General features: G+C 38.9%; 3 protein-coding genes and 1 long non-coding RNA gene across 4 annotated transcripts; 3 read left to right on the forward strand and 1 right to left on the reverse strand.

Annotated features, from left to right (window-relative positions):
- Positions 1-227: 227 nt before the first annotated feature.
- Positions 228-28770, reverse strand: ppp1r14c (protein phosphatase 1, regulatory (inhibitor) subunit 14C). Its single transcript, XM_023297163.3, has 4 exons — positions 28438-28770; positions 6780-6863; positions 5791-5823; positions 228-3421 (listed from the first exon to the last, which is right to left on the reverse strand). Exons 1-4 carry the CDS (start codon positions 28672-28674, stop codon positions 3347-3349), a joined length of 429 nt encoding a protein of 142 aa, XP_023152931.1. The 5' UTR covers positions 28675-28770; the 3' UTR covers positions 228-3346.
- Positions 6801-24126, forward strand: LOC118469454 (uncharacterized). Its single transcript, XR_008603570.1, has 4 exons — positions 6801-6885; positions 6981-7144; positions 19102-19243; positions 21414-24126. It is a non-coding gene; the product is annotated as an uncharacterized LOC118469454 (long non-coding RNA).
- Positions 28771-30836: 2066 nt separating the features above from the next.
- iyd (iodotyrosine deiodinase) lies at positions 30837-34966 on the forward strand. The gene is made up of 5 exons (XM_023297165.3): positions 30837-31069; positions 32721-32918; positions 33005-33164; positions 33824-33980; positions 34753-34966. The coding sequence occupies exons 1-5, from the start codon at positions 30883-30885 to the stop codon at positions 34933-34935; spliced, it is 885 nt and encodes a 294-aa protein (XP_023152933.1). The 5' UTR covers positions 30837-30882; the 3' UTR covers positions 34936-34966.
- Positions 34967-36662: 1696 nt separating this feature from the next.
- sec63 (SEC63 homolog, protein translocation regulator) lies at positions 36663-58364 on the forward strand. Its single transcript, XM_023297164.3, has 20 exons — positions 36663-36895; positions 37811-37910; positions 39735-39849; positions 40663-40775; positions 40860-40921; positions 42523-42581; positions 42707-42757; positions 43354-43462; positions 43655-43749; positions 44260-44392; positions 47380-47472; positions 47617-47762; positions 49587-49734; positions 51389-51471; positions 51603-51671; positions 51753-51908; positions 52715-52891; positions 52961-53161; positions 53983-54087; positions 55688-58364. Exons 1-20 carry the CDS (start codon positions 36772-36774, stop codon positions 55823-55825), a joined length of 2277 nt encoding a protein of 758 aa, XP_023152932.1. The 5' UTR covers positions 36663-36771; the 3' UTR covers positions 55826-58364.
- Positions 58365-59956: the final 1592 nt, after the last annotated feature.

The following is a 59956-nucleotide window of genomic DNA, read 5'->3' on the forward strand; positions in this document are numbered from 1 at the left end:
ATATGACAGACAATTTGTTCATATTAATAATTGAAAAATCTGATTGGTTAGAAATTCTTTCAGCCAATCACAGTCATCCTGGGTTCAGCTAAAGCTGAGCCCAGGATGCAGGAACAGTGTCCCTGCAAAATACTGCCATTAAACTGGATGATTCCTGGAAAAACTGAAGCATTTAATGACTAATGAATAAAGCATGCATGTAAAAGACAGACTACACCGGTGGGTCATCTCTTTAAACAGTACAGAGTCGTATTTCTGCATTTTTATTATGAGCAAAAACAAACCACACACCACATTACAGTTTAAAAACAAGAGCTTATTGGTGATGTACAGATCAACAAAACCGCAGCTGAAAAACCCAATATTTCAGTCCTAATAATAATGAGAATAATAATAATAAAGGTATAAAAAAGGAAAGTGTTTCATTTGGTGAAATAAAAACCTTTAGGCCAAGAAAAAGTTCCCCTCAACATGCTACTTTAAAAACACATGCAAATACAACGCTTTCTAGTCGGACGCTTCAGAATACTCCACGTGAAATCCCAGAAATGATCAAATATCGGCCTCCTGCCCCTGAACTGCTTCCTCAGAGAGAATCCGGTCAATCCTGCTTGGCGGCTTCCTCGTCTCCTTCCAGCCCAGTTCAGGAGCAGAAACAAACGTTGGACTCCGTTGTAAAGAAACACACATTTCTCTGGCGTCGCTCAACACTGAAAACGCCTTTAAACACGACCAGACTCTGGGAAGAACATCAAAAACAGCACCATTTTTAAAGTTTCCTGGATTCCCTCCAACGTGTCGGCCACGTTGTCTCAACACAAAAAGTTCTACAAAGTCCTACACGGTAGCTAAGTCAAAAAAGTCTTTTTTTTTGCTTGGTTATAAGTTTATAATATATTCTTCATCCATGTTTTGTCTCTGTTGGTAGCATGCAAGACGGGTGCTCTGCTAATGAATCATTGCCCTGGTTTGTCTTTGGCAGCTGAAGGTTTACTGTCCAACAAACCGAGTGAAATATCACTGAAATGTCAAATTATCCTCAACGGCATCATCTCACAGCAGCTGTTGTAGCTCTACGTTAAACACCAGAGTATTTTATCCAATGAACATTTTATAAAAACACTTTAGAATGATGATATTTAGAGTTCAGGCCTCAAAGTAGAAACTTAATGCAACTAAACTGAGTCCAGCTGTGAGTTCCAGTCAGTCTAACTGATGAACATGGTTCTGGACCCATGGACTGGGTCTATCTATGTCTGCATCATGGCTCCACATGCAAAAGAACTGAACAGAGGAAGTGGAAAACAAGAACAAAGTGAACACCAGAATGTCCAAAACGACTCAAAATGTGTCCACAATGACTTCAAATTTATCAAAGCTGACTCCAAACCTGTCTAACACGAGTTAAAAATATCACGAATGACTCAAAATTGATCCAAAACAACCTAAAATTTGTCAGAAGGTACTAAAAATCTGTCCCAAATTACTAACATTTGTTAAAAGTTACTAAAAAACATCCAGAATGGCAAAGAAAAATTTGCCTCGCTACATGAACATGGTTCTAAAACAAAGTGGAAACCAGAATGTCCAAAAATTACTCAAAATCTGTCCAAAATAAATGTAAAAAAATGTCCAATTCTACTCAAAAGTTGTTGAAAATTCCTCAAAAAAATGTCCAAAACAAGCTGAGTTGGGCTCAGATGGAGTCCAGATGTTTGGTGAGAACCTGACCAGGACCACCACAGTGGATGCAGTCCTGACAGTGAAGCACGGAGGTGGCGGTATGATGATATGGAGCTGCATGAGGTCGAAAGGGGTTGAAGAAGACATTTCTAAATCCAGCATGGATGTCTGAGGATAAACCAGAATGTGTCCAAACATTACTCTAAACTTGCCCAAAATAAGTTTAAAAATTGTCCAAATCTACTCAAAATCTGTTGAAAATTCCTCAAAGTGAGTCCAAAACAAGCTAAGGAATGTTCAAAATGACTTGAAATCACAATTTATGATCAGGTGAGACCAAGATTCATCGTTGGGCTCAGATGGAGTCCAGATGTTTGGTGAGAACCTGACCAGGACCACCACAGTGGATGCAGAGTCCTGACAGTGAATGCTGCATTGAGTTCCTACTGCGGGTATTGAATCTAAAGTCTAAAAGCGTTTGACATTTCGGTGATATTCCCCTGAGTTGCGCTCCTTTCTGCTGTAACTTCGTCACTTTGCAGGTTCAGATTGACTGAAATGAATCTCTAACAGAGTGTTGATTGTTCCGGAGCTCACCGGGTTTCTGAGAGTGTCGGAGCAGCAACAGTAAATCCAACCGATTAAAACCTGGGATTACGTAACTGCAACATATATTCTGCAACCTGGACAAACTTCTTAAATCCCGCTCTAAGGTGTTTCAGAAACCCAACGATCGATCTGCGTGTCGATGCTAACGCCTCCAGGATGGATTGACTTCCCTCACGGGACTCGACAGGTTGGAGTTTTCTTCAGGTTCTGACTCATATTTTGAGGTTTTTGAGTAGAAGGTGGACTGATCCTGAAAGTCCTGAAAGGCGACACCTGTCTGGTTAGCGGTGAGCCAGGCGAGCAGCAACGTTTGTGCTTAATGACCGGCTGATATGTGCCGAGCCGAGCGTGAAAAACACCGAACAACATGATCAGTAGAAGGCTGCCAATCATACAGGTCCGCAGGCTCGTACCGAGGACTGCAACACCCATCATGCCTTGCTGCGGTGAACTGGAACAGCGGGAGATTAGCGGAAGCATTAGCCCGGTTTGCTAACGGCGTCCCCGCTGTTCCCAGAGTTTACACATCATCACAAAAAGGACAGAACCGGAGCTCTGGGTTTCTAAACGAAGCCACGGAGCTGCTTCACGTCTGCAAGCACTGATGGATAAAAAGGACGAAAACGAAAAGCACGACTCGATCACATGGACGATAAATGGCAACAAACGGTACAGATTTCAAACAGCAAAAACACCTCAGTAGAAAACGACAGATTCATGAAGCACTGCGCTCACGTCGTGCTACGGCTAATTTACTGCAACTTTCATTCACTTCCTCCCTCCTCTCATCTATGGCTGTTGGACTTACAGTTTGAAAAGCACAGTTGCAGTTCTGGCACATTCCAGGGCCTTTATTGTGGCGGGGTTTAAACAGTCAGATATTCTAATAACAGCTGTGTGGTGCTGAAACCAATGACTAGTGCTCTATCTATGGGTTCATGGTTGCAGAATGGTTCCTAATGCGTTGGCGGTCCGTGATGAATGGGTTGGAACTGGAGGTGGAGTGGAGATGATGACGGAGTTTATGGTTGATTGATGGTTCCCATTAAAACCATTATAGGCCCTTCTTGGTGGGAGCGCTGAGTTTCCTCATCCCCCTTATCCTGCCCAGCAGCTCGCGGACAAAGTCCTGCAGGAAGACCAGAAAGAACGAGTCAGATCAACCACAAACCAGTCACTTCCTGTTTGGTTCTACAGAATAAAGCAGGTTTAGCTTGTTTTCACTGGTTGTTTTTACCAGCAGACGGGTTCATAGACGAAACCACTAAACTGAAAAAAGTGTATCTGAGCTTGAACCTCACTTATCTTTCTTTACTGATGATGACGATTTATTTTTGTGGATTTTATCAACTTGAAATACAACTAGTTCCTTTAAAACTGTATTTTAATTTAAGCAAAAGTGCAAAAATTATGTTTAGTACTCCTAACATGACATCGAAGCCATTTTCTTCAAGTACGATTATGAAATAAAGAAAATGGAATAAATCTAATGACAAAATTGTGTCTTTTTTGTTTGGGTAAAGCACAAAAGTAAGGTTGAAAATGTAAGTTGACTTTCCTTAAAATTGAAACTAAGTTCCAGCAACTGTTTATTAAAGAGAAATCAAATGTTTTCAGAACAAACTACTGCCATTATTCCTGATTAACCTAATTTAGACAAACCAAATTTAACTGAGTGTTGCCACAAATAAAAATTTAAAATTAAAGACATGACAGATCTTGTGGACATCCGAGGATACTACGCTGGTCCTAAAACATATTCCAATTTATGTGTAAATGGACAATAATTTACTAAATAAACATCATGTTGAATTGAAGGAGACTAAAAACTAACTATTGTGACCATAAACTCATAAAGAAAATGTTCACTGAGGCAGCAGTTTAAGTGAGAAATGAACTAATTTTCCCATTAACTTCTTTACAGTCAGACTTCAGAGGAGTCGCCCCCTGCTGGCTGTTAGAGATAAAGCAGGTTTACAGCAGTTGGAAGCTACGTTCATCTATTAAATACTGTGAGCCAAAAGTTATTTATAAAGGAACTGTTCATTTCTATTAGCTTAGCATAACAACTGGAGATAGGAAACAGGAAGTCCATCTAGAATTTCTTAAACCTGCAAATGTCCATTGTGTTTCTGTTCATTTAAATGTCCATTTAAGCTCTTAAACTGATGTATTCTGCTGACAAGAGTTCAGAGATTTTATTTGACTAACTTCCAGTCTTTAAGCTAAGCTAAGCCAGAGACAGCTAATTTTCTGCAACAAAACAAAACAAATACATTTTCTAAAATGTTCCTAATTAATTAGCCTTCCATAAAACTAATACTAGCATCGAATAGAAATAGGATTAATTTACTGTTCTTGCACCATGTACAGTTAAATAAAGCAGCAATCCTGTCCATGGACTCACAAAATCAGACATTTTTTTAAAAGTTACAGTATAAAAAAGTGCAAATATAATTTAGAAACATCTGGTACTTTTTTGTCAATTTTTTTGTTTTGTTTTGTGTTGTCTCATGTTTTTGTCATTTTGTTTCTCATTTTTGTCATTTTGTGTTTCCTTTTTGTCTCACTTGTGTTTTTTTGTCTATTTTTTGTTTTTTTCTTCCTTTTTTGTCATTTTTGTCCATTTTTTATCACTTTGTAACTTTTTGTCTAATTTTTTGTCTCTTTTCTGTTTTGTTTTATTTGTGTTGTTTTATTTGTGTTGTTTGTCTATGTGTTCCTTTATCTTTCTCTTTTTTGTTTTGTTTTGTTTCTCACTTTTGTTGTTTTGTGTCTCATTTTTGTAATATTTTGGCTTGTTTTTGTAGTTTTTTTCGTCTTTTTTGTCTGACTTTTGTCGTTTGTCTCAAGTTTTTGTCATTTTGTTTCTTGTTTTTGTCATTTGTGTTACCTTTTTGTCTCACTTGAGTTTTTGTCTCATTTTTATCATTTTGTGTTTTGCTTTTTTCATTGTTCTGTGCATCGTTTTTGTCTTTTTGTGTTTTAGAGAATAAATACTCCATTTATTGTGGTTTTGGTCTTTAAATCAGGCGACATAGATTCAGGATCTAGAGGACAAAGAGGTTGAAGGTAGTTTGGAGGTTGTTTGGAGGTGTTTGGAGGTCTGTGATGGTGGAGCTGAGAATCTTCTGGAACATAAATCCTCATTGTAACAGCAGACTCTGACCTAATTACCGCCTCCTCTCTGCTCATATCCCCCCTTCAGCTACGTCTTTATAATCCTTCATTCCCTCCAGTTTCCACCTCCACCCTTTATCTCTCTACGTTTGTGTTTTAAAGACTCTGTTCGGAGTCTGGAGCTGTTTGTCCTCCCAGCTGGACGTCCTTGTAGCTTTTGACCTGACTCAGGTGACAGATGGAGGTCCACAGAGCACCGTCACCTGATTGGTTCAAAGCACCTTTAATCACCAAAATAGCTTAACTCCACCTCAGCCAAGCCCACGTTTAACACCTCGACACACACTGCTGCTGCATCAGAGTGTTTGTTGAACTCACCTCTGTTGGTTTGTAGCAGTCTATTAGTGATTCCTGTGGAAAGACAGCAGAAGAACAGTTATCAGGACTAGACGAGCTGCTGCTGCAGGACGGATTTACTGCTAGTTCATGGAAAGATGGGATTTTTGGGAGTGTTTATTCAAAGGGTTGGCGTTTAGCTTCTTGTTTATGTGGATTCACAACCTGTTCTTACTCCCAGAGCATCAAATTCTGTAGTTTTTGTCGAAGCCAATCGAGACTCTCAGATAAATAAATCAGTAGTTAAAGCACCAAAACTGAAGACATTAACTAAAGCAGATAACAGGAAATAAAAACAGCTGAAAGAGAGGCCCAAAATGACAGAAATAGTTTAAAACGTCTAAAAACAACAGGAAATAGTGTCGGAAAATGATAGAAAATAGTGTCTGAAAATAATAGAAAACAGCGACTTAAAACATCTGAAAACCACTGAAAACAGCAACTAAAAATACTTGACAATGATTTAAAACAATGACTGAAAACAACAGAAAAAAGAGATTGAAAACTGGAAACAGTGACAGAAAAAGACTGAGAAAAAACAGCCACCAAAAACCACTGAAAACAGCTATAAACAACTGAAAACAACAACTAAAAACAACTAAAAACAACTGAAAATAACTAAAAACAACTGAAAACAACAACTGAAAACAGTGACTTGAAGCGACAGGAAAAACCACCAGCAGAAAACATTTGGATTCTCGGTGTCTTTTTCTAAAATTCGTTCGTTTTTAGTGTTTTTCTGTTGAAGAATGAAGCTTAAGATACCAAACATGTTCTAATGTGAGTTTTAAATCAGTTTTCGTTTGATTCATGTTGCTGCTGTTAAGAATTATTTTACGAGTACAGATCGACTTCCTGTTTCTACCTGGTGTTAATTTAACTACTTCCTGTGTTAATTAAACTACTTCCTGTATTAATTAAACTACTTCCTGTTTGTACCTGGTGTTGATTAAACTACTTCCTGTCTGTACCTGCAGTTTGCTGGCTCTCTCGTCGTCACTGGTGACCTCCAGCAGGTCGTCGATGTCGATCTCCACCTCAGGCATTTCCTCCTCCTGCAACACAAACACAGTCCTGGTTAGTCAGAAATGAAAACCAGAATGTTGAACATTAATGTTTTTTATTCCTCCTCTCAGCATGAATCCACTCTAAACACTGTTTCTTCTCATTAGAACAGATGGAAACGTCGTTGTTGCGGGCTGGGCCAGCTGAAGGTTCTGTGGTTGGAGGCTGTTTTCAGATCAGCACCACTTCAAAGATCGTCTGGTTCCTTTACTTCACCATAAAGACTTCAGCAGAGGAAGAATCAAACCATCACTCTCAGCTACCCAATCAGGTTTTGTCTAAACTCAGAGTTCAGCTTCTTTAACCAACCAGTGGTTTTTAACTAAGATCCAAAGTAACTGCAGTAAAGTTTAATCTGCTGCTGCATCCAACATTCCAATAATACGTTTGAACATGGAGGAGGTAGAGTTTCCGGTATGCAGGGCGTAGACAGACTGTAGAAAACTGTGGTTTCTTTACTGAGGGTTCACGTCACAACCCTGCAATTAGTCTTTTCCTTTTTATTAATCGTAACCAGAATCTTTAACCAACAGCAGCGGCACTGAATCTACGCTGAGGGTTTGCAGAATCATTTAAAACAGACGATAGAACCTTCATCTGCTGCCACCAACACAAAAAAGAATAAAAATTATTGTGACATAATTAAGTTTTTTAGGGATATTATTGTGAAAGACTGGTCCTTGAAACATGCAGAACAACTGGAACTTTGTGGTTCATTTTTGGGTGGATTTTAACCCAAACCAGGATCTTTACCAAAAACCAAACTTAGTAGTTTTGTAACGTAAAGATAAACAAACAGTGACTGAAAATGACCAAAAACACTGACTCAAAACAGCTGAAAGTAGCGACTGAAAACTATTGAAAAGAGAAACCAAGAACAACTGAAAACACCGACTGAAAATAACAAAACTGAAAACAGAGTGTAAATAAAAATAACCTATTATTAGTTTTGTAGCGTACAGAAAAAGCAAGCAGTCAGTGAAGATGAGCTAGAACAGTGAAAACGCTCCCAGCCTGGTCCTGATCATCTCCTCATCATCTCCTCCACAGTGACTGCAGTAAACAACCATCAAACTGTAGACGATCTCTGAAGCTAACATTAAAACAGCAGCTACTTCCTGTTGTGTTGTTGCGTTGAAGGCCCACAGAGTTGTGTTGTTGTAGTCGTGTTATTGTGTTGCTGTGTTTTCCTGGTATCCAGATCTCGGAGGTCATTGTGTTGGTGTGTTATTGTGTTGTTATTGTGTTGTTGTGTTGTGTTTCTCCAGATCTTGCAGGTTGTTTTGTGTTGTTGTTGTTGTGTTGTGTTTCTCCAGATCTTGGAGGTGGTTGTATTGTGGTGTTGTTGTGTTATTGTGTTGTTGTTGTGTTTCTCCAGGAGGTTGTTGTGTTTTCTCTGCAGCCCTCAGATCTGGTGTCTGTGTGGTAGAATCCATGAATAGAATGAAGTCAGTTCTTCGTCTCAACGTCCAGAAGAAGGTTGTTGTGTTGTTGTTGCGTTGTGTTGCTGTTGTGTTGTTGTGTTGCTGTTGTGTTTTCTCTGCAGCCCTCAGAGCTGGTGTCTGTGTGGTAGAATCCATGAACAGAATGAAGTCAGACAGACGACTGTTTGACATTTTCACATCTTTAACCAACTCTGGTAGACAAATGTTAAACTAGAAACACAGAAAGCTCACGTTTAAACTACATACATGTTATTTAATCACATACATGAACCCAGAAGCTCACGGTTATTCCTGAGCTGCTGTTAATCATCTTCATCCTCCAATCACAGCCTGCCGTCTGTCAGAACGGAGGTTTTATGGAAAAATCAAACAGAGGAGGAAACGTGAACATGATGTCCAGCTGCTCAAAACTGAGACTCGTACGTTTATTCCAGATGAAACTATTCTGTCACAAGGAAGAAAAGAAGCTCATAAAATAAATTTTTCTGTATTTGAAAAATTACTTCATGTTGCAGCATTTTAGGAATTAAGTTTTTAACAACATAAATATAAAAGCAGCAAAATGTGGGCATTTTAACAAATGATGTTACACCACATAAACTCCTGTAGAAAAGGCTACTAGCTTAGCATAGCATAGCTTAGCATAGCTTAGCAAGGTAGCAGAAAGCAACTGGGGATTTGATTAATCAAACTTGTCTTTTAAATTGTCAATGGTACAAATGACAGAAACTGAAAACGACTGAAAATAGTCTGAAAATGATTCTAAATAGCGACAAAAAACAACAGAAAAAAAAAGATTGAAAACAACTGAAAAGGACTGTGAAAAAACAGCCACTAAAAATCACTGGAAAGGACAGAAAACAGCAACAAAAACAACTGACAGTGATTTAAAACAGCGACTGAAAATGACTGACAACGGTAACTGAAAACAGAAAACAACAATTAAAAATGACAGAAAATGACAGAAAACAGTGACTGAAAACAGCAAGTGAAAATGATTAAAAACAGCGACTGAAAATGACAACAAAAAGAGATTGAAAACCACTGAAAAAGACTGAGAACAGTGACAAAAACAGCCACTAAAAACCACTTGAACCGACAGAAAACAGCGACCAGAGATGACTAAAAAATGACAAAAACAGCAGCTAAAAACAACTGACAGTGATTTGAAACAGGAATGGAATATGGTTGAAAACAGTGTTTGAAAAGGACTGAAAACTGCATCTGAATACAATTACAACAGGGTCTACAAGCAACAGAAAACAGCAACTGAAAATGACTGACAACAGTCTTTGAAAACAATCGGACACAACAACAGAAAATGGCGACTAAAACAACTAAAAATTGCAGAAGACAGCAGCCAAAAATGAATGAAATCAGTGAGTGAAAATGACAGAAAACAGCGACTGAAAATGATTAGAAATGGCGACTAAAGAAAGACAGAAACTGGGACTAAACTTGACTGAAAATTTAAACAAACAACAACTTAAAACAACAGAAAATGGTGACTAAAACAACTAAAAACTGCAGAAGACAGTGAATGAACATGGTTGAAAACAGTGACCGAAAACAACTGGAAACAACAGCTAAAAACAGTGAGTGTAAATGACTAAAAAGCACCACTGAAAACAGCAACTAAAAAACAGGAAGAACTAGGACTAACGTTGACTGAAAATCAAAAAAAACCACAATTAAAACCAACAGAAAATAGTGACTAAAAACAAGTAAAAACTGCAGAAGACAGCGACTGAAAATGACAGAAAACAGTGAGTAAAAATGACTAAAAACAGCAACTAAAAAAAGAGAAAAAAAGCTAGAATTGACTGAAAATCAAAAAAAAAACATCGATTAGAAACAGCGGAAAATGGCGACTAAAAACTGCAGGAGACAGTGACTGAAAATGACTGGAAACAACGACTAAAAATCAAAGTAAAGAGCGGCTATAAAGCATTTTTATAATATATATACTATTGTCTTCTTGTTATTCTGCTCTATTTGCTACTTCAAATCCATAAATGTGGGTAAATTCAGGTATTTTAACAGATGAAATTAAACACAGAGCTGCTGAAATGCTGTTAAAACAATGACTAGATGTGATCCAGACGTCTACTAAGAGTCTTGTGAGGCTGAGAAAAGGTGTTACAGTGAGAAAACTCGACATTCTTAATTTAAAGTTTACAAACGAGACTGAGTGAGTTTCTGGCCCTCAGGAAAGATGAAACCCAATAAAAAAAACTAAAGATCCAAACCAGAAATTCAAGATCAAACCTCCTGAAAGGTCAGACAACTGGGCGGCTTCTACCTGCAGAGACCTACAGAGCCAGGAGGTGATGAAACCAGACATTAGATGGTGTTCTGGTTAGACATCAGATCTGCTGATATGAAACCAGATGTTAGACGGTGTTCAGACATCAGGTCTGCTGATATGAAACCAGATGTTAGACGGTGTTCAGACATCAGATCTGCTGATATGAAACCAGACGTTAGACGGTGTTCAGACATCAGGTCTGCTGATATGAAACCAGACGTTAGACGGTGTTCAGACATCAGGTCTGCTGATATGAAACCAGACGTTAGACGGTGTTCAGACATCAGATCTGCTGATATGAAACCAGACGTTAGACGGTGTTCAGACATCAGATCTGCTGATATGAAACCAGACGTTAGATGGTGTTCAGACATCAGATCTGCTGATATGAAACCAGACGTTAGACGGTGTTCAGACATCAGGTCTGCTGATATGAAACCAGACGTTAGACGGTGTTCAGATATTAGGTCTGCTGTCTGCATTCAGGGAGGCTTCAGTCTAATAATAGAGATGAATAAGTGCATCAGAATGAAGCCATGTGGAAGGAGAGGCCTGACAGCACACAATCTAACACACTGACCTACTTCTGGAGGCCAAAGGACACTTTATCTGTCCGTCATCCATCCATCCATCCATCCACCTACTTATCTATCTATCTATCAAAGAGGCTATGCTAAAATAAGGTTAGCATAGCCTCTTTGTACTGCAACCTAATGTAGGATTTAACTTCTATTAAGCTAGTGTTAGCTTATTTTGTGTGGCAAGCTAAGGTGGACACAAACATTTTCAAAACTATTGCCCAAGTTAGCTTGTTTCATATTACAAGATAACCTGGTTGTTAGCTTTGTCTATGCTAACACCCATGCTAATTTACTGGGTATATCAACTAACGTTGACACTAACTTTCTTTAAACTAATGCTCAGAGTAGGTTACTTCATATTACAAGCTAACCTGGATATTAGTTTTATTCAACCCTACCATTAGCTTGTGAAATTTTAAAAAGCTAACATTCTCTCATTTTATGACAAGCTAAAGTAGATGCTAATTTCTTTAAAACTAACACCCACATCAGCTCATTTCATATTGCCTGCTAGCCAGCATGTTAACTTCTTTTATGCTAACACCCATGTTAACTTATCAGAAGAAAGAAGCTTCAGAAGAAACATTAGCTTATTTTATACTACAAGTTAGCATGAATGCTATACTCTTTAAAAGTAATTCCCACATTAGCCTATTTCATATCTCAAGCTAACCTGGATATTATTTTTTAACGCTAATGCCCTCCGCAGCTTGCAAGATGAGATCAAGCTAATGTTAGCTTATTTTATATCAAAAGCCACATGGATGCTAGCTTCTTTTCTGCTAATGTGGCATTAACTTGTGATAACATTAGCTTCTTTAATATTATAGGCTAACATGAATACTAACTTCTTTAAAACAACCGCCCACCTTAGTTTCCTTAGGTTCATGCTTTCTGCTAACGCTAATGCCCCTGTGAACTTACGGTATGGAAGAAGCTAATGATAGCTTATTTTACATCACAAATTAACAATGACATTAATTTTTTTAAACTAATGATTATACGTGCTTGGGAGGATGCTAACATGAGCTTATTTTTCATTCCAAGCTAATGAGAAGTCTTTTAAGTTAACTGCAACACTAGCTTATTTCATACTGCAAGCTAAATTTGACATGAACTTCCTAAAGCTAACACCCATGCTAGCTTTCAATATAAAAACGTTACTCACGTTGTTGTCCTGCTGCTAATTGAGAGACTGAAATAGTTGCGGTTGCACCCACAAACTGACAACACACAAAGCCAGATGCCAATAAATGGACAATTAACCACACAAATGGAGAAACTGAGCATGTTTTATGTATTTTAGAGGCACAGAAGCAGCATCTGTGGAAGACAAATTAGTGTGTTTGCATATTGAGCTATAATAATGAAGAGACAGTGTGAGGAGACGACAAGCAGCAGAGTGTTGGTTGTAAAGAAGGAAAGTCTGTGTTTACTGTCAGACTTTATCCTCTGTGATGAGGTGAATCAAAGCAAATGTTAGCGGCCGAGCCCTGTGACTCACCACAAACTATTCAAACTCTCCCCGAACAAAGAGTCCAACTCTCTGTGATTCACGACGGCTTCTATTCACAGCCGAACTAGAACGACCAGTTTCATTAAAGCTACCTGCAGAGATAATTACTACAGGCCTTTTTACTGCTAATGCAGCTGAAATAATCCCAGAGAGACGTTGTTTTTTCACCTCAGTGTGTTTGAGCAGAAACATGATTAGCTGAAGGTGTCGGCAGGTGAGTTTTCTGCATGAATATTAACTCAGGAAATCTGATTAACTCAGTTTTGGCATTGAATTTATTCAAAGCAAAAAGATTGAAGTGTAGAAACTACTTCAATAGGAACAAAAAACATCACTCCTAGTTAATGAGATTTTTACAGTTTTTCTGTCCTATTAGCTACGATTTTTTATGAAAAACATCCACCAACTGTCTTCTAGAGCTCAACTGATGTTTCAGTAGGACGATATTATAAACCGATATCAAATATATCTGTATCTGCATATCATTTGAATTTTACCAAGAAGGTTATAGCTAATACAACTGTATAATTTTACATTAATGCATTAGTAAAAATAGTACCATAAGCTGTATTATTACTACATTTACTGACGTAAAGGATCTCTGTCTATCAACAAACGCTGAATAAATATATGAATTAATATGCTTTTAACAGTGAAGTTACTGAGTCTGACTAAACATCCCTTTTGATGAAGATGCTAATGTTGCTAATCAAGAAACTCAGTAACTTAGCAGGTTAACTGAGGAGCAAAATGTTAACAAAATTTCTATCACAAGCTTTTTAAAAACAAATTAGCTTATTTCTTATCACAAGCTAACTTGGATGCTAACTTTTTCAAGCTAAGCTAAATAAAAAAACTAACAGTAGCTTATTTTCTAAGCTAAGGCCCACATTTTGTTGTAAATGGAAAAAAAGTTAAAGTTAGCTTATTTATTATGGCAATCTAACATGGATATTAACATCATTTAGCTAATGCTCACATTAGCTAAACCTGGATGCTAGCTTATTTTCTACTGCAAGCTAATGTGGTTGTGAACTCCTTTAAAACTAATGCCCACATTAGCTTATTTCATATTGTAAGCTAACTTTGGCGCTGACTTCTTGAAGCTAACACCCATGTTAGCTTCCTGTATTAACAAACCAAACATGTTGTTGTCCTGCTACTAAATGAGGGCCTGAAGTAGTTGCAGTTACACCCACAGCTCTCAAAATAATTTTCCATATCACCAGTGCTATGACAGCACACAATGTCAGAAGCCATAACAACCTGTGACCTGTAAAAAGCTAACATTAGCTTATTTCATATCATAAGCTACGTCAGAACGTTAACTTCTTTTAAGCTATTGCTTATGAAAAAGCTAACAGTAGATAATTTTCTACTGCAAGCTAATGTGGATATGAACTCCTGTTCAGCTGTTAGCAGAGTAATCCTAACAGCTTTAGCTTCTCTTTTTGGTTCTTGAAGACCAAAAGTCTTTTTCAGTTGTCTTTCCTGAAGCTTTTAGGATTAAAATGACTTGGATTACTGAGAATCTACACAGCACATGTACCAGAGTCTCACAGTGGTACAGAGTCAAGCGGTGACTTTATGGTTAGCTGTTAAGTTTCAGTGCAACGTTAACATTCTACATATATACAGTGTCTAAAGAATATCAGCTGATATATCGATAGCAGAACTTTATGCTCCAAAAACTTAGCAGTAGCTCCAAAAATACTATCTAATGAGATGTATCAAACCATAAAAGCCATAAAACAACACAGTCAGACCACAAACAGCCTGAAGATATTTTAATCATTTGCACAGCTGGCAGTAAAGCAGCTTGGCAGTGCAACATCAGCGGCACCCTCGGGTCACATCCAGCTTCACCCTGCAGCTCTTTATGGCTGTTTCAGCACGATTTAAAGAGTTTGACGTGCAGACTAGATCATGAGGAAATTATGACATTGATTATTTCACTACAGAGAGAGATTTATGTCAGGTAAAGATGCTAGAAAAAGGAGAATCAGCAGCTGACATAACTGCCTGTCAGCTGTCATTGTCTCTGCAGACAGTCATATTTATCATAGTGTAGATAGCATGCATGCATAAAAAGAAGATATGTGGTAAATAGGATGTTAACTTCTGCTGAAACAGAGACAGGTAATTGTCAGGGAGATGCAGCACAGGGAGGAAGTGGGAGAATTTTAATTGTATGAAGATGCTAAAATGTTCAGGTGTGTTATCAAAGAGTTGAGCGCAAAGCAAAGAAAAGAGATTTAATGAGTCCAACAATGAAATAACAGAGGATGCATGTTGGATTAGGAGCCCTGCAGAGAGGAAAGCAGGAACTAAAGAGGTGAGGCAGTGATTAGGAAACATAGGAGGAGATGCAGAGGATAAGTGGGTCACTGTGATGATGATGAGGATGATGATGCTGCAGAAGCGAAGGAAGAGGAGGATTGTGCAATGCCGAAACCTCACAGCTCAGCTTCTTCCTCGCTGCCATTGCTGTCACATCAAAGAGACGAGCAGCTCGAGGTGGGAACACTTGATCTACAGAGACCAGGAATGTAAGAATATAAGGAGGATGAAGAATGAGAGACGTCACCACGGTTACCGCGAAGGTTTCTGAGAGAACCGACTGAATTAAAGGTTATTCCTCCCTCCTGGCCTGCAGCGATGCGACAGAGCTGAAACCAAACAGCTTGGATGAAGTTACCTCGAACCATGTTAGCTTACAACAATATTAGCCTGCAAAATGAGGGCTAATATTGGTGTAACATCAATATTAGTCCTCATTTTGCAAGCTAATATTGGTGTTGGTCTTTAGCTAAGACCGATATTAGCTTGCAAAATTAAAGCTAATATTAGCTTGCAAAATGAAGGCTAATATTGGTGTAACACCAATATTAGCCTTCATTTTGCAAGCTAATATTAGTGTTGGCCTTAAGCTAAGATGATATTAGCTTGCAAAATGAAAACTAAGACAATATTAGCTTGCAAAATGAAAACTAATATTGGTGTTAGCTTAAGAGAAGGTAATGTCTATGTTAGTTTGCAATATTAAATAAGGCATTAGCTTGGAAGTGGTTAAAAATCTTGCTAGCAAGCAATACTAAATGAGCTAAGGTTAGTTAACGTGGGTGCTAGCTTGAAAGAAGTTAGCTTGGAATTTATTAAACAGACTAATCTTCATTTCTCTCATATTGCAAACTAACAGAAACATAAAAGAAGTTAAGGTGCACATAAAGCTAATGCTAGCTTTGTTTTTATTTCAAGCTAATGTGTCAGTCAGCTAAAAAAAAGGCTAACATCCACATTTGCTTTAGACATAAAATAAACTAACAAGAGTGTTAGCTTTGTCATTTTACACTGTGGGCATTATCCATTAAATTAACTTAAAAGTTAGCTTGTGATAGCAAATAAGCTAATGTGGGTGCTTGATTTGAAGAAGTTGCGTCCATGTTTGCTTATGATATAAAATAAGCTAACATTAGCTCGTTTTACATTGCTTGCTAATGTTGGCACCAGCTTAAGACCAACACCAATATTAGATTATTTAATATTGCTTGTTAACATGGATTTTAACCACTTTCGAGCTTATGTCTTATTTAATATTGCAGGCTAGCATAGACATTAACATCTCTTAAGCTAACACCAGTGTTAGCTTTCAGTTTGCAAGTTAATACTGATGTTAGCTTAAGACCAACACCAATATTAGTTTACACCAATCTTAGCTTCCAAAATGAAAGCTAGCATTGGTGTTTTGGTGTTTACACCAATACTAGCTTTCATTTTGCAAGCTAATATTGGTCTTAGCTTAAGACCAACATTAGCTTGCAAAATGAAAGATGTTAATGCTAGCTTGTTTTAGATTTCCAGCTGAAGTGGATATTACCTTATTTTAAGCTAACGCTTATGTTAGCTTAAAACATGACAGACGGTAACGTTAGCCTATTTCATGTATTGCAAGCTAACTCAGACATGTATGTTAGCCAGCTGTTTCGCTAACTAAACTTGATAAATGTGTTTTAAGGCACAACAATAAGTTGTGTGTTATTGAGAGAAGTGAAAATGAATGTGAGCAGCGCTGAATTAAAGGTTATTCCTCCCTCCTGCCCTGCAGCGATGCGATGAGCTGAAACCCAACAGCTCGGATGAAGCGACTTCCTGGATAAAGTTAGCTGCTGCAGCAGAAGCTCGTTCCCACGCTGATTCAGCCGGACTCAGAGGACACCGGATCAGAGCCGAGGAGGCTGCAGCAGCAACTCGTCCTCAAAGGAAACTCTCGGTTAAAAATAACGCCGATTATGCACGCTGACTTTTGGAAGCTCATTGTGATGTAAATGTCTTCATCATTCACCCATCAGTGCTGCAGCTTCTCCGCTCTAATATCAGTAATAATATCACATCTTTATGGAGAGAAACCACAAAGCAGAGCCGAGGCTGGAGGCGATGCTGCAGGGCTTCAGCGGCTGAACCTCCACGTTACATAACTCTGGTTTAAAGTGTCAGGTTTGCATATTATTCAGGCAGAGACATGCACAGACTTACAGCTGAGGAAAGTATTTGGTTAAAGTCAAATCTCCATGAATGACTAAAACCTCCAGACACGACACTGTAAAGACAATGACAGTCAGATATAATATGCCGTGTAAATATCATTAATTTAAATATTATTTTTTGGTTAGTGGATAGTCTGACATCACATTAAAATATGTAGAGATGGTTGCTTCACATTTTTATCATGTTTCACCTGCTTGTTGTCTGAATCCCCTCTGTAATCTGGCTTTGTTTCCATGTAAAAAGAGCTAATGTCATCTTATTTTATATCACAAACAAACATGGACGCTTATATTATATATTGGATAAGTATTATAAAGAGGGCTGCACAGTGGCGTAGTGGTTAGCACTTTCACCTTGCAGCTAGAAGATCCCTGGTTCACGTCCCGGCTTTCCCGGGATCTTTCTGCATGGAGTTTGCATGTTCTCCCTGTGCATGCGTGGGTTTTCTCTGGGTTCTCCGGCTTCCTCCCACAGTCCAAAAATATGCTGAGGTTAATTGATCATTCTAAATTGCCCGTAGGTGTGAATGTGAGAGTGATTGTTTGTCTCTGTATGTAGCCCTGTGACAGACTGGTGACCTGTCTAGGGTGTCCCCTGCCTTCGCCCGAGTCAGCTGGGATAGACTCCAGCCCCCCCCCCGCGACCCTAGTGAGGATTAAGCGGTGTATAGATAATGGATGGATGGATGGAAGTATTATAAAGAAAGCAAATATTAGCTTATTTCATATCACAAGGTAATGTTGATGTTAACTTCTTTTAAAGTGCTAACATTAGCCTGCAATGTAAAAGGAGCTAATGTTATTTTGTATCACAAACAAACATGGATGCTTACTTCTTCAAAGCAAGCACCCACATTAGCTTATTTGCTATCACAAGCTAACTTGTAAGTTAATTGAATTCCCACACTGTAAAATGACAAAGCTAACGCTCATGTTCGTTTATTTTATGTCTAAAGCTAAAGTGGATGTTTGCTTTATTAAAAAAGAAGCTAATGTTAGCTTCATATCCCAAGCTAATGTGCACATTAATTTCTTTTAGGCTAACGTTTATGGTAGCTTGCAATATGAGAGAAGCATTGGCCTTAGCTTAAGACCAACACCAAATACCAATATTAGCTTTCATTTTGCAATCAAATATTGGTGTTAGCTAAAGACCAACACCAATATTTCTTTACATCAATATTAGCTTGCAAAACGAAAGCTAATAGAGGTGTTTACACCACATTTTGAGTGCTAATATTGGTATTAGCTTAAGATCAACACTAATGTTAGCTTGTAAAATGAAAGATGCTAATGTTAGTCTAATTTAGATTTCAAGCTGAAGTGGATATAACCTTATTTTAAGCTAACACCCATATTAGCTTGCAGTGTGACAGACGGTATCGTTAGCCTATTTCATATATTCCAAGCTAACTTGGACCTGTATTTAGCCAGCTGTTTAGCTAAAAAAATTAAATTAAATTTTGGTTATTTGGAGGCAAAAACAAAACTACCCCTAATATGTGCTGTATTTGTACATATTTCCCTGTTTAAAGATGTAAACTTGATGGTATTCAGCTGGAAACTGCTCCAGAACACATGGATCAGTTGCATTATGGCTAAAATGACATCAACTTTGAATCCTACCTCAGTACCAACAGCTGCTCATATAAACATGCTCCATTATGCAGTTCTAAGAACTGAAAACACCTCCAGCCGTCTCGGTTAGAATCTTGATTTCCAGCCCAGACTCTGAGTGTTACTGCGTGTTACCGACCGTGAAAGCGCCAGCATCTGTTTTCTGGTTTTATTTCACAGTTTGGTGATTTACTGGGTTTTATTTCACTGTATTTAGCAGGCAGACGGTTCCTCCCCAAGGCTCCAGTATCGACAGCTGGGGACCCGTCGGACCTTTGGCCTCGAAGCCTGAAGCCAAACCGGGCTAAAAACATCAACAGCAGCCGTTCGGTCGAGACGAAACAACTGGCTAGTCGGAGGTTAGTGCAGTGATATGAGGATTAAATTCTACAGTTCTAGTGTTTCATTTAGAGATGCTCATCTGAGAGTAGAAACAACACCAGCAAGGATCTAGTCAGGAGGAAACAACTTGGATGAGATGTTTTAAACTGGATATCTGGGTCATTCCAGAACTGGAGGACATTTTACGTCCCACACATCATTTTCTGTCTTGTTTTTGTCAATTTCTGTTTCGTTTTTGTCTTTTGTGTCTCGTTTTTCTCATTTTGTCTCATTTTATGTCTTGTTTTTGTCAATTTCTGTCTCGTTTGTTGTTTTGTGTCTTGTTTTTCTCATTTTGTGTCTCATTTTTCTCATTTCATGTCTCATTTCTGTCATTTTGTACCTTGTTTTTCATTTTGTCTAGTTTTTGTCATTTTATGTTTCATTTTTCTCATTTCGTGTCTCGCTTTTCTCACTTTATCTCATTTTCTCATTTTGTGTCCCATTTTTGTCTTTTGTGTATTGTGTTTGATGTTTTCTATCTTGTTTTTGTCAATTTCTATCTCATTTCTGTTGTTTTGTATCTCGTTTTTCTCATTTTGCATCTCGTTTTTGTGATTGTGTCTTCTTTTTGTCATTTTGTGTCTCAGTTTTGTTGTCTTGTGTCCCATTTTTGTCATTCTATGTCTTGTTTTTGTCATTTCCATCATCCAACAGTGTTTCTATAGAATGTGTAGAGCAAAGCTATGTCCTCTCTTCTATTTTCCATCTTTCTTGATTGAACGTCTCCCTCCAGCTCATATTATCAGGATCAGACTAATTCTTTGGACTGTTTTCCATCAGTCAGTTTGTCCTCTTGGTCAGCAGTAACAGCAGCTAAATATCTAGCTTCTACTGCTGAGAAAAAGATCACATTAGCATGGATTAGAGTAGAGTTAGCAAACAACACAGAAAACATGGAATAACAAGCTGATTATTGATCAATATGGAGCAGAAAAACATTTTGAAGGCCAAATGTCCTCCAATAATCAGGATTAAATGACAGATGGAAGCTAAGCGACTCTTTTTACTCATTTAACAGATTTAAATGACTTCCTGTGTTGCTTCTAAATGTGCAGCATCATTCATCAGATGCAAACACGCCAGTGACGTGAACACACCTCCGACTTTGAGAGTCCAAACAACGCCGTCCGTCTTCCCGTCGTCACGTTTCATGTTTTCTCTGCATCAGGAGCAGAGCGTGAGTCGGTGTTTATGAAGCGTCTGACAATGAAAGCAGTGATTAACCAGATCGTGTCGGACGGGACAAGACAGTCAGTGTGGGAAGTGGACAGCTCTTCCTTTCAGCCCATCTTCAGGAACTCTGCAGCTGCTTCTTCTATCAATATTTAATCTGTTTTAAACCAATATTCTAAATAAAACAAGTCTGAGTTAGAGAGTCCAAAGTGGAGAGCAGCTCAGATTTGGTTCTAAGAACTGGAGTTCAGATCTATTCTTATCTTGCGAACCAGAATAAAACGGCTTAAACAAACACGTCTATTATTCTGACTGTTTCAATCAGCAGCACAAAACTCTCTATCACTGCAGCAAAGACAAATCTGCAAAAACAAAAAAGTATTCTGGACATTTGTGGCAAAGAAATGGAAAAAGTTAGTGAGAAAAGCTCCAACCAGCAAATAGAAATCTGTAATAAATGTGTTTTAGTCCAGTAGAACCAGACCTGAGAACAACCGTAGAGGTTATTATGGGATGTCAGCTAAGCCCATAAACAGAACAGTCAAAGAGGAGGACAGTACAGGGAGGAGGTCTGTGTTTTCTGATGTTTGCTTGATTAAGTTTCAGTCACGGGTTGGCTAGGTTATGGAGGCTATTAATGGAAATGAGCTGTATTCTGAGCAAGGTCACAACATTAACGATGCACTAAATGAAGCTTTTAGAATAGAAATATGTCCAAAACTAATCCTAAAGGTCTCAAAAATGTCCAAAATGACTCAAAACTGACCCTGAAGGTCTGAAAAAATGTCCAAAATGGCTCAAAACTGACCCTGAAGGTCTGAAAAAACATGTAAAATGAAGGGATTTTGATTAAATATCATGATGAACAGTTGGAAAGTTGCAGATCTAACAATTCTTTCTGTTTTTTTTTTTTTTTTTCTTACAGTTTCTGGCTGGTAAATTGTGTCTTTTTGTTGTGTTTTTTTTTTACAGGATAACATGGATTTAAAACCCGCCGGTGGATTCTAGGGTTCAGAAGGTTAAAACGTCTGATGTGAATCTGGTTGGAGCAGCAGCAGGAGAAACGTTGGAGGGCAAATGAGACAGAAGAGGAGGTAAGAAGCTGGTGGGTGGACTGCAGAAGGTCAGCAAACACACCACCACCTTTGTTGTGAAACCTTCTTGCTGCTGGTTCTGCTCCTCGTCAACACCTGGGATCTGTTCAGCAGCTCATGCGTGAGTCTGCAGGTGCTGCGTTTAACGTGTCAACAGCAGCTCGGACGCTCAGACAGCAGCTATTTATATCTGAGGAACTGAAATGGCTGACAGATAGAAGAGTGTGTCTCCGTCACAGATCCATGAACACATGTGGGTCAGTCGTTAGAACTAATGACTGATTGACAGGTTTAGTCTCCCACTGGGTGAATCTGTCACAGCGAAGTCAGTAATCCAGTTAATGTGGGGGAACCTCTCTTGATGCACTGAGCCCTTCTCTAACTACCTATGTATTTACTATATATACCATTATTGCATTACATTCACTCTGTTTCTTTCTGTGTCCTTTCTCCGAGTGTCCCTGGTCCCAGAGCTGGATGCTGGATGCTTCAGATGTGTGGCTGTGTTTTATGGTCCTTGTGTCCCACCCCCCCCCACCTCTCTATCTCTACCTCTATCCCTCTATCTCTACCTCTCTACCTCTTCTGTCCCTCTCAACCCGCCCGGCCAGCAGGCAGATGGGTCCCCCACATTAGAGCCAGGTTCTGCTCGAGGTTTTTTTCCCTGTTAAAAGGGTGTTTTCCTGCCACTGTCGCCTTTTGGCTTGCTCTGGGGGTCAGGCATATGGGTTCTGTAAAGCGTCTCGAGACAATTTGACTGTAATTGGCGCTATATAAATAAAATTGAATTGAATTGAATTGAATGTGGATCATTCTGCTTCCACATTTATTACACTTATTTAATTAGTCTTTTATAGCCGAGCCTCCTCACATCCCAGACTAGCTGATACCTAATCAAACAAAAAAACAACAGAAACACACCCACAACACGACTAAAAAAAACACCAAGACAGCAACAAAGAGACACAACATGATCAGAAAGAGACAAAAATGACCAGAAAGAGACACAAAATGACCACAAAGAGACAAAAATGACCAGAAAGAGACAAAAATGACCAGAAAGAGATACAAAACGACCACAAAGAGACAAAAATGACCGGAAAGAGACACAAAACAACCACAAAGAGACAAAAATGACCAGAAAGAGATAAAATGACCAGAAAGAGACACAAAACAACCACAGACACAAAATGACCACAAAGAGACAAAAATGACCAGAAAGAGATACAAAACAACCACAAAGAGACAAAAATGACCAGAAAGAGATACAAAACAACCACAGAGAGACACAAACCAATAAAAACCAGACACAGAATACACATAAATAAATGCAAAGTTAACACAAAATGACCAGAAAGAGATTAAAACTGACTAAAAAAGACTCAAAATTAACACAAACAAATGCAAAACCAATGTTAAGAGAAAATAAAGTGTCCAGTGCAGCAGGCAGAATCTTTGTCAACAACAACAACAACAACAATAATAACAATAACAAGCTTCCTTCCAGGTTCTGTTTGCTCCATTTGGTCCCAATAAACAACAAACACACTGACCTGAGACTGAATATCGTCAGTTCATGAAGACTTCCTCTGGCTGCTCCTCACAACAACAACAACAACAGCCTCCACAGTAAACAACCCCCAAGGCTGCATGTCGACTGTCTGCCTCCTGAATGAGCTTCATAAAGTAGAAAATCACTGGTTCTCAACCAACAACACCAGAAGAAACCCTGACGTCCAGCTCTGATGTTCTCCTGAAGAACCTCCATGGATGTTCTCATCACTTCCTGTTCTTTAATCTCCTCCAGCAGCTCAGAACCCGTCCATCAGGGTTTCATTTATTATCAATTACTGATCCACTGATTCCTTCTGTCCTTTAAATGGCCAGAAACTACATCTACCTCAAGAAGAACCCAGGTAGAACCGCAGGACGAAGCCTTTTCAACGGCAGTAAAGGACGGGAAGTGGGTTTGGTTCAGCTGTATTTTATATTTTACTTCTAAATGCTGCATGTTTTCATTCAGTATTCACCATATAACTAATCTACAGCATCTGATAAACCAACTAAACTGGTTTTATGAAAACCCAAGAAGCTTCAGTAGAACTTTTTAGGTTCCAGGAGATATTTTTTATTCAGAATTCTAGTAAAAATAGGGGCAACAAAGGAGATAGAAATAGATAAAATGCTTAACTGACGTTCCAAAAAAAAATGTCTCACTGTGGTTTGTCATTTTCAGCCAGAATAAACTCAAATTTGGCAGAAAAATCCATAAAAAACTACAAATCCGGCAGCAAGTGTACCAGAAAAACCTGTATTTAAAGATGGTAGAACATGGTGGTGTTGAAAAACAGTGAAAACAGTAAAAAAATAACCTCAAATATCTGTAAAATAATTACACTTTTAGCTGATTTAAATACAGTAAAACTATCATGTCATGGCCACACATGATAAACAACTGAATTACCATTTATAAGAAATATAGATTTTTGAAGTGGATGTTGTTTACAGTTTTCTTTGGTGTTTTTTATCTTCAATATGTAAATAAATTTTTTTCTGTAAGTTTACTGGACATTATCTGCATTTACTATAAAAATTACAGTTTAAAAATTATTTAGCATTTTTCTTTTCTTAATATAAATATTTTTTCTTTCAAATAATGGCAAATATCTGCAATATTTATATATATATTTATTTATTTATTATTTTTTCATTTAAGTGCAGAGAAAAAGGATCATTTTTAAATGAAATCAATATATATATATATATTTTTTTTTAAATACAGATTTTTAAAAAATAATTTGTTAACATGCATATAGATATATAATAATTTTTTTCTGCCATTTTACTAGATATTTTTAATTTAATAAGACCAGGAAAACCAACAAAAAACTGAAAATTGTCCAAGAAATGATATTTAAAACCTGTTCAAACATTTATTTTGCAGTGTGCCTTCTCTTTTTAGATTCTATCCTTGTTGTCACATTTAAAACACGTTTTTGTGATCTACTCATGATGTTTTGACAGAAAATGTTTGGAATTATTTGGAATTATTTCCTTTGCTGTTGCAGTTTTTAGTGGTGATATTCTCAGGAATGTTTCATAGAGAAATAAAGTCCATGTTTGTCTGATTTAATCCGTTCTTCTTCTCACCGACCCTCAGCTCTGGTTTCAGGTTTTCTAATGAAACTGATCCAGCAGACGACCTTTAGGTGACACCAGGCCGATCCAATCAGCTGCTCACAGTTTTACCATTCATACGGACAGAAAGAGCCTGTCATCGTATTAACAGGCCTGTAAACAGCTTCAGTCATAAAACACACCTGCTGATGAAAGAGACATTAAACAAAGAACCGCGGTGACAGAATAATGATCCTCTGCTGTCGTTAGCTGAGCTGTTCCAGCCTCATCGTGTGACGTTCTCTGTTTACTGTGTCAAAGATTTAATATGAGGAGAAGCTTGGAAGATCTGGACTAAAGAGACCGACACAGACTGGGTTAACCTTAACCCTAACCTTGGCCCTACTACCCCTACTAACCCTACTAGCCCTAACCTTACTAACCCTACTAACCCTACCCCTGCAAACCCTACTAATCCTACTAGCCCTTACCTTACTAACCTTAATACCCTAACCCTACTAACCCTTCTACCCCTAACCCTACTAACCCTACTAACCCTTCTACCCCTGCAAACCCTACTAACCCTACTAGCCATACTACCCTAACCCTACTAACCCTACTACCCCTACTAACCCTACTACCCCTACTAGCCCTAACCTTACTAACCTTACTAACCATACTAACCATACTAACCCTACTAACCCTTCTACCCCTAACCTTACTAACCCTACTAGCCCTACTACCCTAACCCTACTAACCCTACTACCCCTAACCCTACTCCCCTACTAGCCCTAACCTTACTAACCATACTAACCGTACTAACCCTACTACCCCTAATCCTACTAAACCTACTAAAGGAACTCACTGGAAAGTTGAAAGCTGAAATAATCCAGTTCTTTTAAGTTTTTAGTAGAACTGTAGGACTAACAGAACTCAGGTAGAACTGTAGGACTAATAGAACCCAGGTAGAACTGTAGGACAAACAGAACCCAGGTAGAACTGTAGGACAAACAGAACCCAGGTAGAACTGCAGGACTAATAGAACCCAGGTAGAACTGTAGCACTAATAGAACCCAGGTAGACCTGTAGGTCTAATAGAACCCAGGTAGAACTGTAGGACAAACAGAACCCAGGTAGAACTGTAGGAATAATAGAACCCAGGTAGAACTCTAGCACTAATAGAACCCAGGTAGGACTGTAGGACTAACAGAACCCAGGTAGAACTGTAGGACTAATAGAACTCAGGTAGAACTGTAGCAGTAATCGAACCCAGGTAGAACTGTAGGACTAACAGAACCCAGGTAGAACTGTAGGACTAATAGAACTCAGGTAGAACTGTAGCAGTAATAGAACCCAGGTAGAACTGTAGGACAAACAGAACCCAGGTAGAACAGCAGTTTGTGCAGAATCACAGCAGCGCTTTTGCTACTCATCTAAATAATCATTTGCATTGAACAAATGGCAGCAGCTCAGAGTCCGCTGGAGAAAAAGGCAAATGATGCAGGAACTCGTGGAACATCAGCAGCTTCGGTCAGACTGGAGCTTCAAACACACCTGATGACATGAAGCCAGAAGCTGCTGCAACTTTGAAGTGCAAAAGAGTTCAACGACAGATCTTTAGACCGGAGAAAGAACCAGAAACACAACGAAGCTCACAAACAAGATGGAGACAATAAAACCAGCAATGAGTTCAACTACGACTCAAAAAGGTTCAGTTTGGAGCTTTAGGAAATCACATGTAGATACAGTAGAGCAATAATTCATGGTTGCAGCACTAAAAAAAAGGCACATTTAACTGCTGTAATATGAATAAAACCACATCTGCTTTCACGTTGACAACCAGAGAACATTGTGGGAGTTTAGCTAGCAACGGGCACCATGACAAAGACTCATGTAGAGGTTAATGACCTCCATCCAGAGAAAATGTGTTTAAGACAAACTGGAATTTACTAGGCAGATGGATGGAAGCTGACTTTGAGGCCTAAATCTTGAATCTGTTGATGTAAACGGCAACATTAGTATAAGAAAAGTGTTGGATTTAGATTCATTGGTCAGCTAAAAAAAAAAAAAAAAATTGGCTGCAATCAAAAACTTGGAGATCTGGTAAGAAGAAAAGATTATTATTATCATAAATCCATAATAATCTACAGCCTAAAGTTTAAATCCCAACACTAAAGCAACAAAAAAAAAACAGCTACATAACACACTGTTGTTTAGCTAGCAAAGGGACACCATGACAAAGGCTTCAGTAACTGTTAATGACCTCCAACCAGAGCTGACATGCAGAAAATGAGTGTGTTGGATTTAGATTCAACGATCAGCTAAGAAATGTCGGCTGCAATCAAAGTTTTGGAGATCTGGTCAGGACAACCTTTAAAGATTATTATTATCATATATATATATATATATATATATATATATATATATATATATATATATATATATATATATATATATATATATATATATATATACATATATATGTGTGTGTGTGTGTGTGTGTGTGTGTGTGTGTGTGTATATACACTCTGTGTGCAGCCCAAAATTTACATCCCGACACTAAAGGAAAGACGAACCCAAAAACAGCTGCATAACACACTGTTGTTTAGCTAGAAAAGGGGCACCATGACAAAGACTTGTGTAACTGTTAATGACCTCCAACCAGAGCTGACATGAAGAAAATGAGCTCAGCTGAACCTGAAATTAAATAAAAAATCATTCTGAATGTGCTTTGACACAAAGACAGATGGATGGAAGCTGACTTTGAGACCTAAATCATGAATCTGTTGACTGAAAAATCAACATCAGCATCGGGAAAATGTTGGATTTAGATTCAACGATCAGATTAAAAAACACCTAAAATATGAATGTTATCATTATCTGCAGCCCTACATTTGCCTCCACAGCAGCTACAAGGACATCCGTGAACAGATTCCACAGTGGAGCAGAAACCAGTGGCGTGCGTGTGACCGTGCACGTCCACACATTGTAAGGAGCCTCCATCCAGTGATGCTGAATCTGCTCCTCTATTCTGCACAACCACAGAACCCACGGGAGCGTGACACGCACGTGTGAGTGCACGCTCCCAGCGGCCCGTGTCAGCTCTGATTGGCTGCCTCGGATGTGACAGACACACTGTGTGTACTGTACGTGCACATATTGTGCGTGTTTGTGCGGCGGAGGAACGAGGTCAGAGAAGGAGGCGCTGATTGGCTGCCGAGGAGAGTCTGAGCATCTTTAACCCACTGCCCTTCTTTCTGCCTCCTCCCCCCCGGAACAGCGCTTAAACAGCACCTTCTGCACGCACACGCGCTCTGTTCACACGCACGCAGCCCCCCTCCTCCTGATTCCAATGGTAAATTATGCGATTTAGGGACGTGAGCGCGCAAAATAATCTGTCTCTCGATACGTCTGGAGAGAGGAAGGTGACAAAAAACGTGTTAGAGGTCAGAAAACCCTCCCGCGCACTCAGAGGATCCTCTGTGGAGGAATCTGAGGTTTCTCTGAGGTTCCTTTGAGGTTCCTCTGAGGTTCTTCTGAGCCGTGGATGGATTCTGCTGCTCCGCTTCACCTGAAACTCGATCTGCGTTCCGGTGCGTAAAAAGCGCGGCGGAGGTTCGTCTCCAGTCAGCAGCAGCTCATTGTCAGAGCATCAGAGCATCAGAGCACCATCCACCCAGCAGAGGACAAAGACACCACGCAGCCCAGACGGAACCAGAGCTGCCCGGTGCAGCGGCTCGGACCGGGCAGCTCCGGTTCCTCCGGTTCCTCCGGTCCGGACTCACCTCGCAGTCGTACAACTCGCTGAGCTGCTCGATGATCCACTCCTCCAGCACCAGTCTTTTCCGCAGCTCCTTCCGGTCGTACTTCACCGTCACCTTGCCCTGTTTCTTCTGCACCGGGTCGTCGGTGCCGGTGATGGGCCCGGAGCCCACGCAGCCCACACCGGGCGCCGCCTGGAAGAAGACGCGGCTGCCGGCGGTGGGCAGAGGCGCGCTGGTCTCGGTGCTGGCGGCCGACATGTCGGGCTGCAGGAGGATGAGGAGCTGGCTGCCGGTGAGGATGAGGATGAGGAGGCTGGTTACCGGGGCTGCAGGCGGAGAATGTGCGGAGCTTTTAAACAGCTGCTATTTAAAGAGAGGAGGCGGAGCACCGAGGAAACACCGAGCAGCGCTGCGGCTCCTGCTGGACGGAAATCAACGTCCGGCCTGAAAATCCGCTAAAAAATCATAAAATCTCTGCTTTTTCACTGCATTTATACAGATGTCAACCAGAAAGCAACTAAAAACATGAAGCATCCATCCCATAATTTAATGAAATCCTGCAACCAGTTTGATTTATTTTCTAAATTAATCCTTAAATTCTCCATCAGCAGCTCCTAAATGTGGCTCCAGATAATAATCAGGTTGAATATATATTTAATATGTGGTGTGTTGTGAATAATTTGATCATTTCTAGCAGCAGAAAATCCCGGAATGTTTCAGTGAACAACAGAATCAGTTTTTATGTTTCTGCAGCTCAGATTATTGAAATAAATATTTAATATTTATGAGTTTTATCTGATAAAAGATGTAAAAAATGTAGACAACACGTGAAATTAGAGAAACGTCATGACTGATTATATGAACCCAAATACCCCCAGACAGGTAAAAAAACAACAACAAAAAACAGTCTGCTGCGCCACCTGCTGGACATATAATACAGCAAATATAATATAGTATAATATAATATAATATAATATAATATAATATAATATAATATAATATAATATAATATAATATAATATAATATAATATAATATAATATAATATAATATAATATAGAATAATGAATAATAGAATATAATAAAATACATATAATATCATATTCTAGAATAGAATTCGAACCAAACAAGAATCATCAAAAATGGTTCCAGATACGTTTGTTAAAGAACCATTTCTCCACAGAGTTCTTTAAGAAACTCCTAGAAGTGGTTTCAAGAACTATAAACCAATGATTCCTTTAGCAAAAAATTTTGACTAAAATAGGTTCTTGAAAGAATAATTTCTGATTTTACTGTATTTATTTCTGTATATTTACTGGAATTGAAAAGAAAAAATTATCAACAAAAGCTAAATAATTTTCCAGTTCGACCGTGTTTTGTTAAATTACAGATAATATCTTGTAAAAATATAGTAAAAAATTATTAATTTACATGTTAAAGAGTAAAGAATCACAAAAGGACTAAAAATGGCCGCAACTAACATGAAAAAAATTCAAAAAGACGTGAAATCACTACAGAAATGTTCCAAACATACGAAAAGACACAAAATCACTAAAAAAAATCAAACAAATGTGCAAAAGCAATAATTTAGTACATTTAATGAATGATGCAAAGTTTGACTTTTATACTATGAATATTTTTTCACAAAAACAAGCAAAATGACCACAAAAAGCTTCAAAATCACTGCAAAAAGATGAAAACTCGCCGCAAATGCTGTAAAATTACAACAAGGAGCAATATTCACCGTAAATGCCTCCTGGCAACCTCATTAAAAATACTGATTTTTATAAATAAAATTAAATAAGATAATATAATCAATATAATATCTATTCTAAATAAAATAATATGTTACAATATAATGTAATAAATATAATATCTAAATACAATGATATGTTATAATAGAATCATAATTTGTCCTTTTACCGTAAAGTTTTAGTGTATTATTGCATCAGTTTTAAATATAATTTTACAGACTTTTAGCATTAGTTTCACAGTTTTTGCAATTTTTCAGCACTACTGTTTTAAATCGTTTTTTAACTGGATTTTTTCCTGGATTTTTACAGATTTATTTTATTTTATTACAGGACGGTTGTATTGTGTGATATTGTTGCATGTGTGACTAATTAATTAGATTCTTTAAAATGCATTAAATTGGAGATTTTGTCATATCAGGGTTTCATTTGATCCTCCACAGCTCAGATATCTGATCCTGAAATCTGCTGAACACACAAACTAAATGTTCTTTTTTTTTAAAAAACTATTAACCAGCAGCAGCTTCACAAACAGGAGCATGAAGTCTCTGAACGAGGCTTTCAATCCAGTTCCAGTTCAACATTAACTCTCCTGCAGGACTTTGTGACTCAGCTCAGCTCTTCAGGGTCCTCCAGATGATCTCAGCAGGTTCATGCTCCAAAGGTTCAGTGACTCATCAGATAACGGCGGCGTTTCGTAACCCTCGGACGTCCTCATGGCTCTGCTGTCCGGCCTCACGCCCGTCCTGCTGGCCCTCCTCTGCCTGGTGGTCGGATTCCTGCTGCTCAGGTCCCGGGAAACCTCCAGGACCACGTCCAGGAAGCCCAGCGAGGGGAAGGAGAAGCCGTGGGTGGACCAGGACCTGCAGGACGACTCAGAAACAACAGCAGCAGGAGGAGGAGGTGAGCTGGAGGTGATCTGCTGAAGCTGCTGTAGGCCTCAGAGCGTTCAGAACAGGCCTTAAAACTCATTCTAAAGCTGCTAAACCACACGTTTAGTTCATTTCATGTAAGTAAACCCTCAGAAATCTATAGTTTTATTCATTCTAAAGCTGCTGAAACCTGCATTAAAGCTTCTAACTCACTGAATATTTACCAAACTCACTGTCTGAAGACACAACTTAACCGTTCAGGCTGTAATACGCAACATTTATACATTAAAGTGTGTAAAAACTACTAGATGTTTAGTTCACTTCATGTATTTATGTTATTAAACCCTCAGAAATCTGTAGTTTTGTTTAATTTAACAGTGACTTTTGTCATTTTTCTCATTTTGTGACTCATGTTTATCATTGTGTGTCTAATTGTTGTCGTTTTGTGTCTCATTTTTCTCATTTTGTCTTATTTTTGTCGTTCTGTGTCATTTGTGTCATTTTGTGTCTCATTTTTCTCATTTTGTGTCTGTGTTAAATACAATCTATGATGTGAAAATATAGAAAACATAATAAAATGATCAGAATAGTTACATTTAAAATCGAGATTTCCACAGTTTTTGAACATTACAGTTCAAAAACAGTGGAAATAATCAAGCAAATACATGCAAAAATAATGATTTTTTTATTACAAGTTAAATACAGAAAATGCCTGTAATTATGTGGTCTCAGAAATTGGACATCATTATTTACATCATTACATTTTTTAATAAAATCCTTAATATACATAATTTTTCAGTCAAATAATAACAATAGTAATAATATTTTTTATCAGAGGGTTTTCCAAGATTATTTATCATCATAATAACAATAATTATGATTATTATTTTCCTTATTATTACTATTATTATACATATATGATGTAATTTAATATTTTTTCCTGAGATTTTACTTGATATTATCATTATTTAACAAAATGTCTGTAAAATCTGTCCAATAACAGTTTAAAAATAGTATTTTTCAATCCTTAATATTCATAATTTTTCTTTCAATAAACAGCAAATATTGGTAAAATAATATGTATTTTTTAAAATATATTTTTGCAGATTTAAATCCATTACAAAACTGTGGTAAAATGCAGTAAAACAATGCATTATTTTGGTCTCTTTTATGGTTAATGTTTGAATTAATTGTAGATTTGACCAGTAATTATCTGTAATCTAATAAAACAGGGAAATTTTGTGCTATAATAATAATAATAATACATTTTATTTGGCAGCACCTTTCATAACACCCAAGGTCACTTTACAGAGGATAAAAACACAATAAAATAAATAAAACAAAACAGCAGACAAAAGTAACACAACAGTTAAAAGAAACAATGAAATAGTAAATTGTTGTCCTTTTTTAAAGATTTATGTATTTTACAGTGTATATAAATGTAAAGACTTTATCTCTTGCAGTTTGCATGTATTTATTAAAATAAAGTTCTGAAAGTTCTGCTCAGTGGATCCAACAGACATTAATTTTCATGGAAACCTGATTTGTAATACTAATGTGAGAAATAACGGATTTATTTCTTGTCTTTGTCCTGCAGCGTTCATGTTTTATTCCAGACATTATTTTACCTCCAAGGCTTTTATTGTGAAAAGACATCGTCATATTTTGCTTTGCTCCTCCAGAGGATGATGGCTGGGTGGATCCTGCTGAGGAGGAAGACCTCGCTCACGTTCCTTATTCTCCTCGTCGTTACTCCGAGGAGTCGATGCTGCAGAGATCCACAGACTTCTACCGTCTGATGAACCAGAGGAGGTCCGTCAGGTTCCTCAGCCCCGAGCCGGTTCCCCGAGACGTCATCGACAGAGTCGTCCACACGGCAGGCAGGAAACAGCCAGACTCGGGACAGGAAGTGATGTAGAGGTCATAGGCTGCAGGTTGTAACATCTGATTGTGTTCACCTGGACAGGTACGGCCCCCAGCGGAGCTCACACTGAACCCTGGACCTTCGTGGTGGTTTCAGACCCGGAGATGAAGCATCGCATCCGGCTCATCGTGGAGGAAGAGGAGGAGGTGAACTACCGGCAGAGGATGGGGGACAAGTGGGTCCAGGATCTGGCCAGACTCAGGTCAGCATCGTCCCTAAAAGCTGCACGTTTTTCACACCAGACTCTCTTAGAAACACTCAAAGATCTCAGGGTGCTGCTACCCTGGCTCGTTTCTCCTTTAAGTCAGTTCTAATAACATCCTGGACTTTAAATGTGACGTTTTATTCTGAAAACTCTCCAGTTCAGTCAGAGTCATTCAAGCAACAGAGGTGTCCAAGTTCACTTAACTCTGCCCTTGCAAAAGTGTTTAGAAAGTCCCCAAAACTCTCCAAAAATGCATCAGAAACCCCAAAACAAGAGGCTACCCCTGCAAAAATGTATAGGAAACCCTACAGACAAGGGATTGCCCTTTAAAAATGGAGAGGGAATCCAAAAAACAAGAGGTTACCCCCACAGAAACGCTTCAGAAACCCAGAGAAATTAAAGATTACCCCTAAAAACACATAGGAAACCCCAAAAACAAGAAATTACCTCTATAAAAATGCATTAAAAACCCCTAAACGAGCGATTATCTCTGCAGAAACACACACAAAAAAACTAAAACAAAGAGTTGTCCTTGTGAAAAAGCACAGAAAAGTGATAAAACAAGGGATGTCCCCTATAAATGCACAGGAAACCTCACACTATAACTGTAATTAGAGCGTTTCCATCCCATCCTGACGTCTTCGTTCCTCCTGCAGGACCAACTGGATTAAAGAATATCTGGACGTTGCTCCGTACCTCATCCTCATCTTCAAACAGACTTATGGGATCTTACCCAACGGGAAGAAGAAGACTCACTACTACAACGAGATCAGCGTCTCCATCTCCTGTGGGATCCTGCTGGCCGCCCTCCAGGTGAACAATTCAGCCTCAGATACAGATGATGGCTTTAGATCTGGTGATGGAGCAGCCAAGGATGCTTCCAATGTTCTGCTTCTCCATCCAGGCTTTAACTGACCTCGTTGGAAAATCCAGCCATTGGATGTTTTTGTGATTTTTGTGTCTCATTTTTGACATTTTTGGTTCATTTTTGTCGTTTTGTGTCTCCTTTTTGTCATTTTCCATCTTGTTTATGTCGTTTTTTCTCGTTTTTGTCATTTTGTGTCTTGTTTTTATCGTTTTTATGTCTAATTTTTGTCATTTTCTGTCTCATTCTAGTTGTTTGTGTCTAATTTTTGTAATTTTCTCTCATTTTTGTCCTTTTTTTGTCTCGTTTTTGTCACTTTGTGTCTCCTTTTTGTCATTCTCTGTCTCATTTTGTAATTTTTGTCTCATTTTTGTAATTTTCTCTCATTTTTGTCCTTTTTTGTCTCGTTTTTGTCACTTTGTGTCTCCTTTTTGTCATTCTCTGTCTCATTTTGTAATTTTTGTCTCATTTTTGTCATTTTCTGTCTCATTTTTCTCATTTTGTGTGTTGTTTTTGTGATTTTTGCGTCTCTTTTTTGTCATTTTGTGTCTCCTTGTTGTGTTCATTGTATTCTTCAGGTAATACACCTTTATGGTACCAGGCACTAAAATGAACAAGAAGCTGAAGTAAACAAAGATGGTGTAATCATTGTTTCCATGACTGTAAATGAATGAGATGCCTCCTATGAAACGTCTGACTTTCAGTGTTTTCTGCCGTCAGAACGTCGGTCTGGTCACCGTCACTTCCACTCCGTTGAACTGTGGTCCTCAGCTCAGACTGCTGCTCAACCGACCGGCCAATGAGAAGCTGCTGATGCTGCTTCCTGTCGGGTATCCGGCCGCCGACGCCACCGTGCCCGACCTCAAACGCAAAAACGTGGAGGACATCATGGTGCATGTGTGACAGAATCAACAATAAACGCAAAATAAAAACATTCTTCTTCATTTAATTCTTTCCCTGCAACTAAAAATGCTTCCATTGAACCGTTCCAAACAAGACAAGGTTGTTTTTTATGACAATAAAACTATAAAGAAGGAACTGAGCTTCTCTTTAGGCGTGTAAAGAATCAGACAGACGACCAAAAGTGGAGGAAAAACAGAAGAAAAACAGTCCAGCTAATGAAACAATCGTATCACTGTGAACTGGTCACTGTTGGGAAAATACAACCATCAACGAGGAGTTCCTCCACAGTGCAAATGGTGCATTTTTAATCCATTTAATGATAATAACATCATATCTTTCATGCTTATCATAACAACATGTTTTACAGAGAGCTGCTCTGTACATTAATATGTTCAGCACATCATTCTGGTTTACAGAAACATGTTTATAAACCCTGAAAATTACTGTATTTGTGCATAAAATGTTTATAAAATCAGTAAAAAGAGCCTGATGTGCAGAAATGTCAAGTTTTGAGTTTTTTTACAACACAAGCTGAGGCTGTTTTCAAGAATAAAACTTCCTGTTTTCAGCTGGTTTTGTGATATAAATGAGCGGCTCCCAGTTGTTGCCAAACATTATGACCCCGGACAGGAAATTAAAACATTCATTATTTATTTTTTGCCTTGTATTTAGTTATTTTTGACATGCAAATTATTATTTTTTAAAGCATGAAAATAGCTGTTTTCAAGAAGCAAAAATTATTAGCATGACCTGGAATTTATTTTCTCCAAAGTCACATCATTTAATCTTAAAATACTCTGATGATTTCTTTTTAGATTTAATAATCATTCTGGAATTTTTTGTGGGACTTTGTTAAAATATAAAATATTCATGAAGTAAATAAATTTGACTGCTTTTAGGATATTGTTATTATTATTATTATTAAGACCATAAAATATTATTTATTATATATATTTACCTGAATAATTTAAATAATAATAAAAATTTTCACAATAACAAATACATCCTTCTTCTTCTTCTTCTTCTTCTTCTTCTTCTTCTTCTTCTTCTTCTTCTTCTTCTTATTATTATTATTATTATTATTATTATTATTATTATTATTATTATTTTTATTATTATTATTATTATATGTAATATTGTACTCATCTAAACATAATATATAAAGAAGTCAGGTACATTTGTGAAATACATAATATTTCATGGTTTTGACCTGAATATTTAGGTAAATCATCCATCCATCCATCCATTATCTATACACCGCTTAATCCTCACTAGGGTCGCGGGGGGGGGGCTGGAGTCTATCCCAGCTGACTCAGGTGAAGGCAGGGGACACCCTAGACAGGTCACCAGTCTGTCACAGGGCTACATACAGAGACAAACAATCACTCTCACATTCACACCTACGGGCAATTTAGAATGATCAATTAACCTCAGCATATTTTTGGACTGTGGGAGGAAGCCGGAGTACCCGGAGAAAACCCACGCATGCACAGGGAGAACATGCAAACTCCATGCAGAAAGATCCCGGGAAAGCCGGGACGTGAACCAGGGATCTTCTTGCTGCAAGGTGAAAGTGCTAACCACTACACCACTGTGCAGCCCCTATTTAGGTAAATCAGCTCAGGTAAATCCAGGTGTCGTTCACCATTTCCGCCACTGGAGGTCAGTAACGTTCAGAAAACGTGCTGAATCACCAACCGCAGAGGAAGAAGAAGCCCGACCACATTGCGCAGGCGTACACCACGTACACCGATGCACCGAGCCTCCGCTGGATGCTAGCCGGCTAAGCTAACGGTCCGAAGGGGAACCGCGGCGGAGGAGAAGCAGCTCCGAGAGATGGCCGGGCAACAGTTCCAGTACGACGACAGCGGCAACACCTTCTTCTACTTTCTCACCTCCTTCGTGGGGCTCATTGTGATCCCGGCCACATATTACCTGTGGCCCCGGGACCAGAACGCTGGTGAGGCCCGCCGTCTGGAGCTGCTTGCTCGGCTAAGTGTGCTAACTAACTCCCCTTCAGATGGTTGGAGTTCACACCGCGGCTCTGCTGGTTCTCTAGTTAGTGTTCTGGTGATGTGGGGGTCTGACTAGCTGCTGTACAGTCTAACCTGGTCATAAATTATTAATACCAGCTTTTAAACGTTCCAGAGATTAGTCTGGTTCACTGTTCAGATCCCTGCTAGCTCCACTAACTGACAAGTTCTTTATCTGTGGTAACGAGATGAAACCAGTTAGTTCAGCAGCATGAAACTAAATCAGTTTGTCAGGCTTCTGTTGCTCCTTTATTGACCTTTATCCTGATTTATTCTGATAAATCCTTATCTCAGAGCTGATATCTGTTTGTCAACATCTCAGCTTCTTGTGTAACTTTACTGGTTGCAGATAAACGATTGGTGACCACAGACTGCTACTTAATATGTTACTCAAGCTAGTTTTATTTATGTAGATTTTACATGAACCCAGTTAATATGAAGCCATGAATCATCCATTTATTCCGCTGATTTGGTTTGTCAAAGGTCTCAATACAGCAGAAAAACATTTTTATTCTGCTGTTTCAACAATAGAAGCTGTAGAATTCCCCAGTCCTCAAACCGTCCACAGCTAGTTAGCCTTATTGCTACACAGTCAGTTATATTCAGATTCTAACCAATCAGAATGAGCCTGTCCTTCCACCAGGTTTATATACTTCCTGCCGCTGCTTCTGCTAAACTCTAAAATGTCTAAACCAGGGGTGTCCACCATGCATGCTGGACACCCCTGCCTTAAACCAACTCCTCTGTTGGTTTTGGAACTTATTTCAGCTGGATGTAGAGAACGTTGGTTGACATATTGTTGTATTATTGGTAGATTATTGATAACTCTGTGTTTCTTCCAGAACAAATCCGTCTGAAGAGCCTGCGGAGGGTCCATGGCAGGTGTTTGTGGTATCGGCTTCGGCTGATGAAGTCGCAGCAGAGCATTGTTCCAACACTAAAGTGAGTCCAGAAAATCAGATTTATACCTTTTTATTGTTTGAATAAACATCTGTATGTTTTCAAATATTTACTTATATCTCTTCATGGTACAGCTCTGAAAAAGTGACACTTTGGTTGGATGTAAAGTAGTCGGTGTACAGCTGGTAGAAAAGGGTAGATTTACTGTCCCTTCAAAATAACTCAAACCAACCATTAATGTTTAAACCGCTGGCAACAAAAATGAGTACACCCCCCAGTGAAAATGTCCAAAATGGGCCCAAAGTGTCGACATTTTGTATGACCACCATTATTATTAACTAACATTAGTCATCAAGCTACAATTAGCCATCGAGCTAACGTTAGTCACAGAACTAACATTAGCCACCGAACAACAATTAGCCATAGATGTAACGATAACTACTAAACTAACATTAGTCACCAACTACAATTAGTAGCTTATTAGAATATTTGGATATTCAGGTCCAGCACTAGAGGGGTGTACTCACTTTTGTGACATACTGTATATTGGGAAATTTTAACCTGTTTTTGGACATTTTTTCACCATTTTGGTCAAATGTTAAGCTTTGTTTTTTGTTATTTTTAACAGTTTTGACTCATTCTGGTCCATTTTGGCTCATTTTGGACACGTTAACTGAGGGCTGTACTCACTTTTGTTGCCAGCGGTTTAGACATTAACGTCTGTGTTGAGTTATTTTGATGGGACAGTAAATTTACCCAGTTATACCAACTGTATATTGACTACTTTACATCATATCAAAGTGTCATTTCTTCAATGTTGTCCCATGCAAAGATAGAATTAATATGTGCAGAAATGTGAGGGGTGTACTCACTTTAGTGAAATACTGTAAATATCTTGACATATGATTGACTGTAACTTCCATGGCAGTAGAACAGCAAGGTTTTAGGACTAAACTGTCCATGTGATGTGTAGTTTATCTATAATAAATGTACTGTGATGTGACTCGTTGTGTCTTTATGCTGCTGGTTTAAGTCGTCAAACTTCTTGTTTTCGTTGCAGCATAAATTCCTCGTGCACCTGTGGAGCCTGCAGGTCAACAAACTCCACATCTTTTAAATAACATTAAAACTTAAGTCCAGAGTAAATTATCAGACAGACTGAAAAATGACAGCCATGTGAGTTTTCTTTTTGTGTTCAACAGCAACGAGAAGTTGCAGCAATGATGCCTTTCAGTTCATTTAATTGACACCTGATCGTCCATAACTTCCTAGTTTTGCTGCTCGTTGCGTTCGTCTCCTCGTTGCTGGCGTATGGGTGTGACTTTCTGGAGCTGTTAGCGCTGATAGAGCTCCATCGTCCTCCATCACTACAGATCTAAAGGTTGTGTTTCCAGCTGGACAGAGATGTTGTCGCTGTGGTGTGAACATTAATCATAGGTCGGTCTGCTGCAGCTGTAAACATTCATTCTGTTTATTCACTCTCTGGCTGAACAGCTGTTTGACTCCATCCGGTGTTTACGCTCCACGTCCAACACAGTTTATAAATTCTCTCCTCCTTCACACCGAACCACAGAGATGATGCTTATTACAGGAATCCATCATGTGTTTTTCTGGTCGAGCGACTCGGACAACTTCGACTGAGTGAGCAGTTGTCATGGCAACAGATGCAGCAGAGCAGGACCATAGGTTTTTTTTTTTGCCATTGTCATGGAAACAAGTTGAACTTCCAGCACATAAATACCAAACAGCAGCAGCAGAGTCAGACCCAGAGCTGCCCTCCTGCTCCTGTCCTTCCAGCTGTGGAAGGATCTAAACAACGCTGATGTTTGTGTGTGATGTTTTTTTTTTTCTTGTTTGTGTTTTCAGGAAAGCAGCCCTGTTGTTTGGATGGGCTGTGTTCCTGCTGCTAGCTTACAAGGTGTCCAAACTGGAACGAGAGTACCAGGAGTATAACCCCTATGAAGTCCTCAACCTGGACCCGGTAAACACACAAAGCTTCCTTCCTCACTGACAGTTAACTGAACGTCTTTGGACCAAACAAGACATTTGAGGAAACTCTGATCCACATTTTTCAACATTTTCTGACCAAACAGCTGATTAGTTGATCCAGAAAATAACCGGCGGTGGAAATAACTGTTAACTGCAGCCTTTGAATGAACCTTCATCAAACCAAACTCCATTAAAAAATGTTTTAATTTAAATCCAGACAAAGAATGTTCTTGATAAATTCTGATATTTAGCTCCAATTTGGTCACCTCCAGCAGATTTTAGAATCGGGATTAATTTCTGAAAGAACATTTGTCACGTGCAACAGAATTTGTAAATATGTCAAACTTAGAAATATCACAATTTCTATGGCAGTGACTAAATGAAACCTAATAAACACCCAAAACGCACCCAAAAAGCACCCAGAACACACCCAAAACACACGCAAAACTTACGCAAAATGCACCCAAAACACACTTAAAATACACCCGAAACACACGCAAAAGTTATGTAAAATGCACCCAAAACATATCAAAAATACACACAAAACGCATCCAAATACACATAAAATACACTCATAAACACACCCATAAACACACACAAGATACGCCAAAAACGCACCCAATACAAAGCTCTCCTACAGAGACACTCGTGTTCTCAAAGGTTCTACGTTTATTGTGTCAGATTGAGTTCTAGCGTCTGTATTTACTCATAAAACCGAACTCTAGCGTTAAACCTGAACCTAATTTCATCTTTTCCTCGTCCTAGATGTGCCACGTTAAATTCCTCTGACTGTTTTTGTCTTCAGGGCGCGTCACTGTCAGAAATCAAGAAGCAGTATCGAATTCTGTCGCTGAAGTTCCATCCTGACAAAGGAGGAGATGAGGCCACCTTCATGAGGATCGCCAAAGCTTACGCTGCGTAAGTTTTAGTCCAGTCTATCATCAAACTGATCCAGTGTTTTTGGGTTTTATTGATCACTTTCTGCCTTTATTTTCCCTCCAGTCTGACCAACGAACAGTCGCGGCAGAACTGGCTGATCCACGGCAACCCGGATGGTCCAGGAGGTAAGAGAAGCTGCTGGTTTTTGGGGTTTTTTTAAGCATTCACACTCGTATATCGATGCTGGTGAGTCCTGCAGACGTGAAGATGAAACCAGAGACTTGAAATGATGGAACATGCCTTTAAACTTCACACTTTTACTGCGAGGCTCCAGAAGACAAGTTGGACCTGCAGAGAAGCAAAAGAAATGTTGGTGGATGGAAGTCGTAGCTTCGTTACAGAGATTAAAAAAACAAAAACAGCTTTAGTCAGTTTTAGTCCCTTTCTGGTCACTTTGTGTGTCTTTGCTCTCATTTTTGCGTGGATTTTTAATGATTTGCATCTCTTTTTGGTGGTTTTCTGTCTTTTTGCAGCTAATTTCCTTTTAATTGTGATCTTTAGTGTGTCCAAGAGGTGGTTTTTGTGACTGTTTTTGTTAATTTTGCATCTCTTTTTGTCAGTGTTAATCTCTGCTGTTATTTTGTGTTTATTTTGCATCTCTTTATGCCTGGTTTGTGTCTTTCTGTGGTGGTTTTGTGTCTTTTTGCAGCTAATTTCTCTTTAATAATGATCTTTAGTGTCAGTTTGCACTGAATTAACATCTATTTATGTTAATTTTGTGTCTCTTTTAGTCCATTTTAGTCTCTTTCTGGTCCGTTTGTGTGTCTTTGCCCTCATTTTTGCATGGATTTTTAATGGTTTGCGTCTCTTTTTGGTGGTTGTGTGTCTTGTTGCAGCTAATTTCCCTTTAATTGTGATCTTTTGTGTGTCTAAGAGGTGATGTTTTGTGTCTTTTTGCACTAAATTAGCATCTTTTTGTGTTTATGTTCGTCTCTTTTTACCAGGTTTGGTTCTCTTTGTGGTGATTTTGTGTGTTTTTACAGCTAATTTCCCTTTCATAGTTGTCTTTTCTGTGTGTTTTTTAATCTCTTTCTGCTGTTTTTGTGCGTTTTTATCAACATTTTGTGTCTATTTGTGTTTGTCGTGATGCCACTAAGTTTAAAGCCACAGTTAGTCTGTTTCTCCTGCTGTTAAAAATAACAGATTAATGCTGGAAGGATGTAGATGCAGAACTTTTCTATTTATGAAAGTACCATTCGAAATTGATGAGAGGATATCGATCAACCAGAACACTTTGAAAATAAAAACCTTTTAAGTGTATTCAGATTCTATCATCCATTATCTATACACCGCTTAATCCTCACTAGGGTCATGGGGGGGCTGGAGTCTATCCCAGCTGACTCAGGTGAAGGCAGGGGACACCCTAGACAGGTCACCAGTCTGTCACAGGGCTACATACAGAGACAAACAATCACTCTCACATTCACACCTACGGGCAATTTAGAGTAATCAATTAACCTCAGCATATTTTTGGACTGTGGGAGGAAGCCGGAGTACCCGGAGAAAACCCACGCATGCACAGGGAGAACATGCAAACTCCATGCAGAAAGATCCCGGGAAAGCCGGGACGTGAACCAGGGATCTTCTAGCTGCAAGGAGAAAGTGCTAACCACTACACCACTGTGCAGCCCCAGATTCTATCAGTTGATTTGAAGTCTGTCAGGTGAAATGGTAATTTTAGAATTTTGCTGTTTTAATCCATCGCCTCTCGTCTTTTCCTTTCCAGCCACCAGCTTCGGTATCGCTCTGCCTGCCTGGATTGTTGACCAGAAGAACTCGATGCTGGTACAGATTCACTGATTATATCTGAATTTGGCTTTGTTTTCTTTTGTGTTTTCTATGCTGGATGTTTGATTCAAACTGCTGCAGGTTAAATTTAACTCTTGACTTATTCTGCTTTTCCTCTGCAGGTTCTGCTGGTGTACGGACTCGCCTTCATGGTCATCCTTCCTGTAGTCGTGGTGAGTTTTTATCCGATGCTTGCAGCTTTAATTTAAAAATTTCAAACTCTCACTACAACCAGTACGTGTCACCTACAGCTATGAAATTTGGTATACAAATGTAACTTGTCAAAATGCACAAAAATGTAATTGACACCCACGCCCAAAACACAACAGGAAGTCGGCCATTTTGAATTATGTGTCATATTTAGGATGATTTTAGGTCATTTTTGGAGATTTTCAAAAGCTACAAACTCAAACAAGGTAACTCTGACAGAGCTGAAATTTGGCCAGAATGTACACTGGTCGTGGGTGATCAAAAGTTACCAAAATGCTCCACAAAAGTCTGACGGTGTGGAAATGGCGGCCGGCAGAATTTCGGCGTTTCGCCATGAAACAGGAAGTGCTTTATAACTAGCCCGTACATGCTCCAATCTGCCTGAAACTTTACGTGTGATCACAGTACGGCCCTCATCACATCCATAGGCAGAAATACGTTCTCAATCGCAGCGCCACCTGGTGGATATTGGATTCCGGACCAGCAAGGATGTTAGGATTCATTCAACACTGCTTGCAGCTTTAATGGGTTTTTTTTGTTTTCACCTCCTTTTCTTCAGGGCACGTGGTGGTACCGTTCGATCCGATACAGTGGAGACCAGATCCTCATCAACACTACACAACTCTTCATGCATTTCATGTACAAGACACCGAACATGAACATGAAGCGTGAGTTCCTCCTTAGTTCACTGCAGTAAAACAGTTTCTGAGCAGGTTTAATGAACCTGACGGCGAGTTGTGCAGCTACAGAGATGGGATTTTATCAGTTTATGTGACCTTGAACTGATGCGTTGTTTTAGAATCTCCTTTCTTGTTGTTTTTATTTGACTGATTCTGATTTCGACCGTCTCCGTCCTCCAGGATTAGCCATGGTGCTAACAGCAGCCTTTGAGTTCGACCCTCGCAGCAATAAAGAAGCTACGATACGACCCACAGACAACATTGAGGTGCCACAGGTAAAAACATCCGTCTGCTTCCCGTGGAGGAAAGGGAAATGTATGTTTTTGAAAAGGTAGATTAATCCAGATCGTTTAATTACTGAAAGATCTCTCACTGAAAAAAGACGAGTCATAGTGGCTGAAGCCTTTTCTTTATATAAATGAAACACATTTCCTCTCTGCTGTCAGACTCTTGAAGCACATTTCAGCCTGTTTTTGATCATAATATTTGGCTGTTTGTTAGTTTCTCTCACTGCTTCATTTCTGCAGTAAACACCGTCTGCTCTTTTGATTTATCCTGAATTTATTACTTCGATTTCACCACAAACACTCTCAGAAACTCTGAACACATACTCTGAACGATAAACTGTAAACAGACTGAACTCTGGTTAGCTTAGGAGCATTAATGCTACAAGTTTCATTGCTCAACTGGAGGGTAAAACCTGATATGGTGACGTGAATGTCAGGGTTTTTCTAATGTTCTGGGGTTTATGGTGTGTTTTAAAGAATCTCTTGTCTCTGTTGCAGTTGATCCGTGAATTAGGAAACATCAACGTGAAGAAGAAGGAGCCTCCGTTCTGTTATCCCTACAGCCTGAAGGCCAGAGTCTTAGTTCTGGCTCACCTGGCTCGGATGGACGTGTCCGAGGAGTTGGAGGAAGGTAGGAAAAGTCTTCTTGTTGAAATATTATAAATGTAAAACTTCTTAGAATTTCATTTTTCTAGCATATCTGGGCTGATATCGTTCTAAAAGATAAGGGCTCATAAAATACAAAGGTTTTCATTCTTTGCTCGCCTTGATGTCGCATTAGTTTTGTGTGCTAACGCAGTGCAGAGTGTGTTTGCCAGCATACAAGGTCTAATAAAAAATATCTGAGTGTCTTCTTGTTGACAGTCCAACCCAGCCAGATGAATTCACAATGGACAATCATGTGCATCTTGAAGACAACAAGCAAAATTGTCTAAAATGACCCCCCAAAATAATGTCAGAAATAACTCGAAATGTGTCCAAAATGACTAAAACTTTGTCCGAAATTATTCTGTTTTTGTCCAAAAAGGAGAAAAATGTACAGAAGGACTCAAAGATTGTCGAATGTTACTCAAACTTTGACCAAAATATCTCACTGTGTCTAAAATGACACCAACACATGACCAAGATTCCCCCAGATTTGACAAAAATGTGTTCAAAATGACTTAAAATGTATTTAAAAAACATTTAAGATTTGTACATAAAGCAATAAAAACTTGTACAAAATGACTTGAAAACTGTCCAAACTAACTCAAAAATCAGCAGGACTGCAGTAAAAAATGAGCCCAAAGTGTTTAAAAAAACATGAGAACCAGGAGGAGGATGAAGGAAACAGCAGCAGCTCTTGACCTCCTGCTCTGGTCTCTGGGTGGTAACCACGGTAACCACAGACCCTCCTCTAATCACCATGACGATCCTCCACATGACGGTTGATCATCGCTGGTGGTCCAGAAACATCTGGAGTCAGATCCAGAGACATCTGGAGTCAGATTCAGAGACATCTGGAGTCAGATTCAGAAACATCTGGAGTCAGATTCAGAGACATCTGGAGTCAGATTCAGAAACATCTGGAGTCAGATTCAGATCATAAACATCTGGAGTCAGATTCAGAAGCATCTGGAGTCGATTCAGAAACATCTGGAGTCAGATTCAGATACAGAAACATCTGGAGTCAGATTTAGATCATAAACATCTGGAGTCAGATTCAGAAACATCTGGAGTCAGATTCAGAGACATCTGGAGTCAGATTCAGAGACATCTGGAGTCAGATTCAGAAACATCTGGAGTCAGATTCAGAGACATCTGGAGTCAGATTCAGAGACATCTGGAGTCAGATTCAGAAACATCTGGAGTCAGATTCAGAGACATCTGGAGTCAGATTCAGAGACATCTGGAGTCAGATTCAGAAACATCTGGAGTCAGATTCAGATCAGAAACATCTGGAGTCAGATTCAGAGACATCTGGAGTCAGATTCAGATCAGAAACATCTGGAGTCAGATTCAGATACAGAAACATCTGGAGTCAGATTTAGATCAGAAACATCTGGAGTCAGATCCAGAAACATCTGGAGTCCGATTCAGAAACATCTGGAGTCTGATTCAGAAACATCTGGAGTCCGATTCAGAGACATCTGGAGTCAGATTCAGATACAGAAACATCTGGAGTCAGATTCAGATACAGAAAGATCTGGAGTCAGATTTAGATCATAAACATCTGAAGTCAGATCCAGAAACATCTGGAGTCAGATCCAGAAACATCTGGATCCTGTCGGTTGCTGCTGCAGATGTTGAAGTCTCAGAACTTTCTGATCAAACCGGCTCCTGTTAAAGTCCTCAGAGTGACAGAAATGGGCCAAGATCAAACATCTGCAGAAGCTGTTTGGAGTTAAATTAAAATAAAAATAAGATTTTCACTTTGAACACACAAACTTCCAGCGTTTGTTCTCCTGCAGAGATTTAAATCCTGGGAGACGTTTAGCTGTTTTAAACGGTAAAAACATTTTTGTCAATCTGTTATATTCTGCAGCGTTCTGACTCACATTAAATAACAAAAAGTGTGACCTTTTATGAGATTATGATCAGTTATTTAGTTAAATTCTGTCAGTTAAATCCTGTTCATCATTCAAGTCCTGGACCTTTTCTTTCACATGTTTTAAAATAAAAACTCTGTTGTTTTCAGGACAGGGAAGGTTTACTTGATTACAGTGAGAATTTATGAGTTCTTTGATTAATAGATTATTTGTTTTTATAAAGTTGGAGCAATAATCTTAAGGAATGCGATGCAGGTTTGTTATTTAGAACTTTACAGCTGTAGCGATGTATTGATTAGCTGTCAATAATACTGTTAATCGTCACTTATTTTGATAATTAATCAATTTGAGTTGATTTTTTTTAATAAAATCAGTCTAAATTCTGTGATTCCAGCTACTTAAATGTGAATATTTTCTGGTTTCTTTCCTCTGTGACAGTAAACTGAAGATCTTTGGACTAAACCAGACATTTGAGGAAACTCTGATCCACATTTTTAACGTTTTCTGACATTTTTCAGACCAAACTAATGAAGTAATCCAGAAAATAAATCCAATAATGGTTCGTTTCAGTCCAGTCTGACTCCACTTGGACTCTCTGTGTGGTTTGTTTGTGATGTTTCCTGAATTCTGCTGTTAAATCTACATTTTAGAGCCTCTTCAGGGCTAAAATAACTATTATTTTATTAGATATTTACTGTTTTGTCGGCAAAATATCCCAGGATGGTGAAAATGTCCATCACAGAGTCTGAAAGTCAAAGGAGACGACTTTAAAATGACTTTTTGTTCAAGTGCTGGTCGTAAAACTCAGTTCAATTAATCAGCAGATATTTTAATCATCAATTTGGGTCATTTTTTAAATAAAATCAGTCTAAATTCTGTGATTTCAGCTTCTCCGGTGTCAATATTTTCTGGTTTCTTTCTTCTGTGACAGTAAACTGAAGATCTTTGGACTAATTTGGGGAAACTCTGATCCACATTTTTAACATTTTCTGACATTTTAGAAACAAACAACTGATTAATTAACCCAGAAGATGGGTAATAATCACTCGTTGCAGCTCTACAGATGCTGTTTTGTGTGTTTGTATTGTAGATCAAAGGTTTGTGGTGAGGAAAAGTCCGGCTCTCCTCCAGGAGATGATCAACGTTGGCTGTCAGCTGACCATGATGGCTAACAGCCGAGGAGGTAAACATCACAACCATGTTGTTTCTGCTGGTTTAGGGACTTTTGTTGGGAATAAAATCATCTCGTCTCATCGCTGCTGAGAAAAACACGAAGGTTTGTTTTAGTCTGATTGCTGATTTGTGGTCTCATCACGCCTCCCCTCAGGTTTCCATGCACCTCGTCTGGTCACCATAGAGAACTGCATGAAGCTGACCCAGATGATAGTTCAGGGCCTGCAGGAGTCCAAGTCACCGCTCCTGCAGCTGCCACACTTCGAGGAGGAACATCTGCGCTACTGCATCTCTAAGAAGGTACAACTTCAGTACATCTGATGATCAGACTTCTACCTCCATACTGTGAATATTTCAGAGTTAAAAGTACAAACTTTAGAATTTGCTTTGAACTGTGTCCTCACAAAATCACCACAAAAGAGTCAAAATCACCAGAAAAACTCGCAAAAATCACCATGAAAAGTTGCAAAAAAACGAAACCTCTCCACAAAAAGATGTAAACGCATGAAAAGACAATAAATTATGACAAAAAGAAGCAAAATCATCACAAAAACATGCAAAAGTCACTACGAAAAGCTGCAAAATCGCTGCAAAAAGACAAAAACTCACCACAAAAAGATATGATCCACAAAAAACACTAAAACAAAGGAACCATGAGGAGTTGTGGTTATTTATAGGTCATTATGCTGTGATTTTACTGGTCACTTTAGATCAGAGGCAGTTTCCACAGAAAGACACAAAATTATGACACAAAAATGCAAAATCATCAAAACAAGATGCAAAATTAGTACAAAGAGGCATAAAGTTATGACTAAAAGAAGCAAAGTCACCACAAAAAGCTGCAAAGTCACTGCAAAAAGACCAAACCTCACCACAAAAAGATGCAAACACACAAAATACACAAAATTATTACAAAAAAGGAAACAAATTGCCACAAAAAGCCTCCTAAGTCACTGCAAAAACACAAACCCATCATAAAATAATGTCAAAAATCACCAGAAAAATATTGCAAATGCACAAAAAAGGCACAAAATCACCACAAAATGATGCAAATTTAGCCCAAAAAGGGACTAAATGATGACTAAAAGAAACAAAGTCACCATAAAAAGATGCAAAATTGCTGCAAAAAGACAGAAACCCACCCCAAAGAGATGTCAAACAACCAGAGTCAAAGTTACCATAAAATATATCGCAAATACACAAGAAAAGGCACAAAATTATGACAAAAAAAGAATCACCACAAAAGCATACAAAAATCACCATGAACAGCTGCAAAATCACTGCAAAAAGATGAAAACTCACCATAAATAGATGCAAACACAAAAATACACTAAATTATTACAAAAGGAAGCAAAATCGCCACAAAAGCATCCAGGTCACCACAAAAAGCTCCAAAATCACTGCAAAAATACTGAAACCCACCAGAAAACGATGTCAAACCGTCAAAATTACCAGAAAATATTGCAAACGTGCAAGAAAAGGCAAAAAATTATGACCAAAAAAATGCAAAATCGCCACAAAATACAAAAATCACCATGAAAAGCTGCAAAGTCACAACAAAAACTCAACATAAAAAGATGTCAAACCACTAGAGTCTAAATTATCCCAAAAATATTGCAAACATGCAAGAAAAGGCACAATATCATGACAAAAAATTCCACGAAATCTGACCAAAGTTCCTCTTAAACCTCCTCAGAACATCTGGTTCTTAATCTCCAGTAACTTTATTAATGATCAGAGTTCTACCTTCAGACTGGGAATATTTCCAGAGTTCCAGGTCCTTGAAGTCCATAGAGGAGACAACTGGACGGTTGTCCGACCTATCGGTAGGTCTACTCTACATCTTTCGTCAAGAGGTAGGTATATTCTTGAACGTCCCCTGGAGAAAGTTCTAGAGTAGACGTACCAACAACTGGACGGTCCTCCTCTATGGACTTCAAGGATCTGGAACTCTGGAAATATTCCAAGTCTGCAGGTAGAACTCTGATCATTGATAAAGTTACTGGAGATGAAGAACCAGATGTTCTGTGAGGAAGTCTCGGGGGAAGATTGCCCCTCACATACAGGCGATGATTGTGTATATTATTTATATATTTATTGTATTTTTCCCTCCCCTCTCTGCAGTATAAAGTCCGGACCCTCCAGGACTTGGTGAGTCTGAAGGACTCCGACAGACGCTCAATGCTTCGTTTCCTCGGGGAGGAAAAGTACGACGAGGTCATGGCCGTGCTGGGCAGCTTCCCTCACATCACCATGGATACCAAACTGCAAGGTCAGTCCTGGAAGACCAGACAAACACGTTTAGTTTGACCAAAAGTAGGACCGCACTTTAGCAGCAGTTTCAAACCCTTAATATCCTTTTTATGGAGATCTAGGAAAAGTTTAGAACAGAGGAACTGTTGGGCTACAGATTTAATCTGAACGTTAGCATCTCAGAAACCTTCCACATCTGGTCAACAACACCTCTACGACATGTCAGACTTCTAGACCTGATGGGACTAAAATGATCTGAAAGGTTGAATAGTAGAGTAACGTGTCCGTTTTAATAAAGTTTAAACGTTTATGTCTTTATGCTAAGCTGCCATCTAGTGGCTGTTTGGAGGTTAACACGACCTATAGTCAATATGCATGCTGTTCTTATTATTATGACGTTGAGTTCGATATTTATAGTATCGAGTCTCATTTTAGTGTTTTTGCAGGTTTGAGTGTTGTTTGTGCCATTTTGTGTCCTTTTTGTCATTCTGTGTCTATTTTTTTAAGCTTGAGTCTTATTTGTGCCAGTATGTGTCTTGTTTTGTAATTTAGTTTCTCATTTTTGTGTTTTTGCATCTTGTTTTGCAGTTTTAAGTCTTGTTTTTGTCATTTCGCATCTCGTTTTTCATGCGTTGGCTTGTTTTTTGCAGTTTTGAGGCTTATTTGTGCTGTTTTTGTGACTTTTTTTTCATTTTGTGTGTAATTTTTTAAGTTTGAGTCTTATTTGTGCCAGTTTGTGTCTCGTGGCACAATAATGGCATTTTGTGTTGCGTCTTTAATGTATTGTTTTTGTTGCCTTGTCTTGTTTTTGCAGTTTTGAGTCTTGTTTGTGCCGTTTTGTGTCTTGTTTTTGTAGCTTAGTTTCTCATTCTTGTGTGTGTCTTCTTTTTGTAGATTTGCATCTTGTTTTGTGCCATTTTGTGTCTTGTTTATGTAATTTTGAGTCTAGTTTTTATTATTTAACATCTCGTTTTTTGCACGTTGTTTTGTTTTTTGCAGTTTTGTGTCTTGATTTTGTAACTTAGTTTCCTAGTTTTGTGTCTTGTTTTTGCAGTTTTGAGTCTCATTTCTGTGTTTTTGCATCTTATTTTTGTAGATTTGTGTCGTTTTGGTCATTTAGTTTCTCATTTTTGTAGTTTTATGTCGTTTTTGTAATTTAGTTTCTCATTTTTTTAGTTTTGTCTTGTTTTTGCAGTTTTGTCTCATTTATGTAGTTTTCTGTCGTTTTTTTGTAATTTGATGTCTTGCTTCTGTAGTTTTGAGTCTCATTCCTGTGTTTTTGCATCTTGTTTTTTCGTAGTTTTGCATCTTGTTTTTGCAATTTTGTGTCTTTTTTTGTCATTTAGTTTGTCATTTTTGTAGTTTTGTGTCTTGTTTTTGTCATTTAGTTTGTCATTTTTGGAGTTTTGTGTCTTGTTTTTGCATTCTGATCTCCACATTTTTCTAATTTTTCCTCACTGGTTCAGTTTTTTAATCTAAAATCCAGAAGCTTTGTGGAAACAGTATGAAGGAGAAAGAACTCAGAAATGACAGAATGATGGAAATCATTAAAAAAGAACAATCAAAGTTGAATTCTGCGAGTAGTAAAAACTAGATTTTATTTCTTTTTGTTTACATGCCTGAGTCCAACATTTAGACACTAAAGCCGTCTCTTTTTTTCTCTTTCTTTTCAGTCCTGGATGATGAAGACAGCAATAACATCACAGCCGGTTCCATCGTCACGGTTACCGTCACCTTAACCAGGAAACGGATGGCGGTAAGAAATAAAACTGTCAGAAAACAAACTGCTTATGGTGTTGCCTTGTGCGTGCACTTCTACTGGTGACCACTAGAGGGCGCCGTGGACCGTCTGTGTGGTTAAACGGCTCCATTAAACTGTGGTTGCAGGACATGTTTGAGAAAGAACAGGAGTCAACGCCGTGTCTAGGAGAGGAAGCCGCCGCCACAGAGGACGCAGTAAGAAAACAACACAAATAAAATTAAACTCTTTAAAGAGTCTTTAAATGTTAAATGAAACGTTTTCTGTCTGATTTCAAGCAAGGAGACACGAGTAAAACCAAAACCAAAGTGTGGCAGAACAAGAGTAAAGGAGCAAAGAAGACAGCCAAGTCCAAGAAGAAAAAATTAACCAAGAAGAAGGCGACTCCGGCTCCGGCAAAAACCAAGCAGGCCAACGGCAACGTGGCAGGAAACGTAAGTACCGGCTCACCTGGTCACACCTGGAGTATTCCTGATGTAGAGACACACAGGTACAGGTGGATGGATGAGATTTAGATGGTTAACATTTAATATCTTGATTTTATATGTACATCAGATATCTCTATTTCAGTTGGTAAAAAAGAACGTTCCAGATCTCTGCTTTGTCGTTATCACCACAAAACGACTCAAAACAGCCACAGATAGACAGAATGGTCAAAGAGAAATGCAAAACAGCTACGAGACACAAAATGACTGCAGACAGTCCAAAAATTAACACAAAAAGGCACAAACTAATGACCGACAGCACCGAACGAATGCCAAGAAACACAAAATAACACAAAACAAACACAAAGAGCAGCAAAGCCACTAAAAGACACATAAAACAATGCAAAATGACCACCAAAAGTGTACAAAGAGACAAAAGATGACCACAAAATTGCAGCTGACAACACAAAACGAATACAAAGAGGCACTGATCAAAGTGATTATTATTATTTTTATTTCCTGATAGTTAATCTCAGCTACACAGACACAAAACAAACACAAAAAGACGTAAAATGAGCACAAAGAGGCACAGCACAAACAAACGGCACACAAAATGACTGCAGAGACAAAAAAAATCACCAAAAATTAACAAAACAAACACAAAAAGATGCTCAACTGATCAGAGTAACTCTAGAATAAAAACTCTGGTTACTAAACATATTTGAATCTGTTATTTTTAATTCTAGATCATTAAACTGACCTTTATCATCTCTATTAATTAATAGATCATTATAAAATGTGTTGTGGTGTTGCAGGAAGTCGTAGCAGCGACGTCAACGGCGGCAGCGAAGGAGGAAGAAGACGAGGCGTCGGATAAAGGCAGCGAATCAGACGAGGGCGAAGCCAACAAGGACTCTCCCAGCGAGAGAGACGAAGACAGCGACAAGCAGAGCGACACGGAGGTGGACGAGATGGCCGGAGATGACGAGGAGGTCAGACAGGTTAATATAAATCCATGCTTCAGGGTGTCGGAGCTCAACTAACAGTCTGTAAACCTTCAGGAGTGGGAGGCGCTGCAGCAGAGCATCCAGAGAAGAGAGAGAGCTCTGCTGGAAACCAAGTCCAAGGTCACGCATCCCGTCTACAGCCTCTACTTCCCCGAGGAGAAGCAGGAGTGGTGGTGGCTCTACATCGCAGACCGCCGGGACCAGACGCTGGTGTCCATGCCCTACCACGTCTGCACGCTAAAAGACACCGAGGAGGTGGGTTTCTGGGAGGGAGGAGGAAGCTGAGAGTCAGTAAAACACTGAGGTGGAGGAGGAGGAGGAGGAGGAGGGTTTCTGGGAGGGAGGACGGAGCTGAGAGTCAGTAAAACACTGAGGTGGACGGAGCTGAGAGTCAGAGTAAAACACTGAGGAGGAGGGTTTCTACCTGGATATGTAGGGTAGATTTCAGGGTCGACGGAGGAGAAACGTTGCCATCGGAATGTGAAAAATGCTCTTTAAACACACAGCCTCAACTAAAATGAGCACAAAACGACTGCAGAGACAAAAAATTCCTACAAAACGACTGCAGAGAGGCAAAAATGACCACAAAAGACACAAAAATGACCACAAAACGAATGCTAACCCATACTAAACAATCACAACAGGGCACAAACTGATTGCTAACTACACAAAATGACTGCAAAGAGACAAAAATTCTTACAAAATGACTGCAAAGAGCACCCTGCACAACTGAAAGTTTCAATTTAGATTTTCCATTAAAAAAATCTTATTTCTCTCATAATTCAGTTTTTTCATTTATTTTTGACTTACTATTCACATTTGAGACTTTTTGTCTAAGAATTTTAGCATTTATTTGTATTTTGACCTTTTATTTCCGTCATTTCATTTTGAAAAATCTTTCTTTTTTGTTTCATTTTCAAAAAATTCTGAGCTCTTCGGGACATCTGAAAATAAATAAATCTGGGCTGCACTTCTGTTAGATCTGGCCTGGTTGGAAACAGACATAATTATCTTTTAGTCTTGCCTAATTAATTAAAGATAAATGAAACTGATCTGTGTGTTTTTGTGTTTTCCAGGTGGAACTGAAGTTTCCGGCTCCATCCAAAACAGGAAACTACCAATATTCTGTAATCCTGCGCTCTGATTCCTACCTGGGCCTGGACCAGATCAAACCACTCAAGGTAGCTACAAACTGTGGTGGTTTTATGTTGGTTTCTGTGGGGATGGAGTGGGTTTTCTTTTCTTTATTTCTTTAGCCAAATGGGCGTAAATGTTCCAGGATATAAAGGTTCTTTTGCGACAGTAAAACCAGCAGAAAGTCAATAAACGATGCTGTAAACTGCTACCAGGGTGCTGGAATAAGAAGATCAGCTTTGAGACAAACAGAACAGGATTTATTTTATTATTTGTAGAGTTAGAATTTGTGAACTTAAGGTTTGATGTTGGTCATAACTTGGAGAATTTCTGCCTTGCCGATGTTTAAAACAATTCGCTGAACATTGGAGGTTCTGGTGGCTTCAACCGTTGAAAGTAATAAACCTCCTGCTACTGAAATTAACATTTTTCTAGTATAGTTTCTACTATGGTGCAGGAGAGTTAAAGCAAGAAAAAAGAGGCCAAACTAAAAATAGAACAGCTCCAAAGTAGCATGTAAAACATCTAAACATCAGCCTGAAATATCCAAATAATAGGAGAATATAACATTCACTGTTGCTGATTTTGTGTTTAATTTATTCCCTATTATTCAGGAGACAAAGATCTTAAACGTTTAAATTAAAATGCACAAATATTCATAGAAATAAGCTGTTTCTACTCATGTTACTTTATATCAGGGCTGTCAAACTCATTTTAGTTCAGGTTCCACATTCAGCCCAAAAAAAACACAGCATAATGACTTATAAAGAACCTCAACTCCTCATGGTTCCTTTGTTTTCAACGCAAAAAAGTTCATATTTAAGGAATTTGCTTTCTGCAAAACATCACGAACCTGAAATTTCTTAAGAAAAATAAGTTCAATTTCATCAACATCCAGCCTCAGTTTATCATTTCCACATTACAACTTCCAGATCACAGAGTGTCGACAAAGAAACACAACATTTAGTCACCTGGAACTGAATCATAGAGAATTTACTGGAGGATCAAAATGACAAAAGTCAGGCAAAAAAACAGCAAAAACAAGGCAAAATATTACAAAAATGAGATACAAAATGACAAAAAAAAAATAGACACATGACACAAGCGAGACAAAAAGGAAACAAAACGACAAAAACAACAATCAAAATGACAAAAGAACAATGAACAATCTACTATTTTACTTTATGATCCAAACAACTTGTCATGGTCTAGAAATGATTTTAAATTTATAGTTTTACTAATTTACAATCTGCAGTTAATGTCTTCTCTGGAATTTTAACACTTTGGGGGCTGGATTGGACCCTCTGGAGGACCGGATTGGACCCTCCGGAGGGCCTGTTTTGGACCCTCCGGAGAGCCTGTTTTGGACCCTCTGGACGGACTGTTTTGGCCCACGGGCTGCATGTTGGACACCCCTGCTTTAAAGGTTGCAGAAAATTTCATGTTCTCGGTTCTTTTATCGCCAATAACACGACACAGTTAATGTAGTAGACGAGGAGATGTTATCTGACTTCAAATTATTGATCGATATTGATTATTGGTAACAAAGAAAGACCAATAACTGATATCTGGAACCGATGTGCGTTAAATTTATCATTTATAAATTTGTGTTTTGTGTTGCTGTAACTCTGCCGCGTCTTTTCCCAGCTGGAGGTCCACGAGGCGAAGGCGATGCTGGACAACCATCCCCAGTGGGACATCCCGGACACCGAGGAGGAGGACGAGGAGCAGGAGGACAGCGATGGCATCGAGGAGAGCGAGGACGACGACGAGGACAACGACTGAGCGCGCTCAGAGCCCCACTCCCACGGACATCCACCCCCCGCCCCCTCACCGACCCACCGGACAGTTTGTACACCCAGAGCCCATTGACCCCAAACAAAGAACCTGTCCTCTGCAGAGACTGGTCACCTTCTGGAGGACCCTGTGAATACTAACACACCAGTCTGTGTGTGTGAGTGTGTGTGAGGTATGTTTGTAAAGGTGTGGTAGGAGGACCTACTGTTATTACTGGACTACGTGGGCTCCGCTCCGGTTTCTGCGGGGCTCAGGGGGACGATAATTCATTCACAAAATTAACACAAACACATGACCTCCGTCTGGAAAAAAAACCCCACACTCTGTTTTTTAACGTCACTCAGCACGGAAGGTTCCACACCAATGATACTTTCTATTGTAAACTGCAGAAGCTTTTCCTCATCGTTGAGTATTTTTACTTTTGTCCTCACTGTACATTGACGGTAGATTCATGTCTGTTCTGGTGGAAGCCGATGGATCTTTAAACAAACCAAACAACCAAACCTGCAGTGTTAAGATTTGTCACAACTGACATTATATATATATACACACACACATATATATTAGAGATACTCGTGGGGTTTTCAGAGAAGTAATTTCTTCTTTCTTTTTTTATTTTTACAATCGTAGCACATTCCAGCGTTCTCTCATCATCCGATAAAGGCCTTATATAAATACAACTGAAGCTCCACGATGTGAACCGAAGGAGGAGAAGTTTTAGTGTAAAAATCTACAGAGTTTGTTTCAGTTTAGCGAACTTTAGCTGCTCAGAGACACATATCGCTCATCTCAGCTAAGCTACATTAGCATCTGCAAAAAACTCCAAATATGTGCAGCCGGGGTCAATTGATTATTAGTAATCATCTCAACGATTATCCTTTCATCCGATTGGCCACACTCGACGAGGAACAGCCAATCTGCTGTCGTGTGTAGTCAATCGGATGAAGCAGTGGGCGGGACTTTGCTAAGTCCCCAGAGTTAGTTTTTTTTTTTTTTTTTTTAAATTTAAAACTATTAATTCACAGTTATTAGAAAAATAAATGCAGAATACTGGATGTGATAATCAGTCAACCCTTAACATCTACTTTCCACGTGTAAATCCTCCAAGTGGACGAAAAAGTCGGATAAAACCTCGATTATGGTATTTACAGATGTGAAAAGTTTAAGACACAAGGTTTGTAAGACTTCAAATACACTGCTCATGTTTGGAAATGCGTCCTCCAAGTGGACTAGAAAATTTTCTTAGTTGAAGGATTCATACACGTGCCGTATATCAACATATTAAGTTGTATGCAGACGATGGGATCTAAATTACTTGCGGACACGGAAAGAACTTTTTGCGAGTGTTTTAGTGTCGGAATGCAGTACAAAATTACATCATTCTTAGTGTTTTTTTGCAGAATATGTCAACTTTTGCAGCCCAGAGTTTGTTCAGAATATGTAGAATTGTACAAAAAAGTTTGAGCTGCACATCTGTGGAGGGTCTACGTGGACTGTTGCACACTAAAGGTGATGATGAAATTTGAAGAACTCCTCAAAAGTTTAATATCTGGAAAGTGAAATTACTTTGGCTACGATCCATGTGATGTAAATTCCATCGTGTCCACAAGAGTTTGTGTGAACCCTTCACATGCAAGTCGAGATTTCAGTTGTGCATTTATGGGACGCATCAAAGTCGAGCGTGAATATCTGCTGACAATTTCTGGTTTCACACTTTTTTGTCCACTTGGAGAATTTGTTCCACACATGCTCAGTAGATCTACATCTTCTGTTGGAGTGGACGGAGGTTCTGTACTCAGTCTGCAGATACTAAAGTTTACGTCACACGGACCTTTGTGTTTTGCAGATGCAGGAGCTGTAACCCTGGTTTAACACTGACTTACACATCTGCAGCGGTTTGTGTTTGATTGGAGCTTTCTAAACGGTTCTGTTGCAGCATTTTCATCTGAACAAAAACAGAAACCTGCAGAACCGATTCGGTGTTTCTGGCTGAGCTTTTCCTTTAAAATGGCCGTTTTCCGTCTCAGTAGCTCTAACAAACATATGCTTCTGTTGCGTTCTAACGTAGATTTTTATTTACATGTTAGAAAAGTAAACCAGAGCTTCCTCTGCAGCTCTGTGGGTTTTTCACCATGAACATCAGCTGCTGTCATAATTTCACAGTAAACCGGTGTGTCGGACCGACTTGCCGGCTCTCTTGGGCCAATCGTTCCTCCTGTAACTGCTCAGCAGGCGTTTGCTAACAGGTTACCTTGTACTCTGAGTATTTATCGCTCTGCAATAGAATGTAGCATCAGTGATTTAAGGCTGTGTGGGAAAATAACTGCAGTGAGGTTAAATACGACGCCACATCTCTCCATGACCGACCGCAGCCGGGCGTCCCATCAGTGGGCCGCCTGCCTCAGTTTGGAAAAACTACCCAATGACTGTCTATCTGCCACTTTTGTTTACAAAGGAACTGTCATTGTAAATGGAAAAATATATTATTTGTATTTAAAATCATTTCAAATAAAAACTTTTAAATGAGCTTGCTCACATTGTTGGTTTACAGTCTTTTAATATCTTCATTTAAGAACCAATGTTGGACGACATACTATGCGAAAACGTACTATACTGACAGTTTTTACTACATACTATACCATGACATTTTTACGGCATACTATACTACATTTAGAAACACAACACTTGATAAACAGATATTTTGAGGCTGTGAGGTTGAACGTTTGAGAGTCTATCAGTGTGTTTGTTTGTGGTCTTTCTGTTTCTAGGTGGAAGCTGAATTAGTGAGGATGACTCCTGCTCCTGTCATCTCTAAGCTCCTCACACATCTTTACCTGCACATGAGGAAAATCACTCCTGTAGAATGCAGGTATGTTTGTCATTATTATAAAAAGATGTTGCCTGGTGACCTGTCAGAAACCCATTATACAGAGTCAGCCAAAATAATGTTTACACACATCAGGAAAAGAAAAACTTGCATAAATATTTCAATACCAAATTTATTCAGACATCACGAGATTAATAAAAGTTATCTTTGGCCTCTACAATTACAAGAGGTGCTCAAAGTGGTGGCCACTGGCTTCCAGACATTTCTGTTGTGTTGTAGACGTCACTTGTTGATGCTCCATTCATGAGGGTAGCGCCATCTGTTGGGAAAACATCGTACAACAGGACACAGAGTTATCGTGATTTGATCAAACTTAGAAAGAGGTATCTATATGTATAGAAGTACTTATACAAATGAAATATTTATAAAAGTTTTTCTTTTCCTGATGTGTGTGTACATTATTTTGGCTGATTCTGACTCTGTGAACTTAATGAGAACAAAACTGTCATTTAATTGTTGCTCTGAAAGCTTCTTTAGTGAAAACCAGCTGGTGTTCTGGTTTGAAACAAACTGCTGTTGAGGTCTGTGTTTTTAGGTTTAACCCCACAGTTTCTGAATGAACTGATAGTTTGTGTTTTTTCCTGATCAATGTGGACGTTATAATTGATGGTAACATTTACTGATCATATAATCAGCATGACAATATAACAGTATAACATTCTGACCAGCTGACTAATACTGTGTTGGTCCCTTTATGCTGCTAAAACTCCTCTGACCCAGTGTTTCATCAGAACCTCTGGGGATCCTGTGGATCCTGTGGATCCTGTGGGTTGCAGGGTGGGTCCTACCTAGACCAGGCTGATCCTGGACCATCCCACAGATGCTCCATCAGATCTGGATGTGGGGAGTGTGGAACCCAGGTGAACAGCTTAGCTCTGTCGTGTTCCTCAGACCACTCCTGAGCAGTTTAATTTGTCCTGCTGAGGGTGGCAGCTGGCATCAAGGACTGCTGTTGCCATGGAGACTAGGGGGTTGTTTGTCCTGCAGTGTTTAGGTGGTGGTACATGTCAAACATCCACATGAACGTCAAGGTTTCCCAGCAGAACGTTGCATTAGAACAAGATGATGGATGTTGTTCTCTTCAGCTGTCAGTGGTCAGAATGTTGTGGCTGATCAGTGGATCTGTCTGCCTTTACTCTGACATCCAGAGTTATACAAAAGTGTAGAATGTGTGCAGTGCAGAAGAGATTTACTTTATTGTATGCAGTTTTAGTGGTTCCATCAGAGAAAAT

Source organism: Amphiprion ocellaris, chromosome 12 (assembly GCF_022539595.1).
Source record: "Amphiprion ocellaris isolate individual 3 ecotype Okinawa chromosome 12, ASM2253959v1, whole genome shotgun sequence".
Taxonomy (NCBI): Eukaryota; Metazoa; Chordata; class Actinopteri; family Pomacentridae; genus Amphiprion; species Amphiprion ocellaris.

Excerpts from the sequence above, each read along its gene's own strand:
- ppp1r14c (XM_023297163.3), bottom strand. The coding sequence starts at position 28,674 with ATGTCGGCCGCCAGCACCGAGACCAGCGCGCCTCTGCCCACCGCCGGC. Across the intron at positions 5,824-6,779 it reads AGAGAGCCAGCAAACTGCAG|GAATCACTAATAGACTGCTA; the intron begins GTACAGACAGGA and ends GTCTTTCCACAG. Across the intron at positions 3,422-5,790 it reads ACTGCTACAAACCAACAGAG|GACTTTGTCCGCGAGCTGCT; the intron begins GTGAGTTCAACA and ends GTCTTCCTGCAG.
- sec63 (XM_023297164.3), top strand. The coding sequence starts at position 36,772 with ATGGCCGGGCAACAGTTCCAGTACGACGACAGCGGCAACACCTTCTTC. Across the intron at positions 40,776-40,859 it reads ATCGCCAAAGCTTACGCTGC|TCTGACCAACGAACAGTCGC; the intron begins GTAAGTTTTAGT and ends TTTTCCCTCCAG. Across the intron at positions 43,750-44,259 it reads ACAACATTGAGGTGCCACAG|TTGATCCGTGAATTAGGAAA; the intron begins GTAAAAACATCC and ends TCTCTGTTGCAG.
- iyd (XM_023297165.3), top strand. The coding sequence starts at position 30,883 with ATGGCTCTGCTGTCCGGCCTCACGCCCGTCCTGCTGGCCCTCCTCTGC. Across the intron at positions 31,070-32,720 it reads AACAGCAGCAGGAGGAGGAG|AGGATGATGGCTGGGTGGAT; the intron begins GTGAGCTGGAGG and ends TTGCTCCTCCAG. Across the intron at positions 32,919-33,004 it reads CAGAGTCGTCCACACGGCAG|GTACGGCCCCCAGCGGAGCT; the intron begins GCAGGAAACAGC and ends TCACCTGGACAG.